The 72,089-nt window shown below is 38.2% G+C and overlaps 2 protein-coding genes across 3 annotated transcripts; both read right to left on the bottom strand.

Moving 5' to 3' along the window:
- Positions 1–18,676: 18,676 nt before the first annotated feature.
- On the bottom strand, positions 18,677–38,904 carry Serpinb10 (serpin family B member 10). Of its 2 annotated transcripts, none has more exons than XM_085828329.1 (8): positions 38,619–38,904; positions 34,853–35,028; positions 31,157–31,222; positions 30,570–30,707; positions 28,185–28,302; positions 25,752–25,813; positions 24,440–24,595; positions 18,677–19,206 (listed from the first exon to the last, which is right to left on the bottom strand). In XM_085828329.1, exons 2-8 carry the CDS (start codon positions 35,018–35,020, stop codon positions 18,802–18,804), a joined length of 1,113 nt encoding a protein of 370 aa, XP_085684455.1. In that variant the 5' UTR covers positions 35,021–35,028; positions 38,619–38,904; the 3' UTR covers positions 18,677–18,801. The 2 variants fall into 2 exon arrangements, with proteins under 2 accessions (XP_085684455.1, XP_021028677.1); XM_021173018.2 differs by having other exon boundaries at positions 18,678–19,206; positions 25,752–25,894.
- A 3,537-nt stretch (positions 38,905–42,441) lies between these two features.
- Positions 42,442–51,099, bottom strand: Serpinb2 (serpin family B member 2). The gene is made up of 7 exons (XM_021172987.2): positions 50,932–51,099; positions 47,458–47,577; positions 45,086–45,214; positions 44,562–44,679; positions 44,143–44,285; positions 43,385–43,549; positions 42,442–42,846 (listed from the first exon to the last, which is right to left on the bottom strand). The coding sequence occupies exons 1-7, from the start codon at positions 51,097–51,099 to the stop codon at positions 42,442–42,444; spliced, it is 1,248 nt and encodes a 415-aa protein (XP_021028646.1).
- Between the last annotated feature and the right edge of the window lie 20,990 nt (positions 51,100–72,089).

Raw genomic sequence — 72,089 nt, 5'->3', positions numbered from 1 at the left:
TGTGGCTCTGCTCCATCTACCTTCCACCTCTTTTTCCTCTTTCCTTCTTCCTTTGTCCTTCCCTTACTCTTCCTTTACTCTCTAAGACCTCTAGTCCCACCTTTTCCTTCCACTGCCCAATCACAGGCTCAAATAAAGGCTACTTTATTTGAACAGTTAGAATAGGGAGAAGGTTCACATGAAATCACCTAAGTATGTAACCACTCCTCATGAGGGCAGTCCCTCTTGAGGAAGCAGAAATAACAGCAGAATACAAACAACCCCAGGGCAACCCACAACAGCGAATCTAATTTATTTATATTCAAGATAATCAATGATGAGTGAGGACTTACTAGTATAATTTTGTTGCTTACATTGTAGTTGTTTTGTAAATTGTTTGTTATTGTCTCAAATGGTATCAGTTCCTTTTATTTCTTCCTCTTTCAACTCTATTTCTAAATACTTTGCCTTTTCCAAGGCACAGATTTTATTATTACTTCTTTTAGTTTTTTAGATTAGAATGTAATTATATCATTCTCCATTTTACTTTTACCCCTCCAAACTCTTTTTTTTCCTTTCAAATTCATGGACTTTTAAAAAACTAATTGTTACCAAGTGCATATATGTTTAAACATTCATAATTCTAAGTATAACCTGCTTAGTGTCTATAATGACACTTGTTTGTATACTTTTAAGGCTGACCATGTTGCATAATCACCTGGTGTGTTCTTCCCTGGAGAAGACCATTTCTCCTGCTCATAGCTTTCCTTAGTCCCTTATACTTCTTTGTATTTGTTAGAGGTTTCATGATGTCTCTCCCTTCTACTTTGGCATATCTCTAGCTTGTTCTAGTTCAGTGCATATTTTGACAGTCATGCTGGTGAAATATTATGGTTGAAGCTTCTGACATTACTAGAAAAGTAGTGTCACATCAAACTACATGAGCATCTCTAACTCATAATCTTTCCACTCTGTCTCCTGCAATGTCTCCTGAGTGCAGGAGTTGTTTTGTGACTGGGCTCTACAATTTTGGATTTTGGTTGATTTTGGTTTTCTGTACTCCTCTATAGCTGTTACAATGAAAAGTTTTCTTAATGAGAAGTGTGGACTACATTTATCTGTAGGTACAAGAACAGATATTTACAATATAGTCAGGAAGGATACAGGTTTAGTAATCTGGTGGTTGTAGGTTCTCCTCCAAGATCCGTGACTTCACTAGCCTTGTGTCTTACTTAGGGTTTCATTGCAGTGAAAAGACACCATGACCACATCAACTCTTATAAAGGGCAACATTTAACTGAGGCTGGCTACAGTTGCGGAGGTTCAGTCCATCATCATCACGGCAGGTAGAATGGCAGCATGTAGTCAGACATGGTGCTGCAGAAGGAGTTGAGAGTTCTACCTCTGGATTGGCAAGCAGCAGGAAGCAAACTATGAAACACATCTTCCAACAAACCACACCTATCCCAACAAGGCCACATCTCCACATGTGACACTCTTTTTTGAGACTATAGGGTTATTTGCTTTCAAACCACCATACCCTGGGGTTTGAATACCAGGTGTGGGTTCAATCATGTTGAGGGTTTTAGCTTCTTTTATTTTGCTATTATGCCTAAGAGTTGACTTAATTTCAAGACAACTGTTTTCAGTTCTTGATTTGAATGTCCTCCCATCTTGCATCAGTACCTGACATCTTTGTCTCATTTGATGATTTCATTGTTCTCAATTTTCTCTTAATTCCTATAGGTTTGTAGAATGGTGAACCATGACAGGAACTTGGTAAAAGAGAGTGTGTCTGAAACTCTGATACTCTGGTACCCTGAGACAGGAGGTAACTCCCTGCTCCCTGTCAGATTCCTGGCCTGGAACAATGTCCACACATCCCACATTGGTTAGGTAGCCTAAAACAGAGTTCTCCATGCTAATGAGGTACCTAGAAACCCTGAGGGTTTAGCCAATAAGCTTCCTTCCTGAACATTATTTCCTGCAAAAGGTATTTAATCTCTCATCCACCCTGAGAAGTTGTTATGTATCCATTTTCCATGATGAACAGTCAATAAGTGGTATGGATAGACATGGACTGTCTCTTCCATTTAAAGAAGGCCTTTGCCCACAGAACCATAGTCTGTCTCCCATAGAGGGCCTGCCTTTCTGTGTTTCCAGACAACGGCAACTACCATCACTGATGGGCTAAGCCGGAACTCCCTATTGTCCTGGCTTAGTTTCATCATCATCCTCAGTCTGTAGGGCCCCAATGGTTCTGGCTTTGCTCTGGGCCCATGGACCCCCAATCCTTCATTCCTGACTCTTCTGTGTGACACCACAGTGGCAACTGGGTTCTCAAGTGTCAGGGAACTCCAATTTCAGCCTCGTTCATCTTAGACTGTGTTTTCTCACCCCTAAGTGGTTTCTCTATGCTTCTCTAAAGCCCAGGACCCAACAGAGGCAATACAGGGAGACTTAGCCAAGCACTCCCAGCATTTTGCCACCTGAGTCAAGTGTCCTACACAGCAGTGGCAGGGCAGAAATTCTACCCTCATAGGTTGAGATCTGTGCTTTAGCATTAAACAGTTTGATAGTTACTCTAGTCTTTGCTATCTAGCTTGCTTTGTGATTTTTTTTAAAATGATGGATTCCCAACTCAGAAGCAATGCTTTCTTATGCCACCAGATGGTACCCCAAGCCTAGGTTGCTTCAGATCCTGGCATAATATATTTCTTAAGATGTTCCTTTCCTGAGGAAGAGAGAGAGGTCAAATTGTAAGAGCCAAAGGAGTTGAATTGAAGGGGATGGCCAGAGGAATCAACTAAGCAGGGACTCAGAGGGCTCACAGAGACTGAAGCAGCAACTGTAGAGCATTCATGAGTCTGTGCTGGGTCTTCTGTACATATGTTCTGGTTTTTGGCTTGGTATTTGGGAGCGACTCCTGACAGTAGGAGTCATAGTGTTTCTGTTTCTTTTGCCTACCCTTGGCACCCTTTTCCTCCTGCTGGGCTATCTCCCCCTACCTTGTTTGTGCCTGATCTTATTGTATCATTTTTTTTACTGTGCTCAGTGATGTTCCTGGGAGGCCTGCTCTTTTCTGGGGACACAGGAACAGAAAGAAGAAAGCATCGAGTAGATCTGGGGGTGTGGGGGAGGCAGAAATCATTGGGGAAATTCGTAAAAATGGAAGGAAGGTACGCTGTAGTTGTGATGTATTGCACAAAGAAAGAATAAATAAATAAATAATCAATAACAACACACACACACACAAACGCACACACACGCAAATTGATTGGTTGTCAACCTGTGGGTAACAACCCTTTGAGAATCAATTGACCCTTTCACAGGGCTCTCCTAAGACCACTGGAAGACATACATTTCCAATGATGTCATTCCTATATCAATCTCCAGCCAGTGTATCCACATGCAGATATGACCACATATGAGCACAGGGCATGATGACATCATCCTACCAACCTTTTCATATATACTCCAAGAAGTTACAGGGGTGTGATACAATGTCATAACATTGTTGCCATGATGTGTTTATATGACCTAGTCACACATGTATAAGGAGCAGCTACTATGGTGAAACAGCAAAATTGGAAGTAAAACAATACTTTGTGAACTATAATTACTGTGTAAATGTAACATAATGTACTGTGAAATCATTAGCTACTGATAATATATAATATATTATATATACAGATTATGTATTATATAGAAACTGTTGTATATAGTATATATACTAATTATATATAATATATCATACTATATATTATATTATATACTGATTAGATATAGTATATGCAATATATATAAAGTTTTATATAGTATATATAATATATATATATAACTTTTTACTAAATAATAGTATATATAATCAGTAACTGATGATTTTGTGTTATTGTTACATATATATATATACACATATATGTGTATATATGTATGCATATATCAATACACACATATATGTATATATCATGGAAGCTTAATCCGGATGCTGATTGGTCTTTTTTATTTTGCTGTGAATATTAAACCGGTATATAAAGCATGGTAAATTATAGGAAAATTGAAAGAAATGTATTGACTAAAATATGCTATGTATAATCTTTTACATTAGTAAAGCTATTGCTCTATATTGTTTTTATTAGAAAACTATCCCATGGCAGTGGATCATAAAGAGAAGGATCTTAAGAAAAGAAAATATAGTAATGACTTTTTCAGTGTGGTTTTACTTCAGCAATTACAGCGGGAACTGAGAAACAACAATGTTTTTTTTTTTGTTTTTGTTTTTTGTTGCTCTTGTTTTTGTTGTAAAGTTCTGTCCCAAAAATCTATAAAGCTGAGCAAACTAAAACACCATTTTGATTGCAAGCATCGAAGCTTTTCCAGCAAAGATATCAACTACTTTGTATCCAAAGCTGATAGACTCAAGAAGCCAAACTTGACAACTGGTAGCAAGTATCACAAACAAAAAGTCTCAGATGTGGAACCTTCATATTTCGTGGCACTGAGAATTTCCAGAGCTATGAAACCACATCTTTGATGAGGATTTACTACTGTCAGCAGCCAAAGACCTTGTTCTAGTTATGATAGAAGACAAATTCATTACACAATAGAGTACAGTTTCCTCATCTAAGAACAATGTCTACAGAAGAGTAGGCGGCATGTCTGTTGTTATTCTTGATCAGGTAATCCAGAAAATTAAGTCTGCTTTACTTCCAATATTCATCTTGATGAATCTACAGATGTTGCTAATTGTTCACAATTACTGATTTACATGGGGCATTTTAATGATGGCAATTTTAAAGATGGGGTTTTTGTCTTGTTTTGTTTTGTTTTTGCAAAGCTCTTGAAATATTACTCCACATGATGTATTTGATGCAGTTGGTTTGTTTCTGAAGCAGCATTAGGATCTCTTGAGGAAAGACTAGTGGTGTTAGCTCAAGTGGTGCTCCATCTGTGCCAGGATGTTCATTTGGATTTAGGTGTTTGGTAGTGAATGTGTCACCAAAAGTCATCCGATTTCCCTTCATGATCCATTGCAAATGTTAGTAATGCAACCATTGCCACAAGAATCACAAGGTGGCCTAAGGTCTGTCAGTTTTGTAATGGCCATCACTTTAGACAGTCAACTGTTTCAAAACTATGAGTTTTTGCCAAGCAAAGCTTGGCTATTTCACACTGAAGGGAGATGGTTGTCAAGAGGACAAGTTTTAAAGGTGTTTTTGATCTTCTCAATGAACTCAAATCTCTTCTTAATCAGAAGGCAAAACTGCAGTTCGAAGCACTTTTCAGAGATAAAAGTCTATTGCTGAAAAGAGCTTACTTCTTTGCCATCTTTCCCATCTTGTATGAGTTAAATTTATCACTGCCAGAATCAAAGGCATTGTGCCTCACTTTGACTAAAATGATATGCTCATTCCAAATAAAACTTCAGCTTTGAAAAAAGAAAAGAGAGGATAAAAATAAATCTTGCATGTTGCCTCCCTCATCTGGTTCTTTTTGAGGAGTATGACAGAGACTAGACAAAAGGATTATGATGATATCTTCATTGAAAGAGCACTTCTACATGCTTGCAGGTGAAATTTCATGGAACTTTCCAAATCTACCTGGCATCCCATTTGCATTTGCCTGACACCCATTGACAATCAATGTTGAAGATGTTCTTGAGTCAGCATAAGAGGAGTTCATTGAACTTATTAACTCATGTAGCAAGAGCTGAGTTCTCTACAGTGTCAACTACAAAAATCTGGATCAAGCTTTTGCAGTCACACCTGCCTGAGACTGTGCTGTGCTTTCTTTTTTCCATTTTCAACAACATGTCTTGGTGAAACAGGGTGTCCACCTTGCTGACTGTCAAGTGGACAAGCAGAGTAGACTTGTGGAAGATGATCTTCATTGTTCTCTTTCGAATATGGACCTGAGAATTTCTGACCTGGTGAGAAAGAAGCAGCCTCAACCTTTGCAGTGGCTTTAGCTTTTCATACAAACTGCTGCAAAAATCTCACCATGTAGTTTACTGCAGTTATATTAAGACTATTACCCGTGCTACACCATAATTAAAGCCAAAATTTCATTTATTTGTAGTTAGCAATAAATATTTTAGATATATAATTACATATTGTTTTGCAATTAATCACTGAGCTTTAATTATATTCAGTTTATAACAATGACAATATATCCTGCATATCAGATATTTGCATTACAGTTCTTAATGTAGCAAAATTACAGTTATGAAGTTGTAACAAAAATAATCTTATCGGCATCACCACAATATAAGGAGCTGGATTAAATGGTTGCAACATTAGGAAGGTTGAGAAGACACTGAATTAAAGAATCCTGGAGGGAACTTCATGGGTATACCTGGGTGTCTGGAAAGTTACATTCAAAGCCCCTCCTGCAGGGCTAAGGCAATGCATATAACTGATGGTGCAACTTTCTTTCTGATGCTTTCACAGGTGAATGTGGAAAATATTCAGCCTTCTGGGTGGTCATAAGCCTTAAGCTACTTTTAGTCTAACAGATGTCAAAGCCTTAAGGACTTTCAGCACTGGCCACACTTCTCATGAGCTGGTGCAGGAGAGAATTGGAAAGACCCAGCCACAATTGATGGCTGTAATCAGGTCTTTGTGGTATATCAAAGCCCAATTACTTCTACTGCACCCTTCTGATGAAGTGTAACTTCAGTCAATATAACAGAATCAAAGGTTTCAGAACTATAGAAAGTAGGGAGTGAAATTGACTCCTTCCTCTGCCATTCTTTTATGCATATGAAAATGTGTTTATGTAAAATTGCCCTATTTTAATTAAATGTGCAGATTTTAAATAAAAGGATGTTTTAAAATGAATAAATAATTTACTCCAGAAAATGAAAACCAATTTAGTTTTTTTCTTAAAAGAGTATTTTTTTGGCTTGGGAAAAACATGAAGTTGATAGACTATGATTATAAAACAAATGTATTAGAGAATATTAAGGTATAATAAAATGATAGGGCTGAAGATGTAGCTTAGTTGTAGAGTGCTTACCAAGCCTGCAAAATATTGCAGATCCAAGCCTTAGTATCAAAAAGAAGTTATAAAACATGACCATTTTATTTTTCTGGATATCTTAGCATTATTAAAAACATGTTTTAGATGTAACAGAATATGCTTATAGAAACAATAAAGTTACTTTTCTTATTCATAAAAATTTTAACAGAAGATGTGAGTATGGCAGAACTTTTATTCTTACTTCATGTATTATATATTCTTTCTCAAATATATATATATATATATGTATATATATATATATATATATATATATGTGTGTGTGTGTGTATGTATGTATATATATATATTTATATACACACCCAATTGTATGTATATCCAATTATTTTGGACTCAAAGAATAGTTAAAAAATTATACAGAGGATTTCCATATGCACTAAAAGAGTTTTTCTCCTAATGCTGACATATGTTGCACTAGGGAACAAACCAGCAATGGACACATCACTACTAGTGTAATCTACACTTGCCCATACACACTAAAGTACATATCTCATAACTGTCAATATAAGCACTTATAGAAGAAAATACATGTTTGAAGAGTTGTTAAATAATAAAATCAAATAACCCCATTAAAAAATGGGTCTCGGAGCTAAACAAAGAATTCTCACCTGAGGAATACCGAATGGCTGAGAAGCACCTGAAAAAATGTTCAGCATCCTTAATCATCAGGGAAATGCAAATCAAAACAACCCTGAGATTCCATCTCACACCAGTCAGAATGGCTAAGATCAAAAATTCAGGTGACAGCAGATGCTGGCGAGGATGTGGAGAAAGAGGAACACTCCTCCATTTTTGGTGGGATTGCAAGCTTGTACAACCACTCTGGAAATCAGTCTGGCGGTTCCTCAGAAAATTGGACATAGTACTACCGGAGGATACAGCAATACCTCTCCTAGGCATATATCCAGAAGATGTTCCAACTAGTAAGAAAGACACATGCTCCACTATGTTCATAGCAGCCTTATTTATAATAGCCAGAAGCTGGAAAGAACCCAGATGCCCCTCAACAGAGGAATGGATACAAAAAAATGTACATTTACACAATGGAGTACTACTCAGCTATTAAAAAGAATGAATTTATGAAATTCCTAGGCAAATGGTTGGACCTGGAGGGCATCATCCTGAGTGAGGTAACCCAATCACAAAAGAACTCGCACAATATGTACTCACTGATAAGTGGATATTAGCCCAGAAATTTAGAATACCCAAAATATAAGATACAATTTGCTAAACACATGAAACTCAAGAAGAACGAAGACCAAAGTGTGAACACTTTGCTCCTTCTTAGAAATGGGAACAAAACACCCATGGAAGGAGTTACAGAGACAAAATTTGGAGCTGAGACAAAAGGATGGACCATCTAAAGATTGCCATATCCAGGGATCCATCCCATAATCAGCCTCCAAACACTGACACCATTGCATACACTAGCAAGATTTTGCTGAAAGTACCCAGATATAGCTGTCTCCTGTGAGGCTATGCCTGAGCCTAGAAAACACAGAAGTGGATGCTCACAGTCTGGATGGATCACAGGGCCCCCAATGGAGGAGCTAGAGAAAGTACCCAAGGAGCTAAAGGGATCTGCAACCCTATAGGTGGAACAACATGATGAACTAACCAGTACCCTGGAGCTCGTGTCTCTAGCTGCATATGTATCAAAAGATGGCCTAGTTGGCCATCCCTGGAAAGAGAAGCCCATTGGACATGCAAACTTTATATGCCCCAGTACAGGGGAACGCCAGGGACAAAAAGTGGGAGTGGGTGGGTAGGGGAGTTTGGGGAGGGTATGGGGGACTTTTGGGATAGCATTGGAAATGTAAATGAGGAAAATACCTAATAAAAATATTTTTAAAAAATAAAAAATAAATAAAAAAGTATAAAGGATGCATTCTCAAATAGAAAAAAATAATAAAATAAAAATTTTTATAAATACTCTATTGCATTTTAAAGAATTTTCTACACTAATCAACAAATGTGAAATATAAGGAACAACTCAATGATCAGTTAACTCAGGAATTGTAAAGCATTCAGTTAACACACACAGGAATTCATGGAGTTCCTGGTCAAGCTACCTTGAGAGGCACGTGCCATACATTTTTCAGGTTAGAGACCATAGCTCCATGGGCAATGTGTACCTTTCAGTTTTCAAAAAACTGAGGTACTCCCTCAGGCAATTAAGCATTCTGGCCTCCTGTGTATCTGTGTTCCATAGAAGTCATCGAAGTATATAGAAGTTTGGCAAATCAATTGTTTTTAATAAACTTGTTTCAGTCCAGTCTTGTGGAGACCCCTCCAATCTGGCCCAGTTTTCATTTTCACAAACCACATCAGAAGATAGTAAGGAAGTGCTGGCACCTATAGGTGGTACCTTGAAGAGGGGCCACAAATATGGGGATTTAAGAAAAAGAAAGAAAAATAAGGTGAAGAACTCCTGATTGTGGCATACACACAAATATAAGAAGGCAGGGGATTTAATAAATTGGAGATAAGTATGGGATGGCAAAGACAAGGAAGTGGCATTTGTTTGGAGAAGTTCTGCACAGTTTGTTGCTGGTGGAAAGACATCCCAGAGGAGCAAGCCTGAGACTAGAAGAATCCCACCCTGGACCACAAGGTATAGGCAGGAGTGTACCAAAGAGATATGACCCCTACATGGGGCCATTTGGATGGGATGACCATCAGTCCAGTGCCATGAAGTCCAGACAGGGAATCACAATGAGATGATCACCAGTTCTGTATTTCAAGGGCATGGAGGATGCTGTAGAAGACCATGAGAGATGACTCGTATCCAGTGCCTAAAGCCACTTCTGAGATGACCTCAGACACTCACAGACCCAGCGTGCAGCTAAGAGGGGCAAGGAAGTGGTGGAGATATGGAAGAGAAAGAGAAACAAAAGAATGAGAGGACAATGAAGAGAGGTAGAATTGTAGATGTGAGGGTAGTGAGGACCAGCCTAATATGAGTAGCTGGTTATGCCATCTGAGGCCATGGTGGAAGACTGGCATGGGACTAAGTCTGGGTCTGTGGCCCTGCAGCAGTGGGGATGTTACCACCAAAGGGCAGGCAGAATTTCCTGTCTGGGGCTGCTGCTCAGGGACATGTTGATTTCTGAGGGCTATACAGAACTGGCCCCAACTCTGACCTAGGTGTCATGGGTAAGCTGACACAGATGAGAGAGATTCTATCCCCTCCCGCCCCCACTTCTAGTCCATTTCCACCTGCATCAGACAGGAGACCTGGCCCTGGGGTCCTGAGTACAGTAGAGCTTGCCCTGCCCTTCAATAGCTGCAGCAGCACTCAGAGGAGAGAGAGCCATGGTGGAGGGGACACAGGCAAGCCAAAGCTGAGGATGTGAGTGTGGGAGATATGGCCCTACCACTTATCTGCCCTATGGGCAAAGCAGAGATGCTTCCTGACCCTTTGTCACCTACAACAGACAGGAGAGATGGTCTTGAGGGCATCAGAGTAGAAGAAATGCCCCTGCTCTTCACCTACTGTAATGCTCAGGAGAACAGACCTTGTTAACTCCTTCCAGCCTAGATAAGCTGGCCTCAGACCATCAGCCTCTGAGGCAGTCTGCTGTGCTGCTTCTCATCACTCTCCTTTGATGTGGCACTACTTGCTACGTGACTGAAGCCAAATCGGTTCTCCAAGATTTTCCGGAGTTAGCACCAAACTGTGTCTGACAAAGGAACTTTGCGTGACTGAGAATGGGCCTCCCTTCTTCTTTATAAAGTGCGTTTTCCGACATTAAAGTTGAGTCTTGATCAGAATACTGCCTTGACTCCATTTCTCTCTTTACTCACCTAGATCCCCTCTTTTCTTTCAGTTCCAAGATGCATCCCAGGCTCGAACCGAGATATGAGAGCCATAGGCTGGCCCCAACAAGACCTTGCACTTTGCCTGGGCACTTAGTAGAGTTGGCCCTGAATATGAGGGTTGCTATTGAGCTGCCCCCTCACTCCTAGAGCATGACCATGGGAAATCCAGGCCTGCCTCTTATTTGCTTTGTGGTGGCATCAGCAACGGAGAGATCCCCTCCCTTCCCTTTTGCCCTTGCCACCTATGGTAGGTGGAAGAGCTGGCCCCAGGATAATGTGAGTGGAAGAATAGGACTTGTCCCTTACAAGCTGTAAAACTTCAGCAAGCGGGCCCTTCACCTCACCTGGGAAAAACACTAGAGCTGGTTCTGATGGTGTGGGGATAGATGAACCAGTCCCATGGCCATGAGATCAGGAAAGCTGGCTCTACCCCTTGCTGGCTATGGCAATGGAAGGGTCAGCCTGGGCAAGGCAGGAGAGTTCACCTGTGTAATGTGAATGTGGCAGAGCTGGCAGAGTAGCCAACTCAGATAACTCAGGCCCAGATCCAGGGCTTTAAGTTGGCCCACTCAAACTCTACCTCATCAATCAATGAACTTCTGAAGTGTGTGAAGCAGCCTGTCTTACAAATCCAAAACGACAGGATCTCCATGATAAGGGATATCAGTCAGATATTGGAGAGGAGTTCCATTGAGGTTCCAGTGCTGATAGTGTACCAGAAGCCAGCAGCCTCAAACCAGATCAATGACTCCTTGCAATGACCATTTGCCAACAAAGAAGTGTAGACAAAAGGATTTACTTTAGGATGTACTGTAACACAGTACAGCTTCCACAGGTGATTTTTGTCCTGTTGGGGGGAGGGAGCAAAGGTAGAGGGCAGGTATGAGAGGAGGGAGAGAGATAAGTGGGATTAGGGTTCATAGTGTGAAATTCACAGAGAACAAATAAGAACTTGTTTTTGTTTTTAGAAGAAATTATCTACCCATTTCATTTAAGACTCTTAAGGATATTAAGCAGGCTTGTGCTTAATATGATCCACTGCTTCTTTTACATCATATTTCCTTGATTCTGTCCCTGAAAATGTTTTTGTTCCCTCTGATTGGAAGATCTTAGCAAATGCTTGCTTAACTGAGGGGTCTGGGGAGTTACTGTGGGAGGACTGGTTATTCAGAATCATGTCAAAATCAAGCTACTAGAATCAGTAAAATAACATGCCTACAACTCTTGAAATATGAGAAGGCATGTACAGTGATGCTCAACAACAAATTGCATATCCTTCTGCAGAACAAAGACAGAGGAACTTTCTAAAATTAGACAGGGGCCTGAGAAATTGTTGGACTGCATGTCTGCCTCTGCCTTGACATCGGGTTGCCTGAGCACTGCCAGCAAGCTGATCAGGGAAGGCAGAGCACAGTGCATAATAGAGGGCACAACCTGTGTTTCCCCAGGTGAGAAACAGTGGGGGCTGGGATGGATGTTGTCGTTCTCAGTCTGTTGTGCACCCAGGGGTACTGCTGGAGTTGGAAACTGAGGTCCAATGGTTTACCCTTACCTCACAGCAATTATGTGGCAGGCAGGAAGGGAAAGGCAGAACCTGGGGACAGGAGCAGGAATCGATTTGGTTCTGAGTGACTGCAGAGAAAACAGAGGGGCTGGAAAAGAGAAGGCCTTCTCCAGATTTAGACTTGGCACTTTATGATAAAGGCTTTCCCCTTGCAACCCTGTTTGAAGATCCTTCATAAAGGAGACAGGCCTTGCATGTCCAAACTGCTTTATTTGATGTCAGATGTAAATGCATACATTTTACTAAGTGAACGAGGAATTAAATACCTTTTTCAGAAAGGAATGCCCAGAAAGTGAACCTCATTGGCTAAACACTCAGAGCCTATCTAAATACCTCATTACCATGGAGAATTCCAGGTTTTTATGGATGTGACCAAATGCCATGCTCCTTTCAGTGGGATGTCATGGTTACATGTTCCAGATCAGGTAGTTTGGCAGGCAACTTGCCTCACACCTGTCATTCTCAATTTGGAGATTCCCTGGCGTTTGGGTCTGCTCAATCTTACCAGTTCTTCTGTCTAGTGGCATGGTCCATTGGCCCCACAATAAACCATATCAAGCTTTTGCTTCTTGTCTTTTGTAGGTGGTCTGTGCCATTCTGGTTGATGGAGATGCAGAGATGCTTATTATCAAACAACTGATATATGAGAATGTTAATGCTATATACCAGAAGATCACCCATCCCTTTCAAAAGAAATGAGATAGAGACACAGAGAGCAGAGGTGAGTTATGCATGGTCCCCTAAACTCACTATCTATCTCCATGTTTCCTCTTTTGTTCCAAAGAGCCTTGTAGGACCTCAAAAGTATCCTGCTTCCCCATGGAGATCTGAAGAGACCCCAGAAATTGCCAGTTTACAATATTGCCCCACCAATCCCTTGCCAGATGGGTTCACCCAAAGCACAGCCAGAATTTTGGTTACCCTGACCCACAGCTTGTCCCACCTTCCCAAGAAGACCCATTTCCATTAGGTTCATTCAGTCAATGCCAGAAAAAACCAGATAACTAAAAGACAGCATAAGAATACAATCATCAAGACCCGGGGCAGTATCGCATCACCTTGATATTCTAACAAAACTGAACCACCAAAAGATGATCATAAATCCAATCTCATAAATATGGTAGAAGTCTTTAAAGAGAAAAATTAATGAACCCTTTATAAAAATACAGGAAATTACATTCAAATATGGAGAAGCACTAAAAGAGGAAACAAATATATAGGAAAATACAATCAAACAGGAGAAGGATATAAATAAAACCTAAAAAGTTTGTGACAAAATGTAGCAGGATAAAAAAAATTAACTCAAAGAAATCAGTAGTCCTCCTTTATACAAGCAATAATAGTGTTGATAAAGAAGTTGGGGAGACAACATTCTTCACAATAGCTACAAATAATATAAAGTGTCTTGGTGTAACTCTTACCAAGCTAGGGAAAGACCTGTATGACAAGAACTTCAAGTCTCTGTAAAAAGAAATTGAAGTAGATATCAGAAGATGAAAAAATCTCCCATGCTCATGGATCACTAGGATTAACAGTGAAAATGGCTATCTTACCAAAAGCAATCTACAGATTTATTGCAAACCCACCAAATTCTAACATAATTTTTTACTGTTATTAAAAGGACAATTTTCAAATTCACATAGGAAAAAAAAAGCAGGAAAGCTAAAACAATCCTGAACTTCCGGAGTTACCAATATCTCTGACTTCAATCTGTACTACAGAGCAAAAGTAATAAAAACTGCTTGGTATTGGTATAAAAAAATACAGGTTGATCAATGGAATTGAGTCAAAGACCCAGAAATAATGCCAGACATTTGCAGCTACTTCATTTTTAATTAAGAGGCCACAATCATACCATGGAAAAGGGAGAGTATCTTCAAGAAATGATGATGGTCTAACAGGATGTCTTCATGTAGAAGAATAAAAGTAGATTCATATTTATTACCCTACACAAAACTCAAGTCCAAATGGATCAAAGACCTCAACATAAAACCAGACACACTAAATCTAATAGAACAGAAAGTTTGAAATAGCCTTGAACTCTCCTGTACAAAAGACAACTTCCTGAACAGAATACCAATGGCTCGGGCACTAAGTTGAACAGTTAATAAATGGAGCCTCATGAAACTGAAAAGTTTCTATAAATCAAAGGACAGCATCATTAGGAAAACCCAATAGCCTTCAGTTTGGGAAATGATCTTCACCAACCATACAACTGACAGAGGACTAATATCCAAAATATACATAGAATTCAAGAAATCAGAAACCAACAAGCCAAATAACCCAATTAAAAATGGGGTACAGAGCTAAACAAAGGATTCTCAACAGAGGATGACCTAGAAGCACTCAAAGAAATGTTAAAAGTCCTTAGTCACCAGGGAAAAGCAAATAAACAACTCTGAGAGTCTACCTTACCCATCAGAATGGCTAAGAGCAGAAACTCAAGGGACAGCACATGATGTCAAGGCTGTGGAGCAAGGGGAACACTCCTCCATTGTTTATGGGTGTACAGACTTGTATATCTACTCTGAAAATCAATTCTGTGGTTTCGTGGAAAATTGAGAATGGTTCCCAGTGGGTCACTCACATACTGCACCCACACACATGCACACACACACACACACACACACACACACACACACACACACACACACATACAGAGAGAGAGAGAGAGAGAGAGAGAGAGAGAGAGAGAGAGAGAGAGAGAGAGAGAGAAAACTAAATTTGATATGCCTTTACTAGCCCAGTGGTTTGGCACTTCTAAATCTCCCTGCAGCATCCTCCCCTCCAACTTTCCTAAGTCAACTTGCTAAATCAACATTTCATCTCTGCTACCCCAGACCCAATTGGGGGAGTGACCCCTTGGACCATTTTCCTGGATCCTTACATGCCAGCAGACCTTTAACTTTTATCTTTTTGCTTCCCCATTATGGTGTCTCTCTCAGCCCCTCACTTGCACAATCTAAAAGTCCTGCCTCTGTCTTTCTGCCCAATCATTGGCTATATGAAAATTCTTTATTATCAATCAAATCCAGCTGAGGGCATGGACTCTCAGTCTGGAAGCACAGCTTTTTTAGGAGCCAAAATAAGACAAAGCATTAGAATCAATCCCCAACATTTAGCAAATTTCATAAAGTCTTTTGTAATCATTCCTCAAAGGGTGGAAATTAGGAAGGACATCTTTAAAATCCTAAGCTTTTCAAAAACTGCCAGGGGACATAGATTCAATTAGACTTACACTGAAAATTCCCACACCCCAACTGCAGCCTTTATTTATTATCCTTCAGGGTAATCCTGGTCCTTAATCTCCTAGAGAATGGTCTGAGCCTGCATGCGTAACACTACAGCCTGTAGGAATGGTACTTAGAAATGCTCAACTTCCATGTATCTCAAATCTTTGTACTGTTCCTGTGTTGTTACATTTCCATTTTTCCCAACATCCTCACAAGATTGCTCTAGAATGGATACATGACCTCAAAGCTCCCAAAGGCTAATTACTCCATACTGGTTTATGACTGCTGAATTGTAACTCTAGAAAGGTCTCACATAGAGCGATTATTCAGAAAAGAGACAATATGATTACTTATAATAAAACAGTGGGAATTTTTCATGAATACTTAAGATTAATTATCACTGGTTTTACCTTTGCATCTTTTTCAAATTAATCATTATTTTCCATCCAGTAAACACTGATTTTTGCATAAAAAGATGCTAGTTTGTTTCCTGAAAGTACACCAAGCTTGCCAACCTCTGCACAAGTAGTATTTAAGGATGCCATAGAAGATGATACTGTGCCCTGGTTTCTGAACATGCTTCACACATATTCACTTCCCCAGGTGCTTTTGTACAACAGATAGAACTACATATGATTTATGTCATTTTGTAATACTACTCTTAATTTTGAAATGTATATTCTGAGTCACAGTATATAGTCTTTGCAGTGCAACATCTCGAAACAAGATGCTTCATCAATCACCTCTATTCAAACTTTATTGCAATCAATTTAACAGAAATTGGAGATGTAGAAAAATCCAGTTTTTTTCTGGTCCTATTAGGTCATATTCTAATCTTTCAGGACTTGTGTCTGAAGGAAATGCAAAGATACATTCTCTTTTAGCACTGTCTCTTTCCTTAGTAATTAACAGCCTAAAGGACACATGACAATCTCACATACGTTTCTTCAAAATGCTTCAGCAATGAAAAATCCCTTTTCACTAACAAAGGAGCAGTTTTGTTTGGTAATTAAGGAGTGTCATTCATGCATAAAAATTAATATCATTGCTTTTCCCTTTTACACTGTAACTCCCCAAAGATTATTTCCAAATTGTATTGGCACATGAATGTTACTAATGTCACCAGTTTTGGGAAGTTACAATATATTCGTGTCATTGGGGACACCTACTCATTGCTCATTTTTGCTGTTCCCCTGTCAGGAAAGACAGATAAAGGTCTATCACCTTTTTACTCAAGGCTTTTACTATGTTAACCCCCTGTTAAGAATTAAAAACTGGCATTCAACTACAAATACTGCCAGGGTTTTCAGGGATTTTGCCAACAAAATGTTGTAAGCTACACTACAGGAATTCCACAGACCCCTCAGGGCCAATCTTTTGTGAAAAGAGCTAAACTGCAACCTAAACATTATTCAAAAATAAAGGTAAGGCAATTCCTCACAATAACTTACTTTCTATTTATATTTTAAAATGGTAAGATTTGGGTAAGGATGGTCTTACTGATACCCAATCGTTTGGGGGGCCCTCCAAAGCAATTCAAGATCATAGAAAGATATCTGGCCAGTGGAATGGTCAAGATCACTAGAGCTAAGGTTATGTTTGAGTTTTATCCTCAAGGTCCTGAGAAATGGTTGTGGATACATGAAGGACTGATCAGACCTGAGAAAGACAAAGGACTGATCCGACATGAGAATCATCTTTGAGATGGACAAGGAGCCTCCAAAGAGTTTGCAAAGCCTTCACCGGAAGAAAAAGAAAATAACATGGAGTCAGAGTCTTAGAGCCAAGAATAGAGTCTGCATCCCAACAATGACTCAAAGAAACTAGTGATCGAGGACTCAAAGTTGGTGAAATCTCAACAAAACTCTGTGGCTGTAGAATTTGTTTCTTGATATACTGTCCCTGGTGAATGTGCCTGTTACTGCTGAGACATGTTGGGTTCATGTTCCTGGTCTTCCTGCATTTTACTTTGTTAGCTGGGAAGAGAAGAGCTTTACTATTTATGTTAATTATTCTAAATTTTTGGGTGCCCCCAATTCAGAACATACTGTTTTCCAGATAAAGCTGGTCACATGACAATTTGAGTATTGCTGTTCAGGCCTTGAATAAAAAAAAATAGAATGACATAAATACAAATAAATTTATTTAAATTTATATATACGGATAAAAATATAAATTCAAAGTTGGATGAATTATCCTCCTCTAATCCCATGAAAATTCTATAAAAGGGTTTTGGTCTTCATTTTTTGGACTTCTAAATTGTAGTCCCTAGGATTGTCTCTGGGAATTTTGTTATTGATTGTATTGGGAACCATTATTGCCTTGAGATTGACTATTGAGATTGATTTCCTACTCCATATTCGTTTTGAAGAATGACTTTCATGCCTTAAAATTAAAAAACAAACAAATAAACAAACAAACAAAAAATAGGGGACTGCAAGGAGTCATGAAGATGGCCTGGTCCAGCAGCCTTAAGAGGTATGTGTCACAGGTTTCTCAGGGCCACTATATACCTTTCAGTTCCTGAGAACTGAGGCACTCCCTCAGGCATCCCAAACCCACCTCCCCAACATCAGATATCTCTGCATTCCCTAAAAATCAGCAAAGTATATAGAAGTTTGGAAGAACAATTAGTCTTAGACATTAATCTGGTGTACCCATATAGCTTGTAAAAATTATTGTATCCAGGCAACTACAATTGTATTCTTACTGGAAATCACTATTGTATTCAGTTTCTGATAAGGATATAAAAAGTGTGATTGCTTTTGATAAATTTGCTTCCACCTCAGTCTTGCTGAGACACCACCAACATGGCCTGGTTTTCATTGTCATCAACCACATCTGGAGATCCTGGGTCAGTACATAAGCTCTGGTATTTACAAGCATCACTTTTGCAACATAAATAAAATTCACCCTAAAACAAAATGGTGTGCACAATGGTAATAAATAAATAAATATGTAAACAAACAAACAGATAAACATGACAGGATCACAAGAACACATTCTCTGAAGGTTCATTTATTAATATACAAGCATGAAATGTGTATAGGCTATGGGCTGATTTTGTGATGTCTGATTTTCCATTTTCCGTCTCATAATATGGGTTTTTGTGTGTTTGTTTGTTTTATACTATAAGATGTTTTCATTAAATGAGAGATGCAGAGTTTAGGGGGAGCAGAATCTTCCACAAAAAAGAATGCTTTTGGTTTTGTTGTGCCTGATGAAAAATAGAAATGGATGATCTACATTTAATTCAATGGAAGGTGCCTTAATTCGAACACTGATTTCACTTCCAGTGCCAGCTGCAGCTTCTGTACCTTCTTCATTTATTTCCAGAAAAGTCTTATGGAAAACATTGGACAAAAATAGATTTCTCTCTGAAGTCATGTTTGAGAAATCAGCTTTACTCTGGCTGAAAACGTCGGTCATCCCCATACCTCTCAGGGCTGACTTGAGGTCATAACTCTCCTCCATCTTGAACTTGGGGAGGTACAGCTGCACTTCGTATGTGTCCATCATGTCTGCACTGGTCCACTTATCTAGTTTCTCATAAGTGATGGCTCTCTCCAGCTGCAGGATCAGAACCCAGAAAGAGTCAGTAAATCAGAGAGCAAAATAGACCGTTAAAGAAAGTACCATCACTTCCTCTGCCTAGAGCAGCAGCAAAACACATATTTGGAAGTTCCCTGGTTAAGTGTTGAGAACTTTCTACTGTTGAACAACTGAGGTTCTGTTTTGCAGATAATAGCTCCTAGGAAATAGAAGAATTAGATTTTGTTTTGAAAGGGAAATACTCTTACCACAGTATGTAAGGTGTCAACTGTACTAAAATATCCTAATGTAATCAAGCACTTGATTTTTTTTTACACAAAGCATATACTGTAGTTTAAGTTGTAAAGACATGTATGAGTCTTTACTGTCAACTTGATTCTATTAGACGCTACTAAAAGATTAGTTAAGCATATTTCTAATTGTGTCAGTGAGAGAATTTCTTTAGAAAATTTGATCATGAGGACTCTAACATAATAAATATGTTAATCTGCTGATGAATAACTCTGAATAGACTACTGAGAGGTTACAGAACTGTGGAAAGTAGTGCCTGGCTGGAGGAGAGAAGTGAGTCCTTGATGGCTATATCTTTCTCTGATTCCTTCTAGCTACTGTTTCCTGCCCACTATGATATAAGCTACTCTGCCAGCCTTAAATCAAGGCCAAAATCAACATCTCCTCCCATAAGAGATTTCATTTTGGAGAAAATTTCAGTGATACAGGGCACAAACAGCTCATTTTCTTAACATTGGAAACAGTTCATTGAAAACAAAATCTCAGAGAAAATAAAATGCTTATATTTTATATTCAGATATTATAAGTGATGTCAAGAAAGAATGAAAAAGGGGGAAAAAGAAAATCTCCAAATCTTATGAGTACATTTTTATATTGGGCATCAGATACCTAACCTCCCTTTTATAATTGGGAAGTTCCAAGAATAATGTATTAATGTGTGCATAGGTCTACTTGTATATGAATATAGATTTGAAATTTTATTAATTTTTTGCAAAAAATATATACTTTTATTCATTTGAGAGTTTTATAAACCCAGATATACCACTCCTGGGCATATACCCAGAAGATGCTTGTACTGGCTATTTTTGTGTCAACTTGACACAGCTGGAGTTATCACAGAGAAAGGAGCTTCAGTTGAGGAAATGCCTCCATGAGATCCAACTGTAAGGCATTTTCTCAATTAGTGATCAAGGGGGAAAGGCCCCTTGTGGGTGGGACCATCCCTGGGCTGGTAGTCTTGGGTTCTATAAGAGAGTAGGCTGAGCAAGCCAGGGGAGGCAAGCCAGTAAAGAACATCCCTCCATGGCCTCTGTATCAGCTCCTGCTCCCTGACCTGTCTAAGTTCCAGTCCTGACTTCCTTTGGTGATGAACAGCAGCATGGAAGTGTAAGCCGAATAAACCCTTTCCTCCCCAACTTGCTTCTTGGTCATGATGTTTGTGCAGGAATAGAAACCCTGACTAAGACAATGCTCCAATGTGTAATAAAGACACATGCTCCACTATGTTCATAGCAGCCTTATTTATAATAACCAGAAGCTGAAAAGAGTCCAAACATCCTTCAATAGAGGAATGAATACAGAAAATGTGGTATATTTACACAATGGAGTACTACTCAGCTATTAAAAACGATGAATTCATGAAATTCTTAGGCAAATGGATGGAACTAGAAAATATCATCCTGAGTGAGGTAACCCAATCACAAAAGAACACACATGGTATGCACTCACTGATAAGTAGATGTTAGCCCAAAAGCTCCAAATACTCAAAATACAGTTCACAGTCCACATGAAGCTCCAGAAGAAGGAAGACTAAAGTGTGGGTGTTTCGGTCCTTCTTAGAAGGAAAACAAAATACTTACAGGAGCAAATATGGAGATAAAGTGTAGAGCAGAGTTTGAAGAAAAGGCCATTGTGAGACTGTCCCACTTGGGGAATCACCCCATATATAGTTACCAAAACCAGACACTATTGTGGGTGCTAAGAAATGCATGCTGACAGGAGCCTGATATAGCAGTCTCCTAAGCAGCCATACCAGAGCCTTACAAATACAGAGGTGGACACTTGCAGCCAACCATTGGACTGAGTGTAGGATCACCAATGGAGGAGTTAGAGAAAAGACTGAAGTAGTTAAAATGGGTTAGGAAGAACAACAATATCAACCAACCAGATCCCCCAGAGCTTCCAGGAATAAAGCCATCAACCAGAGTACACATGGCTCCAGCTGCATATGTAGCAGATGGTGGCATTATCAGGCATCAATGAGAGGAGAGGTCCTTGGTTCTATGAAGGCTTTTGTTTATTTGAGAATTTTATAAACCCACCTATACTACTCCTGGGCATATACCCAGTGAAAGGGAATCGAGGGTGGGGAGGTAGGAGTGGGTGGGTGAGCATAGCAACACCTTGTTAGAAGCAGGGGGAGGGAGGATGGGATAGGGGGTCTTTGTGAGATAGGGAAACCTGGAAAGGGGACAGCATTTGAAATGTAAATAAAGAAAATATCCAATAAAATAATTAACTAAATAAAAGTAAATAAATAAATAAATAAATAAATAAATAAATAAATTTAACTATTACAGGTTTTAAAAAAGTGAGTACTTTTTTACACATAAAAACACATAAAATAAGAAAATAAATGAAAGAGATTTATTTTGGTCTGAGAACTAGTTCTACCCTAGAAAGCCTGCTTAGCCCACAAGAGCCCAGTAAGGCACCAGAACAGAAGTTAATCCTCCACAAGAGCTTTTTATATATTAATCTGAAGAGGGTCTGCAAGTGACTTCCATAAACATATGTAGTCTTGACCTCTGACACAAACCAGGGTTATTGAACATGAAAGCCTTATATTCAGTTAGTATAGCTTCCAGGTTCCCATGAGGTATTTCTTCTGTAGGTAAACACCTTATTTCCACAAGCAGCTGTCATCCAAGTTACCCTTGTACCTCAACCACATCATCCAGACTGTTTCCAGAGCTTTCTACCACACCGCTGCCAGAACTAGAGTCCTTAATCTAGTTAGTGCTTGGTCCTGTTTAGCAATGAAGTATCAGGTTCCAAAGGTTGTACATTTGTGTCAACTTGACACAGCTTGAGTTATCACAGAGGAAGGAGCTTCAGTTGAGGAAATGCTTCCATGAGATCCAACTGTAAGGCATTTTCTCAATTAGTGATCAAGGGAGGAAGGCCCCTTATGGGTGGGACCATCTCTGGGCTGGTAGTCTTGGTTCTATAAGAGAGCAGACTGAGCAAGCCAGGGGAATCAAGCCAGTAAGTAACATCCCTCCATGGCTTCTGCATCAGCTCCTGCTTCAGGACCTGCTTGAGTTCCAGTCCTGACTTCCTTGGTGATGAGCAGCAATATGGAAGTATAAGCTGAATAAACCCTTTCCTCCCCAACTTGCTTCTTGGTCATGGTGTTTGTGCAGGAATAGAAACCCTAACTAAGTCAAATTGGAACCAGCATAGTAGGGTATTCCTGTGACAACCTGACCATTTTGGGGGGAGAACTGTGGAAGGACTTTGGAACTTTGGGCCAGGAGATCCATTCACTGTTAAGAGCTCTGTCAAATGTTGTGTAGGAGCTTGGAAGATAATGTTGAGAACAGTGCAGAAGATGGAGGCCTGGCTTGTGAAATTTCAGAGGGAAAATTAAAGATTCTTATCAGGGCTGTTGCTATGTTGACTGTGAAGATTCTGTGGTTCTGGTTAGCTGGGGCTTAAGAATAAGCTGTGATTAACAAGATACCAGAACTACTAAAGCAAAAAACTTTGCATTACTGGGACTATTGATGCTGGTTAGCTGGAGCTAAGAAATTAGTGGTGATTAAGAAGAGACCAGCACCATTGAGGTGACATCTGGAAGTGTTTTCTAAGAGCACAGAGGCTGTGTTCCAGAGATAGCCAGAGTTGCACCTTGTGCTGTGGCTGAACTTGATAATGTGTAATAATTACCCAGGTGGTACTGGTTTTGAAGGCATGAAGGGGTCATGCAGAGCAGCTGAGGCTTAGCACTGTGAGAGGCCATGGAAGGCCATTGGTGAAGGTGCAGCCTCAGTTGCAATTGATGGCCCAGGACTGAAGGGGTCATGCAAAGGAGTTGAGGCTTGGCACCATGAAGAGGGCCTATGAGAGGCTATTGGTGAAGCTTAGTTACAGTGGAAGACAGCAGCGTTTTGGAGATGCCAGTACCATGAGATGGCCACTAAGAATAGCAGCAGCAGTGGATTACAGACAGATGGAGCATAGAAGACAATGTGTGTGCTACAAAGGGCATGGTGGGAGAAGTGACTCAAGCCCTTAGAGGAGCCCAGAAGTTCATGAGTTGGATCCCAGACATTGGATGGTTAGAGATTGATTTTTTGCTTTTGATTGTGACTGTGCCCTGATATTTTTCCCTCTTGAAGGAAGAAACTATTTTAGTGTAGCCCATAGTTAAGAGACTTTTAATTGTAAAAAGACTTTGGGTTTTAAAAGAGATGGATATTTTAAAGAGATTGAAAATTTAAGAATATGTAAAGACTGTGAGATTTTTAAAGTTAGATCTTGGGGATGAATAGGAATATATGAGTTGAGGCTTACTAGTGATGTGTTTGTGTGTCAAGTTGACAAGGGGTCAATTGTACTGGCTAGTTTTGTGTCAACTTGACACAGCTGAAGTTATCACAGAGGAAGGAGCTTCAGTTGAGGAAATGCCTCCATGAGATCCAACTATAAGGCATTTTCTCAATTAGTGATCAAGGGGAAAGGCCCCTTGTGGGTGGTGCCATCTCTGGGCTGGTAGTCTTGGTTCTATAAGAGAGCAGACTGAGCAAGCCAGGGGAATCAAGCCAGTAAGTAACATCCCTCCATGGCTTCTGCATCAGCTCCTGCTTCAGTACCTGCTTGAGTTCCAGTCCTGACTTCCTTGGTGATGAACAGCAGTATGTAAGTGTAAGCTGAATATACCCTTTCCTCCCCAACTTGCTTCTTGGTCATGGTGTTTGTGCAGAAATAGAAACCCTGACTAAGACAGTTACCTAACCTTTCTAAAATAAGTAATAATATTAACTTTATAGAGTTTCATAAAGCATGAGAAATGTTAGAAGACAAAGTAGTCAGGACCCAAAATATATCAGGCCCAAAGGATGCCTTCCCATGCAGAAATTTAACATCAGGGAAGAAAAGTCTTCATGTTTTTCTTCTCTAAATCATAGCAGCAAACACAGAACCTATTTTATACCAGACAGACTGATGAATATACCTGTTCCAAGCCATCCATTTCTTCTGGAAGCAGTAGAAGCAGGCTGAGGTCACGGTTCTGATAGTGGAGTTGAAGGCCTATGGTTTGCAGCTCCTCAATGTGGAAGACTTGAAGACTCTGTTTCATTGACATCATTTGCACTGGTTTGCTTGTGGTCTGTAAAAAGGAACAATTAAGTCACAGATTCTTCATCTGGTCACCATTGGTTTCCCTTCACCTTGTACTTTAGCAAAACTAGTGATCTTCCAATAAACACTAAACTTTTCCCAATATAGCTTCTGGAAATTCTACTAACAATATCAGTGGAAGTAAAACAAAAAAGCTCTTGTCTCAAACATCTACTAGGCAATGTGTTTATGCCACAGTAAGTGGATTCTACTAAGCACTTAAAAGAAGCAATGTGTGAAAACCATAAAATACACTAATGACCCCCAGAAACTATGGGCCATTTTACATACAAACATTTGAGAAACCTAGGAAGTATTTTCAGTATCAATTGTAAAAACTGAAGTGCATTAAAAAATTAAAAGCGAGTAATAAATTTGGAAGAAATACTTGTAAAATATTGTCAGTTAAACAACTTCTGTTATGTGTACAACTACCTACAGAGACCAAAAAGGGCATCAGATCCCCTGGAGGTGGAGTTACAGATAGTTTTGGTTTCCCTAAGACACCTCTCTCTCTCTTTTTCTCCCTCTTACCCTCTGTCTATGTCTCCCTACCTCACCCCTACCATAAAGTCACAAATGTTTTGTGATTGACTTTCTGCATTAGTGTTCTATTAGGATAGGTGACCATGGACTAAAGCTCTAAAATCACAAGTTACCACCTTTCCTTCTTTCAAATTGTTTATCTGAGGGATTTTGTCTTGGTGATGGCAAACTGATGCCCCATGGAATCTCTCAGATCTATCTCTAACTCTATATCAGCACAGCCCCCCACCCCCACACATACACTTTGCTAAAATTATATCAATAGAAGCAGTAGAAATCATTATAGTGCAGTAATCTTTGGTTCTGGAAGTTTAATTCAGACCCACCTCCACATCCTTACCTACCTCTAGTTCTCAACTGGGAAATAAATAGAAAACCCACTCTACCCAGCTCCCAGTGTTCAGCAGCATGAACTGATATATTATGCAAATAACCTATATTCAGAGAAAAACAATGAAATAGCTCTGACCCCAGCCTTTCCTTCCCTAATTAGAGCTAGGATACAGGAAGATATTAGAAAAGAAAATAGATTTAATATAGGAGATGTTGTTTTTGCAAGGTCATGTGAAAATTCAAAGTGCTTTTTAACCAACTCATACCTTGTTTACTCTGAAAGGCCTTTCGGTGGTGTTTTTCACTGAGAACTGATGCTCCCAGGTTCCTTTAAAATAAAGGGCATTCACCAGAACCATTTTAGTCTTGGTGTCGACTGAGTCATCTGGGAGGAGATTTGGAATTTTACCTACAATAGCAGGACAGGTCTCAAAATGGCTATTGGAATATGTATGATTAGTTATGTTTAATTTACATTAGATTAATTAGATAGTCAGACTTTTATTTTTTTTCTAGAAACAAAACATTTTCTTTGCAGATATTCCAGAAATAGAACAATTTATAATTAAGTAGTATGAAGCAGTAAATTGTTAATCTGCTCTGAAGGCTAACAGGCTTCAGGCTTCTTGCTACAGCCCACAAAAATGTTCTGGATTCCTGAGTGAAAGACACACACACACATACACACACACACACACACACACACACACACACTGCATTTTGTTTAATATGCCCCAAGTAGCTCAAAGGCTGGGCCACTTTGCTACCCCAGACTGAATCCAGGAAGTCTACTTCCATGACTTACTTGGCTGGATGCTTTCTCTCCTGCTCCCTCTGTTTCCTATCATGGCTATTCTATAAACACCTTTCTCTCCTGCTCCCTTGCCCAGGAAATCTAATGTCCTGCCTCTGTCTCTCTGAACAGCCTTTTTTTTTTTTTCAGCCATAGGCAACATTTTTTTTTCATCAATCAAGGGCAACTGTGGGTAGAGACCCTGAGCATCTTACAGGCCTACATGCTGGTTCTCATGTAATTTTGGGAGCCAAATTAACACAAATAGCTTTAGAGCCAATCCACAACAGCACACTTTTTCTCAATAGCTGTGGAGAATTGCTGGATAAGAACACCCTAACTTCTGTGGCACTAGTCGTTTCACAGCCACAGTAAACAGATGCACCGCAGTATCTGTAGGCTTTGAGGGTTACTGTCACTAACCTTTCCCCAAAATGTGAATCCATGAATCAGAGCAAGAATATGGGATGTGCTGATTGCATAGTAGGGAGACACAAAGTTATTATTTGCAGATAATATGGGTAACAAGGATAATAAAATGTAAACTTTGTATAAATGTTGAATCACACTGCTTCTTGTTCCATATACTTTTCTCCTAGCAATAGGTAACAGGGAAGGGACAGTTGCATCTACATGATATGCCACATTTATACAATTCTGGATGACAAATATTGATTTAGTTAGCTAGCTTGTTTGTTTGCGTGTTTGACAATAACCCTTTTACTCAGCCCAAGGCCAGTGTGCAGAACTCAACACAGCCTAAGCAGGCCCTAGATTCATTATCTCTCTGACTCAGTCTCCAGTGGGAAGAGTTTACGAGCCCAGCTTACTACATTATTATTAAATCATAGAAACTGGTGTCTGCCAAGGAACCAAAACAGACAGTTAGCTTCAATAAAATCCTCTTAACAAGCTACATTCAACATCATCAATTCTAATTAAAACAGCCCAGCCCCTCCCCCAAAAGCCTCCAAATCCCCACCCCAGCCCCCACAACCGAAATCAAGACAGGATCTGAAGCTACACTTAGCTGTAATTTCTTTGTAGTTTCTTTTACTCTGAACAGTGAGTCTATTCTTCATTCATTGTTTTTGTTGACTTGGATACTTTTGAAAAAATGTTCTTTGTTGTGCAGAATGTCCTCAAATTCTCAATTTGAATTTATCTTATTGTTCCTCAAAATAATATTAAGAATGTCCAGTTTTGTAAGGAAACCTCTGAATGTCTAATTTTTCATGCCTCCAAAATGTTTACATTCTAACTCCCAGGATATTATGTGCCTTTATTTGGAAAGAGAATTTCTGCAAATTTGATGAAGTTAAGATCCTGTCATACTGAGCTAGAGTAAACCCCAGGCTAATGACTCCTGCCCTCATAGGAAGAAGGAAATTTAGACACAGACATTGAGAAGGCTAGGTTTGACTCCATGACAGATTTCAGATTGCCAATTAAGAAGACTAGAACTAAGAACTGGGCTAGTCAAGGCAAGTCAATTACTATTAGAAACAGCCTCAGATTCCAGCCTTCATGCCCCTGTAAAGGTTCTGGAACTCCTAAAGATGGAGTAAGACAAAGCCCATCTACCCTGGAATTCCAATGTGCTTTAAACTGAGCCTGCAAGCTCACCTGGCTGTCTACCTTGGTAATGGGAGACCCCACCATGAAGAATAAAACACTCTTTGTGTTTACATACACATGGAAGTTTGAATTCTGCCTTTCAGACAGGACATTCTGGGAAGGCTACCAATCTAAAACTTAGAGGTATAAATAGAAATAAAGGTTCTGAATATTTAGTTTGTGTCCCACAGTTCTACTAAGAAAATACATAAGCATGCATGGCACAATTTCATATGAATAAGTTGAAGCTTAGAGCAAGCTGTTGGCTCTGCCCTGGGCAACAGCTTACCCCCAGTCTGGCTTCCAACCCAGGAGTTGATCTCCTTCCTGATCTGTCCAGAAGATTCAACAAAGTTAACAGACTGTGGGTCTGCACCAAAGTACGTTTTCATGTCCTCCAAATATTTCTGAAAGATACAGGTAAAATCCCAAACTGAGAAATTCATTTTGAATACATTATTTTAAACAAATATCAATAAGGAGAACAACTGCAAGCTAGCACCCAACCCATACCGTCTCTATTTCTTCATTCCTGGTATGGGTCTAAATGAAAATGTAGTCCCCTTCAAAACCAACTAGCCATACAGACCTACAGGTTCAGAAGGATAATCTGCCTACCCATGGTTCTGTGGCTTTGGTAACTGCTTCTTGATTCCTTTTTTATATACACACACATACAAATATATATATATATATTTGCATTATTTACTCCTTTCTTTTCCTTGTTCCAAACCTTCCCATATATTTCTTCTTGATCTCTTTAAAACTCATGACCTATATTTTTAAATGTTTTTTATGTACATCTAGGTATATGTATATACATATATATTCTTAAATATATAAACACATCCTGCTCAGACTATATAAGGTGACTTGCATGTATGTTTTGTTTTTTGTTTTCTTCAGGTGTGGAACTTAATGTAGAATAAAAAGAGATTATAAATCACAAAGGATACTCAGAGCTGGGCGTGGCTTTCTGTAGGAGGCCTGAGAGCACAGTGAGAACTCTGGGTCTGCAAGTTGACTGAGGTGGTTCACAACCCCCCAGGGATTTAGAGCAGCCTGAAGCAAATTACATTCTGCTTGGCAATTGAGCCAAAAGTGAGGTCAAAAGCCTGGCCTCTGCCTTTGGAACTTTGGTGTTGTACCGCATGGTTCTCATCACAGCTGGCAGTAACTGAGGTTGCAGCTGTTGCTGCACCTGCCTGGGAATATGATTTCTTTCCCAAGGAGGTACAGTGTTAGTCCTTTAGTTTGCCTACTTCTTGGAGGTCTGTAAGAAGAGTCAAGAGTTAATCCTAGTACCAAAAAAGGCTGTGAGGTCTACATTGGAATTTATAATCCAGCAAAACAAAAACAAAAACATATGAGGCATTATGCCGCTGACCCCAATATGAGACATTACTCCCTCCCTTTGTTTTGAGCCAAGTGCTACTGAGCTCAAGTTTCTTGGATATGAGTCAAGTAGGAGTCCAAAAGCCTGACAGTAATGGATGGTTTTGCAGATTCAGGATTAACACAGCCCAAGGCTTTGAATTCCCAAGAACTCACTGATGTGGGCAGCCATAAGATGCTTGAAACTACAGGATACCTACCTACTTCTCATCCTTCCTATCTAACTCCCTTGCTCTTTAACCTTTCCATGCTTGAGTTCACTACTCTTTTTGATTTTTTTTTTCAAAGGATGTGATGCACAAACTTAAAATAGAAAAATGACTGTCTGTTCTCTGAGGAGCTCTTGAGTCTTAATAAGAGGGGGCACCGATGTTTCTATTAGTCGAATGTCAACCATTATCATTTTCTTTTTCCTTTTTTTTTCAATTTTGTTATTAGATATTTTCTTCATTTACATTTCAAATGCTATCCCGAAAGTTCCCCTTACCCTCCCCCCGCCCTGCTTCCCTACCCACCCACTTCCACCTCTTGGCCCTGGCGTTCCCCTGTACTGGGGCATATAAAGTTTGCAAGACCAAGGGGCCTCACTTCCCAATGATGGCCAACGACTAGGCCATCGTCTGCTACATATGCAGGTAGAGACATGAGCTTTGGAGGTACTGGTTATTTCATATTGTTGTTCCACCTATATGGTTGCAGACCCCTTCAGCACCTTGGGTACTTTCTCTAGCTCCACCATTGGGGGCCCTGTGTTCCATCCAATAGATGACTCTGAGCATCCACTTCTGTATTTGCCAGGCACTGCCATAACCTCACCAGAGACAGCTATATCAGGGTCCTTTTGACAAAATCTCTACAATCCTGGCAGTGATGGAAGACAGGAGAACATCCCTCTATTCTCATCTCAATTCTCATCTCAAAGCCTGTTTTGTTCTCAGGAACAGCTTCTAGCCACAGTCCTGGGATAGACACCATCTTTGGCTCCTTCAGACCTACCCTACTATTATATGACTATATGCTTTCTCACACTGTGTTTTCTTGTGAAACATAGTAGCTCCAGGTACCCATATCTGTGAGGTCATGAGCCAGTCCAGTGTCAGACCCATTACAGTTTTCTTCAGAACTTGGTATTCACAGGCTACTGTAAAGTGGTTGCTTACCAGGAAATACTGGTCATGTTGAGATTTTTCTGGGGGACCCTAGAGGAATGTGTATCTTCTTGCTGGTCCATGTCTGCCTCTTTTTTCCCCAATAATCAACAAAAGACATTTGCACTCACATTATGAAATGGATATGTTTTCTCCCCATATATCCTGTTAGCTGTTTTAAGTATGTAAGAATTTCCAGGCTTGAGGATTTCAGCAGCAAGGGTCTGGAAATCAGATTGTGTTTCTTCAAACTTGCCAGAGTTAAATTCCTTTAAAAGAGCAGGGATTAGAAAAAAAATGTTGAACAAAAAACAAATAATATATACAAAAAGCAACCTGGAGTTAAATGAAATCATTTGATGTATAGCAAACAACAAGTGAAAATGATTTATTTAAAATAGATAAAAGTATTTTCTTCTATGTGATTAATATAAGATTTTAATGAAGGAGCCTTTCATTTACAGCTTATAAGAACAGACAAGAAGAACTTAGAAAGTAAAAGAAAACCTTGAAAGGATGAAGATGGAGATAAGGCAAGCAGTAAACACAACTCTGACAAAGCAGAGGCACTCGGGATTCTGAAATGTATTCTGCTATATTTCACGTTTCGTTTCCAATAAAAATTCTAAGAAGTGGATTGCTTGAACTGGCCACAAAATACATCTGTTAAAAATAACCCCATTCACAACTGACAAATGGATACAAAATATGTAAATACCATTTTCCTTTTCTTTTCACTATCAGGACAAGATTTGAAGTCTTCAACACTGCTAAATTGAAGTACCTGTAATTTCAATAAAAAAAAGCAAGTGAATATACTTTACAGAGAAGTACACACATGAAATGACATATTTGTAAATATGAATCAGTAATTGTTACAACCACAGAACACATAAATAGTAAACCAGGATGCTCTGACTGAGCTCATATAATGCCAGCAGAGTGACTTAAAAGCTCTTTAAAGGAAGCTTTTTGAAAAATCTACTTTAAGTGGCTCACAGCTTTATTATGGCAATGTTAAAAATATCCTGAGGAAAAATTCTCTGGTTTTCCATCTGTTGCTCCATGATATTTTGAAAAGAAAGGTAAGTGTCACAATAGAAAGCCCACTAAGAAAATCCACAACTAAATGCAGAGAAAAAAGAATGTGTTCTACACATGGGACGATACTCATGTGTAAAGGAAGTAGATCCTGAGGTTTGTGCTGACAAGGTTAGAACTAGGAAGGCCACAAATGGAAACTTAAAAAGTTTAGTCCATAGAAATTTAGAAGTAGTATGTTGTGTGATATATAATATCTCATCTCTAATTCATATAATTAGGTACTGATCCTAATTTCTATGATCTTTATTAGTTCCCAAGTAGTTAGAATAACATTAGGGTACACAGTGGAACAATGCTTTTGCACCACGCATTATCTTTCTCTTGGCCTCTTTTTACCTGCTTCCTTTTTTTTTAATTTTTAATATTTTTATTACATATTTTCCTCAATTACATTTCCAATGCTATCCCAAAAGTCCCCCATAGCGCCCCCCACTTCCCTACCCACCCATTCCCATTCTTTTGGCCCTGGCATTCCCCTATATTGGGGCATATAAAGTTTGCAAGTCCAATGGGCCTCTCTTTCCATTGATGGCCGACTAGGCCATCTTTCCATACATATGCCGCTAGAGACAAGAGCTCCGGGGTTCTGGTTAGTACATCATGTTGTTCCAACAATAGGGTTGCAGATCCCTTTAGCTCCTTGGGTACTTTCTCTAGCTTCTCCATTGGGAGCCCTGTGATACATCCAATAGCTGACTGTGAACATCCACTCCTGTGTTTGCTAGGCCCCGGCATCATCTCACAAGAGACAGCTATATTTGGGTCCTTTCAGCAAAATCTTGCTAGTGTATGCAATGGTGTCAGCGTTTAGAAGCTGCTTATGGGATGGATCCCTGGATACGGCAGTCTCTAAATGGTCCATCCTTTCATCACAGCTCCAAACTTTGTCTCTGTAACTTCTTCCCTGGGTGTTTTGTTCCCAATTCTATGAAGGGGCACAGTGTCCACACTTTGGTCTTCATTCTTCTTGAGTTTCATGCGTTTAGCAAATTGTATCTTATATCTTGGGTATCCTAAGTTTTGGGCTAATATCCACTTATCAGTGAATACATATTGTGTGAGTTCTTTTGTGATTGTGTTACTTCACTCAATATGATGCCCTCCAGGTCCATCCATTTGGCCTGCTTCCTTTTAAAACCTAGGCCACAGATACTTGTTTCTCTTCCTCAAGATGGATCACAGAAACTGAAAATATAACCTTCCCCATCCGTCTATCTTTAGTAGTGCCATCAAGATATCCTATGAACTTTATTGTTTGATAGTAGTTCTTAGAAAAGAACCTCTTGCTCCATAACTACAGAAAGAATACTGCAGAAATGGATGAAGAAAATTTGGAATAGCCAGGATTTCTGGGTTTTCTAAGTGTCAGTTTGTTAGCAGCAGATTACACTCTTGCCTGGTTATCTTGCAATATGACCATCATCTTTCAAAAACACAATGAAGTCTCCCTAAAATGTCAGATGATAGGGTACAGAAAGTAGATGAACATCCAGAGAGTCCCAAAGGCTACTGCTCTAGGAAAGGTCATGTCATCTGCATCCTTTGTAGTATTCTTTATGATGAGCCAATAAATAAGCATCTCCCAGAATTTTGTGAGCCACACGGGAACATTAATTATGATTAATGAAAGTGTTGTGGGAACTTTGCTTTATAGCTGTTTGGTCAGAAGCACAGGTAAAAATAGTCAAGAGCTATGACTGTGCCTGAAATAGAGAAGAAACCTTGGGGACCTCCACAGCCTCCAGCTGTGGGATCTAATGGTATTTGTGTGTACAAAGTATCAGAGTTTAGTGAATATGCACACACCCTATGTAGAAAACTTCTAGACATTTAGTTATCTTCATGTTTGTGTCAGCATTTCACTTGGAAGCTAGCAGGAAGGATGTGGTTCTTCTGTTTCCCCTAAAGTATGCCACGGTGTAACATTCTGGACCCAGACTGCAAGAGCAGTAAGTACATCCTACCACAAGATGTATTGACTCATAATAACAGAGTAAAGGCTACCTCCTCTAGGGTAATTAGGTGCATAGCAAGTTCATTAGACTCACTGCAACTGAAGTCAGTAACAGTTACAACAGGGACAAGCATTACCCAGACATACATTTCATGTTAAATGGACTCAAAATGGAATACACTAAGAACACATCTATGGGTAAGCCTTATATACCTATTAACAATCATTATGTAGTTGTATGCATTCACATAGGTGATTATACATGTACATACATATGGCTGTTTTGCTCTCTCTCTCTCTCTTTGTGTGTGTGTGTGTGTGTGTGTGTTGTACAATACACTTTGGGGAAGCTTATAACAATTTTACACAATAGCATTTTCTTTTGGGGGGTTTTGTTTGTTTGTTTGTTTGTTTGTTTTTGTTTTGTTTTGTTTTGTTTTTATCAACACAGGGTTTCTCTGGATACCCCTGGCTGTCCTGGAACTCACTTGGTAGAACAGGCTGGCCTCGAACTCAGAAATCCATCTGTCTCTGCCTCCCAAGTACTGGGATTAAAGGTGTGTGCCACTACCGCCCTGCACAATAGCATTTTCAAGTTTTAATACAATCTCTTAACTCTTTATATTCAAACAGGCAACTGTGGTTTATATAAAGATATGACCAAACAAAGCATGGAAAAAGAATTCTGTTGGTTTTTTTGTTCAAGATACGGTGTCACCTTGTATTTCTGGGTTGGAATATAATTCACTGTGTTCTGCAGGCTGGTCTAGAACTCATGGCTATCTTTCTGCTGGGATATCTCGAAGGATGGGATTATAGGCGTGCACCACTACACACAGCGAGACTTCTTGAATTTTCTCTATCAGAAGGAAGCTGAATAGTTCTACTACTTAAAGTTCAAATATTAGTTTTAAAAACAGGTTATCATCAAAATAAAACTGGTTGGTGCTAAACTAAAATGTCTGACCTCATCATTTAGCATTTTTTTTTTCTGGAGGAGACAGATTCTTCTCTCTCTCTTTTGAAAGAAATTTTCAAAGAACAGCTTTCTTGCTGAGTCAGGATGTCACCATGTAGTTCTAACTTGCTATTTAGATCTGGAACTTGATATTTAGACCAGGTTTGCCTTTAACTTACAGAGATCTGCCCCAATAATTTCAAATGGATTTCTCTGGTCTTCCTTTTATGGTACAGTATTTTCTAAGTGTTTTGAGAGATATTGTTGTAAAATGTGGGCTACTAGATTTTCAGGAACCAACTAAAATTAAACAAACAAACTAAAAATAAAACTAAAAAAACCCACAAAAATACCATTTAACTCTTACACATTGGGGGATAATGGGATTTTTCACTCACCTGGGCCATCTGGTCTGCAGTAGTCCCTTTGGTACCCAAATATACCATAGCCAAAGCAGTTGAGATGCCCCAGGGGGAAAAGAAGATGTTTCTACCCTCAGCAGACTCAGCTAGCTTTTTGCTAAACTCCAGAGCAAACTGGTTGATGGATACTGCTAATGAGGCCATTGGGCAACCTATAAAGATGATAAGACAGAGAACATATAAATGTTAAAGCTTTCCCATTTATTTTTGTAAATATATCTGTTCAGAGATTCAGCTATATGTGCAACTATTCATAAGAACTGAGTTTATTTTAACAAAAGTCTAATCCACCCACCACTACCATTTTATGTATTCTAAAATAAAAAAAAAAACAAAAACCAAAAAACAAAACAAAACAAAAAAGACTGTAAGAGGCTTTCCTCAAAGTTTCATGCTATGCACCGCAGAAAAGAGCTAGATTCTGAGCAGTTGACAGATAAGTGCAATTCCATTTTCTGGACATTTATTACCCTTATGCCTCTGCATAGCATTTCCAAGCTCCTTGGAAATATTTTTTTCATATATTCCCTTATATACCTATATTGTCTTATATTCCCAACAGCGTATAGTTCAGCACTTTGCCCCAAATAGTTCTTTATAAGCACTTTTTCATTACCTACATATAATCTATACTGTTTGGGATACACTATGTATTATTTACTTTAACTTAATATTATGCACAATTAAGTTGAAAATTCTTTTAAGAAACTGAGTAATTTCTATTTTGCTATATTATATTCATCTTCTAAATTTCACCTTTAATTGCTCTGGATTTTGAATTTAAAATAATTTTTTAAAAATATTTTAATACATATTTTCCTCAATTACATTTCCAATGCTATCCCAAAAGTCCCCCATACCCTCCCCCCCACTCCCCTACCCACCCATTCCCACTTTTTGGCCCTGGCATTCCCCTGTACTGGGGCATATAAAGTTTGCATGTCCAATGGGCCTCTCTTTGCAGTGATGGCCAACTAGGCCATCTTTTTGATACATATGCAGCTAGAGTCAAGAGCTCCGGGATACTGGTTAGTTCATAATGTTGTTGCACCTACAGGGTTGCAGATCTCTTTAGCTCCTTGGATACTTTCTCTAGCTCCTCCATTGGGGGCCCTGTGATCCATCCAATAGCTGACTGTGAGCATCCACTTATGTGTTTGCTAGGCCCTGGCCTAGTCTCACAAGAGACAGCAGTTTGTTTTTCTATAATCAAATAATTTTCAAATTTATTAAATGACTAATACTGAATTGATGAATGACTGAGCCTTCTAACACCTTCTGTAGGTACTCATGTAGTAATGAGTTGAGTCTTGTCCCAACATCCCATTTCTTACTAAGAAACCTACGTCAAAGGCTACAGGAAAGTCAAAAGTTTTCTCTGTGGTCAAAACTGGAATCAAGGCCAGGTATGCACAGTAGTGTTGATTTACTGATTTTCTGTTGAAATCCTTTCCACTCATTAAGGTATACTTAATCACACAGCTTTCCAGACTCAGTGTCACACCCAAGGTGTGGTTTGTACCCATGGTGAAGTCTCCTGCAGAGCCTAGGTGAATTTTCTTTGAAGAAATAAAACCCTTTCCTGTTGTATGGTTACTCTACACTTTCATAAAGCCTTGGAAATTTGCTAGTACTCCCGCTCCATGGGATACCATCGTATAAGGAACTCTACTTCCTTCAAGACCATATTTATTCAGCTCACACTTTGACTAAACAATTTATATTTGTAAAACCTGTGAGGTGTAGTCACAGAAAAAAATGTTTGGCTCTGTGACAAACCTGCAAGGTCAGAGAGCAAGCAACATCTTAGGGCCTGGGCATTTTATATCTCAACATGTAGATTATGCTAAAAATGGAACTTATTTATGCACACTAAGTTCCTGAAAATATAATTTTTCTCTAACAAAAGAAATATCCTCTTGAAAATAGTTAATATCTACTTATCTTCAGTGTTATTAACATCAGCAGTAATGTATAAAGTATAGCCTAGAATACAAGCAAGAAGCCTCTCTGGCAATGCCCATTTTAAAAGACAACTATAAGGAACTATTAAACTACCACCTAGCCCAATAGTCAGAAATAATTCCTGAAAGGTACAGAACTCTAAGATGATATTTTATTGGAAATAATTTAGATAAAAATATTGAGTAATCAGGAGCTTACTGTATCATAGTCTCTTTCCCTCTGTATCTGTGTTTACGTTTGTGTCTGTCTGTCTTTCTCCCCCCCCCATGTGTATGTGTGTGTGTGTGTGTGTGTGTGTGGTGTGTGTGTGTGTGTGTGTGTGTGTGTGTATGTTATTCATATATATGTGTGCATGTATTGTGGGTATGCATACGTGTTGAGACATGGGACATTCTTCAATTGTTTCTCATGAGATGCCCGCCAATCTTTTTTGAGACAAGGCATGCCACTGGTCTGAGATTATGGAGTAAGGTAGGCTGGCAGACTAGCAGGTCTCAAGGATCTGCCTGTCTCTACCTCCCTAGCACTGAGATCAGAATTGGGAAGTACCATGCCTACCTTTTTACATGAGTTCTGGGGACCAACCTCAGGTCTTTATGCTTATAATGCAAGTACTTTATTGATTTAACTATCTGCACATCCCCCTACTGTATCATTTACAAAATGAATTGCTATTTTGAAAATTTTAGAAGTGCAAACTGAATATATAGAATATAGTATACATAATATTAGCTATACACACTGAAAAGAGTGTGAAGAAAGTAAAAAAAATGATCTTAAAATCTACCATTATAAATAAGCACACCTCTAGCATAACAGCCTGGACAGAACCTTAGAATCACCGTAGTCCAACACGCCAATTTAATCTCCTAAAAGCTCAGGACCAGAGAAATTAGATGAGCTAATTTCTAAGGATGCATAGCTAATGAACAGTGAGAAGTGTAACCCTGTTCCCTTTACTATGAATACAAATTTCATGGTCAGTGTAGCTAATGGTCTGTAGAAATTTGATGGTAAGAGCAAGATTGAGTAATATAGGACCAACAAAAGAAGTATAAAAGATGGATGAGGAAGAAGTAGAGGATGTGACAAGAGGGGAACACCGTTGTTCTTTGTCCTATGAAAAGTACCTAAGATCCCTTGCTAGTCCTCTCTGATAACAGTTCTGAATCTTACATTATGGAGCTTCTGGAAATAGAATATGACAATGTCATTGTCTCCTAGCATTCCTTTTCTTGCCAGAATCCTTTTCTGAGGCAGTTGTTATGTCTGAGGGGTTCTGAAGAGTAAGGTGTGCTCAGAGACTCTGTGTCCCACAGCAGAGAAAGGAGCTAAAGGCATATGGCATGCTGACAGGCAGGAGAACCAGTTATAGAGAGGGCATAGCCAAATGATTAGTTCCACCTATAAAATTCACACTGTCAAGCTGCCCTGTATGAAGGGTTACAAGGAGTGGGATTCAATTATTTTAAGAATGCTTTATTGCCCTTTGTTAAATTGGCAGATACAACTCAGTAACTGGCAAATCAAGACATGACTGAAGGACAGAAATCCACCCAGGCTTTTCACAACTCAAAGTAGAACAGTCAAAGCTTCCTTGGTATTAATGATATCTTCCTCTTAGTCAATCAAACTTTAAACCAGTTTAATGTGAAATATCTGACTTGTTCCGAAAAATGCTAAAAGAACAGAACCTCACCTGTTATCCCAAGTTTCAAGTAGAGGTCTTGGTAATTTGTTAGGTATTAAATAACAAAAATATAAACATTTACAGTACCTTATTTTCCTCTCCTGGAGCAAACTTGACAAATTGTGCTTTTAGGAAAAGACTGTGGCTGAAAAGTTAGGTAACTTTTAACTGAAGAAACTGAAAAGAAACAAAAAAGGAGCCCCTCCTTCTTCTGAGCCCCACCCTTGATTCACTTTCACAAGCCAGAACACTCTTCCTTTTCCAGGCTTATCTTGGCCAAAACTTCAAATAACTCAGAGAGGTAGACAGCTGAGTTCTTGCCTGAATTATTAATTACTAGCATTTTCCATGCAGGACTGCATGCAGAGACCTGAATTCTGACAAATCGTAACTCATACATTCCAAGTTAAATCCCTTCTGTAGGTTGCCAAGTAACAGCAATTATTATGGTTTCCACTGGTATGTTTCTAAGAGAAAAAAAAAAAAAAAGAAAGAACAGTTTCAAATGGAATAATAACGGGCCATAAAATGGAAAACATTATCAATGCATGATTTGTTGCTGATCTGTTAAGGTATCAATTAAAGTGTTCTGTGAGAAACACATAGGCTTAGTTCTGCTCTCTCTTACAACACTAGAACAGAGCCTAGGGTGTGACTTGGATCCGGGTCAGTTCCTCTATCAACAGGAACAAGACTTCCGTTACTGTTCTGGCTACCTTTGTTATGTGGAACATTGCTCACCATTTTATGCTCTTCTTGGTTTCCCCCACTGGCCTTCATGCGGCCATTCTTCTTTATCACATAGGAAAAAGCAAGAGAACACCAGTGTCACTGTCAGGTATGTAGAGCAATGGTGATGAGAATGAAGAGAGTTATAGGAATACCATAAAAGCCCAGAGGACCGAGAACCATGCACTGATGGTTCCACTTTTCATATATATACAGCTTTTCTGGTAATCTGACGACCGCTATGGAGGCCACGATGAAGTGGAACTCTGGATTGCACAAGTGAATGAAGCTTGTGGTAGGAAATTTGATGTGCCTACTGAGCCTGTAAAGAGCAGATATGATTATCCATTTCCAGCTGTATTTTTAGCTGAATGCATCGGACAGAGGCTCCAGATAGACAGACCACCGACGTTGACTGACAACAGCTCAGCAGGCTAACTAGGGATGCATCCTTGTTCAGGGAGAGGTTTGTTCTGGTAGTTTATGCTGCTTATGTTGATATCTAGATACTAGTTATCCAGTGATCTAGATATCTGAACACATTTATATCTAGATTCTGCTGAAGGAACCAATTTGCTCATCTTTTCCAAAGTCATGAGACAAAGGTGTTCTTATTCTTCTCCATAAACCTCTATATTTCTTTCCTACTTAATTAAAATTCCTACTTAAAATGTACTGTCTACATCAATTGAATCATGCTTGTGTGTTATTTTGTTTCCTAGTAGGGCAAAAAAGAGCAAGTAATGGAACCTGGTGGTATAGACCCCTAATGCTAACTATTCAGGTGGCCAAAGCAGAAGGATTACATGTGCAAGGCCAGTCTGGGCTACTTATTTAGCCCCTGTTTCAAAAATACATAGACTGGGTTGAAGCTCAGTGGTAGAATGCTTCCTTAGCATATGTGAGGTAACAGGCTCAATAGCTAATACCACAAATAAATAAAAGACAACAGAAAGAGAGTAGCCGGAGAAAGAGAGAGGGAGATGGAGAGGGAGAGGGACAGGAAGATGGAGAGAGAGAGTGAAAGAGAGAGAAGGAGACAGAGAGAGTAGGAAAGGGAGAGAGAAGGAGAAAGAGAGAGAATGTAAAGTAATATAGTACATTGACTTTATTGTGATAATTTTGTTTTTGTTATTGCTGTTTATTGTGTATGTACATATCACATTATGCACACATGTCACTAGTAAGGAAGAAGAATAGGAACAAAAAGAAGTAGGAGTGTAAGTAGAGCCACACCTTTTAGTCACACAATAGTTATGTTTAGACAAATTATTAGGTATTCCAAAACGTTTAGAAACAGAAAATATGTAAGTACCAAAAAAAAATCATTTCAGTAGAAACCCAGAAGGAAATAGGGAGAATTAACCAGGAACAATTGAGTGTGCAATTCCAGTGGCATCATAGTCCCTGAGGTGAAGCTATCTAAATACCATAAATTGGGAAAACAAGGACATAGACCCTCACTTGACTACTAGCATGCTCAGCTTCTGTTGGGAGTCTTTCTCCTGTTCTTCAGCTGGCTACCTTCTCATTTTATTTTTCCTTGGTCCAGAGATAGGAGCTCTGCTCTTTTATCTCCCTACAAGGGAACCTACTCTGATCATTAGGTCTCTACCGTGTTTACCTATATTGCATTGTCTTCCAAAAATTCTGTTTCCTTCAAAGGATGCCTCAAAGGACTGACATAAACTGTTCTGAATTGATATGTGTCTTTCTTACTATGAGAAAGGGGCTCTGGTCAATTTGTCTACAACCAGTCTGTGGTGGTTTAAATAAAATTGGCCCCAAAGGCTCAAATATCTGCATGCTTAGTTAGTCCCTCATTTATGAAGGATTAGAAGGTATGACCTTGGTGGAGGAGATATGGGACTGGTGATGGGCATTGAAGGTCAGTGTATCTCTTGCTCTCTATCTGTTCTGTGGATCAAGATGTAAAGCTCTCAGCTTCTACTCCAGCAGAATGCCAGCATGCTTGCCACCATGCTCCCTCTATGATGATACTAAGTCTTTGAAACTATAAGCAAGCCTGATTAAATGCTTTCCTTTACAGGAGTTCCCTTGGTCATGGTGTCTCTTCATAAAAAATAGAACAGTAAATGAGACATCACTTGTCTTACTTAGGGTTTCTCTTTGTATGATAAAACCCTATAAACCAAAGCAACATGGGGAAGAAAGGGTTGGCTTCAGCTTATAATTTCATAGCACAGTCTAGGAACGGTACTAAAGCAGGGCAAAAACCTCAAGGCAGACTGAAGCAGAAGCCATAGAGGAGGGATGCTTCCTGCCTTGCTTGTTCTGCTTTCTTAGAGAAGCCAGGACCCCCTCCCTGTTCAGGAGTGACTTCATCCACAGTGGTTTAGACCCTTCCACATCAATCATCAATCAAGGAGATTGTTAGATGAAGTGGTGCACTCCTGGACAAACCACGCCAAGCCAGGGCAGGTCTCAATACACAGAGAAACAACCAGCCTATTAAACTTGGACAAACGTTTCTAAAACAAAATTCCAAAATAAATATTTGAACTTTATTATCTCAGGTATTTTGTTACAGTGATAGAAAGATAACTAACAAACAAGGATTGCTAAGTTTTATGCTCTGCATGGCTAATGGAGAACAACAGATAACAGTGTGTAAGTAAGCATGCTTACTTATGATGTAGTCCTAATTATAGATGAGTTGCAGATACATACATATGATATATAATGATAGAGATATAACATGGCTTTTGTTAAATACTTTTTTTCTGGGTGAATATCATGGGAAAGCACGGAAGACTCATATTTTTCCTTCATTATGAAATAAATTGGATGATTTTCTTTAAATAGAAAATTATCTAATTTTCTGCTTCTGTAGTGTTACAGTTTCATTAAACAGAGGACAATTTGTAAAGCAACCATTATATAAATAATAAATAACACTGTAAAAACTAAAGTTATAAAGACAAAGCAGTAATAAGGATGAACTAAAAAGACATCATCCAATTTTAGGAAACAAAATCATTAATAGAGTTATACTGTAAGCACTGAAGACTACTATACAGTTGCTTTTAGGTTATATTTAGTGTATAGCAGAAGTATAAAAACGTGTAGGAAAGTATTTAAACTTTTGGCACTTGAAGAAGCAATTCTGAGGCTTATAGTTCATGCTACAAAACCTCATGTAGAAATAGGTCTTCCCCTTTTAGGGTGAGGAGAATCTACCAAGAAATAGTATTGTGTGGGTAATTTTGTCCATGATAAAGAAAAGAAATGGATGATCGGCCACAAACTGTGGGCCACCATGGCCAGTTCTCCCTGTCATAACTGCCCCAGTCCCACCAGCTGCCACAGTGCCCTCCTCAGTGACATCCACACTGGCTTGATGGAACACCTCAGAAAGAAAAAGGTCATTCCTCTCAGACATTCCTGAGAAGTTGGCCTTGCCCTTGTTGAAGGCATCCTCCATGCCCATGCTTTGAAGAATGGACTTGAGTTCGTAGCTTTGTGCCAGTTTGAACTTGGGAATGTAGACCACAACATCATCTTCATCCAGTGTGTCTTTGCTGATCCACTTGTTGAAGTTAGTGAAGTTTATTTCACTTTCCAGCTGCAAAGCATAAAGAACAAACAAAAGGGGAACTTGAGAGAGAGAAAAAGCCCAAAGTCTAACATTAAAATCAGTTGCTGAGTGAGCAAGCTGTATTTAAGATTATGTGTGTTGATATCTATCTAAGTATATAGATATAGATACAATATAGAAAATATGATGTATATATATACAGAGAGATAAAGAGAGAGAGAATGCATGAAACAACAATTAATAAAAAATTAGGCCTTGGGTTTGAAAGACAGCAAATAAGGGCATAAGGAAGGGTTGAAGAGAGGAAATAGAAAGAAATGTTGCAATTATAATCTCAAAACATAAAAAAGTAACAATTAAATGAAGTTACTGTGTTTAAAATTTAATCAACTGGACAAATTTAGTAGCATGAACGATGTAAATTTCAGTTTTTTGAAAGTTTGTGACATAGCATACCAGTTGACTCATCAATTTCTGTAACAAATTACATCCCATTTCCAAGTCATAGATACTTATTTTGAACAAAGGAAAGTTTGATGACAGATTTGAAATTGTAATGCATTACCAATTCCAAGCCAGTGGATGCATCTTCAATCTCATCTGGAAGCAACAGGAACATGCTGATGTTTCCAATATACGGAAGTTCTAGGATCTGAGTCTTCAGGTCCTTTATGTATCCAATGTTCAGCTTTTCATGGAGGAACATCATCTGGACAGGTATGCTCTCATGCTAATATTATTATAGAGTAAAATATGAAAATCAATTCTCAGATGTTTGAGATATTTACACCAAGACTAAAATACTAAATGGTTTCTGTTTCAATGCTAATGAGAAAATGTTTTATCTTCAATCAACAAAGCAAATTATTTGTATATTGTTGACTTCTCAACTACTCAAACTTAATGGATTTTTTAACTTTATAAGCAATGATCTATAAGATAATAATAATAATAACAATAATAATACCTAAAATCAGACAAGAACTTAGATAAATCTTATTGAATATTTACAACAGTCTTTTGAAGTAGGTATTATTCTAGATTTAAAGATATAAAACCTAACGCATGGATGATGTTCATGATATAAATGTAGAACTAACATGTAAGTCCAGGCTTAAAATTATAAAACTGTGGACTTCATTTCTATTCACATCAACTCTTAGGAAAACTACTGAGCATACTCAGTAGCATGAAAGAGTCAATGCCAAACATTCATAAGCTGTAACTAGTAAGTTGTAAGAAAATTAATGAACAGACTCTAATGTTTTCTGTATCTTTGCAAAAGCTTAAATACATGTTAGGAAAATGCATCTTGTTTCATACCGAGTTCACACGGAAAGGATGAAGCCCATTAAGTTTCTTCTCAAATGGAGTTTTCCACTTTCCTTTGAAGTAGACAGCATTCACCAGCACCATCTTAGTGTCTTCATCTACAGAACCTTTGGGTAGCAGGTTTGGGATTTCACCTTCAGAAAGCACAACACATGTTTACATTTTATAATAAAAACTGTAGACATGCATTTAAAGTGTAACTTTTATAGTATCTGGAAAGACTTTTACTTCCTTTTATATTATTTTCCAAAGTTTTTCTCAGTAATCTTAGGTTTATTCAACCCAGAAGGAGGTGAAGGAACATTGACTTGACAAATTTTAAGGGAATGAGGGTGAATTTAAGAATGGCTTAATAAGAAAAATCAAAGTTTTCTATCTAGAAAAAAAGAAGAAAAATTCCAAAGGTTTACCTTTGGTTTGAGTCTTGACCCAAGAATTAATCTTTTCCCTAGCTTCTTCAGCACATTCAAGGAAGTCCACTGCTTCTGGTTCTGTTGAGTAATATTTCTTAGAGAGTTGGACGTATTCCTTTAAAGCAAGAAAACACCAAAAGTTATATACAGTATAATGTGGATAAGGGATAGAGTGACAAATTACAAGCTCCAACCAAACTAGTGAGACATGGAGAAATGGGAGTTGAGATGGCAGGGCCAGGTGTAGAACAATGGAACAGTGTCTTTAGCTGACACGCCAGGTCTAGCTCCAGCTGCCCTTTGCATTAAAGACTAAGGACAAAGGGATAGCTTAGGGAATAGAGGAGAATAGCAGTCACATCATCTGCTGCTTTTTTGCATGGAGTGTCCTCAACGGGGGTGCAAGAGACAGTCAGCTCATCCCTTAAAAGTCCACTCACAATTCTGACTCTGCTCTCAGGAATGGTGGAGCAGTTCTTTGAAACTGAGATACCTGCTGACTTTGGAAGAGCTTCACTTACTTCTTTGAATCTTGCAGACTTCTCTCCAAACAGCTTGTTTGCACTTTCTAATAAATAATCTCCCTGTGGTGTGTTGATTGTTGAGCTGAGAGAGGAGAAGGCTGAATGGATTTTATCTCCTGCTTGTGCCTTAATAAAAGGAAGAATTTTTTCATTTATAACACAGTACTATTAACAAAAGTATCCTAAAGGAATAACATTTTCTCAACACAACAATAAAGTACTGTACTCATGGGTGTTTTTCTAGTCCACCAGAGTTAAGATTTTTATAAGAATGCTGTTCAAAAAGACTTCAGTGATGGCTCCCATCTTTGATCCCAGCAGAGAGTCAGAGACACAAAAACTGAGTACAAGGCCCATCATAGCAACACAATGAGTTCAAGGCAAACTTGTTTGAATACCTCATCAAAAACAAAGAAAACAAACAAACAAAAACCAAAGCAAAACAAAAACCCAACAAGTAAAACAAACAGAAAACCACTACCAAAACCAACAAAACAGAAACAGAAATCCGTGTATAGATATGATGAGTTAAGGCTTTAAAGGTACATTTTAATTCATTTAGAATTCTACTATGTGTATACAGATGTGATGAGGTAAGGCTCTAAAGGTACATTTTAATTCGTTTAGAATTCTACTATGTCTATAGATTAGATTCCATTAGAAATAAGGAACTCCACTGCCCCAAAGAAATATAGGTTCCTTTGAAGTTTGTAAACTATAATATTTCTAAAGAATGTTTATTATATTACAAAATAGACACACTCAGAAGATCTAAAGTATAGTATTGTAACTATAGCTAGTGAGACTGTACTATTTTTGAGGTTTGTGATAAAGATATGTTTCAGTGGTGTTATACACACATACACAAACACAAACATACTAGAGATTTCATGTGTGGTTGATGTTTTATGTTATGATAATTATTTCACTATATATAGTGAAATATATTACACACATACATACAAACACATATACATATATCCTCAAGTTCCCAACATATGTATAATTTTACTTTCCAGTTATGAAGTTCTCAATGGAACTCTAGTGAAAAGTTATCAAATGTATATAGCCTTAATAGGTTCCCATTTTACAAGGTAGCTTCTACAGTAGAATAACCAGAGCTTTAGAACTTCACAAAATAAATGAGAAATCAGATGCTCAACTTGTAGTCTATGAATGTTGTGATGGACTGGCTCACAACATCAACTGAACTAGAAGGCAAGCCTGAGGTCTACAATGTTTCAGAAGACATCATGGAGGCTTTCCCTACCTAGACTATCCCACAGAATACCAGGTGGAGGGTGCACCAGGATATCCAGGAAAGAAAATTCAGGTGACATATTCTTATAATCTAATCATGGGCCTGGTTGTGTAAATTAGTTACCAAAAGTTTATTCTTAGACAAGTTTCTCTAATGTAACTAGGCTGTTGATATTTAAGAACATAGGATATGAAAAAGGTATTACTTCATATAATAGGTAATAAATGGACAAATAAATATACTATCTGTAATAAATTAGAAAGATGGATGGATAGATAAGTTGGTAGTAGGTATTTAATAGGTAGATAGGTAGGTAGATAGATGATAGATAATAGATAGGTAGATAGATAGATAGATAGATAGATAGATAGATAGATAGATAGATAGATAGATGATAGATAGATAGATCTATTGATAGAGTGAAGTAACAGGTATGTAGATACAGGCAGATAAATAGATGATAATAAATGATTGTCACTATGTAGATGAAAATAGATGATAGATATAGAGTAGGTAGATGAATGTAAAAAACAAATGATAAGTAGCTAGATAGATGACAGATTATTCAAAGATAGGTGGGTGGATGGATGAATAGATGGATGGTAGATGATAATAGATTATAAGTAGATGGTGTTGTCAGTGGACTCTCATGCAGTCACTAATGTTATGCTTCATTATTTCTTATTGTCCTCTTTCCCTTTTGAAATTCCTATCCATAGTTATGGGCATAAGAACCCAAATAATCTTGTAACATGGCAAACAACACTTTTAGAATACATAATATATACATATATATGTATAGTTTATACACACATACACACAGATATATGTAGTTTTGTACATATATGGCAGTTGTATATATATATGACAAACACATGTCAGAAGATTGTCTGAAAACAACCATGATGGAAAAGTTATCAACTCTTCTGGATTCTGTCCTAGCTTTGTGCCTCATTACTGGATGCCCTAGAGATATTTATCACAGCACCAAGTCTGAGTGTTGTATCTATGGATAGGAGAACTGTGCAACATTTCTTCTCAGTTCAACACTATGACTTTGAGATAGCAGATAGAATACAAAGGAAATATGAAGACCCAAGCCAGGCACCTGTAAAATAGCTCTAGGATAATTGTCCTTCTGTATCTGTTGTGAGAAATCACAGCCTCTGAAGTTCTCTGGGTTTCTTGGGGTGATACCATCACTGCCAATTTTGTTAAACTGCAGCACCTGCAATCAGAATCAGGAGGAATGATGACAGAGTCATAGAAAATTATGTCACTTCAAGCTAATGGTTCGGGTACCTTTCGTTTGGCATTTCTCAGCCTGTGGGTTGTGACCCCCTTGAGGGTTGAAAATCCTCTCACAAGAATCACCCAAGACCATCAGAAAACACAGATATTTTTCATTACAGTTCATAACTTGTAAAATTACAGTTATCAAGTAGTGAAAAAAATTATAGTTGGGGTCACCACAACGATAAGGATCTATATTAAAGGATTGCAAGAAAATTGAGAACCACAAATCTAGATGTTACTATGTCTGGTTCTCTGCCTTTGTATGTAGAAAAGAAACACAGACAGTCCTTCTGTATTGTAAAAATCCATGAAGTATGTGATTCTTATTTGTATAGTGGACACTGTAGAAATAAATTTTATTATGAGATAATTTATAAAGTATACTCTGAATTATCCAAATTTTATGGAGTTCTCAAATTATGTTGAAAAACACCAATATTTAATATTGTACTTTTAGCTTTTAGCTTTTAATTTTTAAATAAAGCAATTAAATAAAGCTCACCTACTTTTCTCTGACGTGGTTTCTCCTACCGAATACATTTTAAGCTGAAGCAAGTTAGAAGCCACAGTGAGCTTTAACATGAATATGGGCCACATAATTAGCAAGGATTACCCAAGATAAGTTATTCCCATATACTACATGCACTCATAGACAGAAATTAATATCTGTGTCAGGGGGCAATTTACAGGTACCTGATACACTGAATCTTTTTCACTGTAAGTAGGTAGATTCACCAAGCCCTGTGAAGATGGGGGTGGGGTGTAGACTGGCCTCTTCAAAGGTAGGTTCAAGCACCTTATCCATAAAACTGTCACCAACCCAGCATATTCTTCCAGACTTATATTCACGGGGGCTCCTACCGCTAATGTCTTTGGGGATCTCTAACCCCGAAACACTTCTTCATGAGGCCCATAGTGAAGAAGAATCCAACTTGTAAATTAGGCTGGTGATTAGAGCTTTGTAATGAAATAGGCAACCATATTGAGCCTTCTAGACAAGAAGGAAAGATGTTGGTGTTTGGGTTTTGTTTTGTTTTTTTTCCCTCCACTCTCTGAGTCATATGCCATTACTTCTCTTTCCTTCCCTATTTCTCCCTTTCAAAGAAGGATTATTTCCTGTATAGACTTTCTGGTTTTCCTACTTTCAAAAACAATTGACTCTTAAATTGGGGATTTCCTGGAGAGCAAGAGAGCTTCTCTGAATACCAGAAGGGACACTGCCTTACTGAGGACAGTATCTCTTACAAATCTGAATGTGAGGTGATGCTGGCACATGCAGGGGTTCAAAAAGGTAACTTGTCTGGGACATAATCACAGACTCACTCTACACATAGAGCTGACAAACATCTCTTGCCTTCAAACTGATATCCTGTAGCCCTGTGGTGTCTAGGGGATTTCCCACTCTATTCTGTTTTTTATTTCTGGTATAATAATAATACATCTTCTAGCTCACCATTTACCAAGTTGATGCCATACTTATTTGTAAAACAAGTATGTAATGTCACATGATGCTGAGTTATGTAAGTTTCTGAGCAGTATTCAGAAAGGTCATTTATAAGAATTAGAATTAATAAGATTTATCTATTACTACAGTTAGTTTCTAATTGCTTTCCCACTTTATAGATGAGAAAATTTGAGATTGAGAGAATTTCAGTGCCCTTATACACTTAGCTGAGGGCAATGGTAACATTTATAATATAAATCACATCTGTCATTGACCTACTTAATCTAGATAATTAATCTAGGAAGAAATCAGGAAACCCAGATAGGGCTGCTTGACTAAATTAAAGAAAGTCTCTTTTTATTTAGAAACTAAATAAAAGATAGCAGTTGAATTATAAAATCTCTTCATGCAGCAAAGTTATAAGAATGGTCCCACATTCATAAAGAACTTTCTTGATTTAGGAAGTTTGTCTCTGTTTAGAGTGAGCACTAGATGAATTTTTCTTCTAGTAGATCAAAATCATTTTTAGCAACCCAGAACAACTCAGATCTTCATGTGAGATTTGTGATCTAGCTATATTGTTCCTGGTCCTTCACACTTAACAGTTAAAATAACTAATGGTACCTAAGGTAAAATGTGGTTTTCTAGGTTTTCTCAAGGCAGAGAAAATAAAGAGGAAGAAATGTTGTACAACTCTACTACCATCAGAGTTGAACAATTGAATTTTGTTATGAGATAGGATGTTTAAATGGCCACAAGCATAGAGAAGAATATATCTACCTTCAGACCTACATTTATGATTGGTTTGTGTTGTCTCTGTGAAACTTTGTGCTGAAAAAAGGCACACTCAAAATGGTTCACTATGTTCCTGAGAAGAATGTATTTATGCTCACATAAATTCTCGTGGGAAAGCAGGAAGGAGCCCGTGGCATTTTGGTGTGACTGAAAGCACAATGCATGCTTGTACTCAAAAAATATATTGTTAATATTTGCATACATGTGAATGCAATGAAATTTTAATTATATGATTTCTACTTTCATGTCTCTGATATAACAAGTAACAGGATTGTGAGTAATTTAAACACTGTTTATGAATCCTCAGGTGTGTTATAGTATGTATTTTAAGTAGTTCCAAGGTCTGGGAAACAGCCCGCTGTGTGAATCTGACATTCATCAAGGAAGGAAATGGAAAACTTGACACATACATCTCTGACAATGATGTTTCATATGCTATCCATACTGATGTCAAAGACTGGGTGTCTAGAGTATCCTGGCCCCACTGTGTAAACGTAGTTTCACAGTTGGAAAATGTAGGGAAGTCCATTAAAGCTATATCTAACTATGCATCTCTCTGTGTGCTTTTTTCTTCCTTGTGACCCTGGCTTGAAACGATCAGGAAATATTTAACAAAGAGGAAGAAACCCTACCCACAGTGGCAAAGTGTTAAGAGAGAGCCTCAGCTGGAAGTTAGGAAGCCATGAGTGCTCTGGGGACCACATTGCCAGGAATCTCATCTGTACAATGATAATTTGACTTGAAACCAACTGAAGTACTGTTTGCTTTGCAAAGTCTGAGCGTGATATGATTTAAAGAAATATTTTATTGGTAGCTATTTTCATCCTTGTGCAGATGCTGCTAGCTTTCTTCTGTTTGCAGTAGAATAGTTTCCTGGTTTGGACATTTTATAGGTTCAAACATACAGAGTCCGTGTTGTAATGGCTGGTGATGATAATCATGCCACCATTCCTGTTTCCTTAGACTCAAGGTGAGCTGAAAACAGGAGCAAGCCTACCATTCAATTCTGAAAACCTGGTTCTGATGTGAGGTTTAAAGCAAACTTACTTGGGACATCTGCTGTTCAGTGTTACCCCCAGCACCGAGGAGAACTATGGCCAATGTTGATGAGATGCTCCACGGAGAGATAAAGATGTTCTGGGTAGAGTTTGATTTTTCTATCTGCTTAAGGAGGTTGAGGGCAAACATGGTGTTTGCCACAGAAAGTTCTTCCATTGTTTCAATCTAGAAAGAAAATGGGGAGAGAAAAGTTCTGTATGATGCTGAAGTCAGCAGAATAATATACACAGAGCCCCGCCTAAAGCTCGCTATCTGACTTTCCTCTTGGAACAAAATGAGAGAAGGTGAAAAACAGCTTATAGTAACCAATCCTGTGCAGATCGCTGTACCCTGACAGAACATTCCCCATTACCATCTGGAAATATGAATCATTTTTAAACAGGAAACCCTGCACTTTCATTTTCCCCAGACTTCCTAAACTATGTAGCCGATCCTGAGATGTGATGATCAATGTTATGAGGAATGACACTTTGTGATAGTCATATAATGATAAGAACAGTAATAAAAAATAACACCCACTGAATTCTTACTGTCTACATTGAGACCCAGCAGATCATAGACACTAAACTGTACTAGATATTCTACTTCTATAATCATTTAACCTTCACTGAAATCCTGTGAGGAAAAGAACTTATACTCCTGTAAAAAGAAGCTGCTGTTACACAAAATCCAGTTGACCATGTCATCAATATCAAAGAGTGGGAAGGGAAATGAAAGTCAGGAAGCTGACCTCCTGGGTCACTGTCAACCTCCATGTTTCACACATATTCACATCACACATATCCACACAACACACAAATATGTACATATACAGAATATTATACACACATCCAAATGGATGCCACTTGTACACATTCTTGTTGGGCTCAGGTGAGTCCATCAGCCTTTAACTTCTCTATTTTTTAAAGTGCATAGACTTGCTTGAGGGTTGGTATAGGCACCCAGAGCCTACAATCCCCACAATATGCTCACCACTCATGGCTCAGCCTTGCTTTAAATAGATTTCCTGTGGACTGGGAAGTTCAATTTAGTACCTTCCTCTCCTGTCATACAAACCCAAGTGTTCACAGGAATTCAGGGATAATCCAATAGGAGACACACAATATGCTTAATTTGTAGCTATCTAAAAATAAAGGACAGGCACACCTTTTATGACTTAAGGCCCTGTGTGCAGCTGGATTCTTGGACACACCAAAGGGTGTATGTGTGCAAAGGGATGTTAGGTAAACACCATTTTCCTAGCTGTCTATTTTTCTTTCATCATCATATAAAATAACCTATAATTATGGAAATAAATAAATATACTAAGCAATGACAACACTCAGGTCTTTGTAAACTTTCTGGGAGAAAGAATTTCCAGAACTGGAGGGTACTGGGGAGTTCCCTGGATGAAGCAAGACTGTAGCTACTGTCTTGACTTTCTACAGAAGTGCTGTGGAAAAGAGAAGAATTTGCACCAAAAGTTGTCATTTATAACAAAATGCTAGTGCATTTTGTAAAGACAAATTAAATAAATTAAACTGTGCTCCTCAACACTTTCCCATTCCCTTGTATCTTCACTTAATTTATGAGTGTGTGTTGGGGAAGGGGGCACATAAGTAGGAGCAAGAGTGCACATGTCATTAGATGAGAGTCAGAGGACACCGTTAGGAAGCCAGCTTTCTCCTTCCAGATCTACATGGGTTATGGGGACAGAACTCAGGTCACCAGGCTTGCGTGTTGCACCCGTACTTTTGTTTAACTTTTTTGTGACTCTATGGGGTGGATATGACTGACTGTTTTACAGACCACATTCAAAAGCTCCTGGAGGCTAAGCAGCTTTTCTGAGGCCCCACAGTTCACCGTAATATCGCAAAGATGCAGGCTAACATCTGCCACTGACTTCTGGGTGGTTGAATCCTTCCAGTGCTGATGCAAGCCTTCACTATGGCTTTCAGCTTTATGGAACTGATATACTGAGAAATACTAGAAAAGGGAAGTTTAAAAAGAAATCAGCAAAGAAGCACATCTGCATTTCCCCCTTGAAAGTTTATTAGTGTAAAAGAAAGCAGTTTTGCTTTCCTTCTTGTTTTTACCGCAGATGCCAGATTAAGGCAGGTAGTTCAGAAATTAAGTTCTCCTCCAGTGCCTTAAAATTATAATAAGACTTCATGCATAGGTTTCCTTAAAACATTTCTTTAAAATTATGAATAAATTGTTCTTCTGTTTCTAGGTGAAAATTCAAATAATTGATCAGCACTAGGAGAATATCAGCTCCAGGAGAGTACATTCCGATGTCTCCTATTCATAAATCCGTGCAACAATCTATATAGGCAAACTTTAGCACAACAAAAGCTTAAGTGTCAAGACAATCCACAGAAGGGACATATAATACTAAACTAGGACTTCAGGTAACTTGATAGAGACAAAAACCATTGCTAAGCCGAGTGAAATTTTTCCAGATCTATTTACTCCTTTATGAAGTCATCTCAGTCTGGGGATGTGACTGAGCACTAGCTGTGCTGTGGCCTGTGCTCAGACCTCTAGTTTACCAATAAATAAAAACCTTGAACTAAACAACCTGAATCATTCTGAGCTAGAGAGGTGGTCCTTGAACTCAACATGTAGCCAGGAAGGATCTAGAACTTCAGATCCTCCTTTGTCTGCCTCCCAAGTGCTGAGATTACACCTGTGTGCAACCCAGCCTGATCTACGTAGTACTGGGGATTGGATCTGGGACATCATGCATGCTAGGAAAGCATTCACCATCTGAACAACAACCCTTGCTCTCAAATTCTATTTTTAAATGATGTGTTGTTAATTACATTTACATAAAAATGGTAGTGTCTTTACTGCAATTACCTAATTACTTCTGCCACATTTTGTTTAATGGGAATAATCACATATCCCATCTCCTTTGGGATTTCTGCTATAATAATGAAAATGTGAAGAGGTAATTAGTGCAGAGCTAATTAATCTCAGCATCTGGACTTTTCCTATAAATTCTTCAAATAATATTTGAAAGCTTCAAACTAGTATATATATTCACATAGTGGTCCCTGACTCTTGGACAAGACCACATCTTACATTTGGATAGGATGAGGTTATAGCATGATGACAGTACAATAAACCATACAATTCCATATGCTTCCAAATATGACACTATTATTAACATTAGGATGAATAAATGGAAATTATCTGCTGGGTGGGGCTCTCTCTTCTTTTTGTTGGTTCCTGCAATACAAGTTTGGCAAATGCACTGGTGAAACTTGGCAGAGGTGATGAATTTGGGAGGTACCATAGGCTCACTACCTGCTACACTCCCTCTCTGAATTAGACCTGGATGTTAAATTGGATTTTTTTCTGCAGCGTTTTAAACATATTTTAGTGTGTGTAATCACATAATAAAGATGTTTTTAAATTGTTTTCAAAACTCAGTAAGAACGAAGATAAGGCAGTAGTGATAAGGAAATATACCATTAAAACTAAAATTTTCCAAAAACTGGTAGCAGTATTTTAGTTGATAGTTTCCATATTGAATAATTATCTGCTATATACAGGTTAAATTGTTAGTTTGGTTAATCCATCAGCTAATTTACTTGATATTTCTCTTTCACAGAATTGATCCATTACAGAACTAGGTTAAATAAATACATTGTGATACTGAATTGTCCTGACCCAAATTTTTCCTTAATTTTTATAGGTTCAGGCTGTTAACTTTAGGTGAAAATTGAACTTCACATATTTATAAATATAAATAAATTACAACAAATTATTTTATATAAAAATGAAATGCTTAATTTCAATTTTTAAGTATAAACATTTTAATATTTATAGTTATTTATGTCTGATTTTATATCAAACCAATAGGTAATATAAAACATACATATCATATAATCTGTTCAGTACTATTATCATTAAAACTGCAATAGATGTACATTTCAATTTCAGTTTGGCTAGTGGTACATAGGCATTTTCTGACTTCTGAGACTCAAAGTCAAGCAGTCATAAATTTAATTCAAGTCTTAAACCAAAATATCTTTAGTTAAACAAGCGAAAAAGAAAATATGGTTCAATTCCTCTACTTACCCTCTACACAGCTCAATATAGTAACTATTGCTATGAAGGAAGAGAGAAGAAAGACACCCTGGATTCACTAGAGATGCTCAGGGGAATTGCTGAAACACTGTATTACCTCGTTATCTTCTGAGCGGCTGACACACAGGAAATGCTTCTTGGAAAGCTGGCAGTGTGGACAAGGTAATGACTGGTTTTATAAGACTCTGCCCCTCCCACACAGCTCTTTTTTTTAAACTTTTTAATTTGTATTCTTTGTATGATTCAACATTTTACTCATAAAGACATCATTAGAAAAGAAATGCTGGTTTGTAATATTCAGTTTAAGAAACAACTAGAGAGTGTGATGTCATTCAAAATTCAAGAATTTAGCAATTTCCAATTTTAAATCTATTAGCTGTAATCTGCACCACTCACACTCATGTCTCCTCCTTTCTCACTGCATTCAATGACAGCATGAATTTCATGATACTCAATCCACCTTTGGACAGCCACCATCTGTGGGAGTCTTTACAATAAAGGATGTTGTCTTTTCTTCCCTTTGGATCTACAGGGATTCAAAAGAATCTCCACACAAAAGAGGAAAGAGAAAAAAAACCACACTTGATTTTTCTAATTTAATAATTATTTTAAACTATGATTCTCTCAGGAATAATAATCTGAAATAATTCTGTGGTCAGCTCTAACCTACTGTCTCATTACATACCCAAAGAACTTGATCACACCGTCAGTCTTAACCTACTTTAAACAATGACAACCTACTGTTTATGTTGACTTATAATTGACAGAAACCTATACATGCTAATTGTAATCTTGAACACTCATTCTGGAAAAATTGCCAAATTTCTAAAAACACTAAAATGTTAATTAAAAATAGACAAAAATTACACATAAATAAATGTGATATGAATCTAAACATTTTCATACTGTCATAATTTATTAGGAAGAGTGGGAAACATATCTAACAGATCACTTCTCATTTCTTAATTGTACATTTCTATGGAAGCACATACATAAGAACATGGAAAGTGGCACACTTCTCTCCAGCATGCATGGGGGTACTCCATGCCTTTGACTGGAGAGCTGGGATGAAGACTGCAAATGTCATGGAGACTGAGAGCAGAGATAGAGACAGCACAAGTTCCTCTCTATCTGTCTCCACAGAGCCAGACTTAACTCATACCTTGCCTGGCTACTTCAGTCTCTGGTCACAGAAGAGCAGAGCAACTTAAAATCTTAGTATTAGAGGGGAAATAGTACAGTAGACAGGTTATTCTGTATCTTCCTGGAAGTCAAAAACAAAGTCACTTTTTAATTGATGGAAGACCTCAGGTCCCATAATAAAAATAACTAGATACCTACCAGCAAGGATGATCTTTGAACTCTTTAGATTATTCCATTAAACCATGGGGTGCATTTTGGGCTGATATGTACTCTTTTACAAGCTGTGTTCTGTTCTTTCTCCCTGTAAATACTCAGTTGATGCTATTGTCTGCTGAACTCATTCTCTTTTTGGTTTCCATCTCCTAGATAGCACCAACTGGTGTATTTATGTGACCAGCTAAATATTTTACCAACCATTCCCCATCTCCACATCAGCAGCTCTGTTTCCTGAACATGTCAGATGAGCCTAGACTTTGCCCACACTTTGTCTCACTTCCTTTTCAGATTAGGCTATTTTTCATCTTTATTTATTCAATTAAAGTTCTTCCCCTCAAGGGAGACATCATTGTTTTTCCCACTGGTTCAAATCTCTGACTTCTATATCTTAGAATTTGATGATGCTAATTCTGATTCTTATAAGCCTCAGGGAACTTCTAGTTACAACTGCACCATTTAGAATTGAGCCTGCAGTACAATAATTAAGTTTATCCTAGCTGCTCCCTCAAACTTGGGCTTTTACCCTTAGGTAGGTAATTTGATTAACCTATACCACTAAGAACACTATGAAGCATAAAGTGGCTTCTTGCTAAATTATTTTTCAGCGAGTTGAGGACAGTGCTGAATTTCTCTAGAAAGGTCTGGGCACGTGGTGCATAAGGACAAGGATTATGAAAGATTGTGAAAGATCTGTTTCAAGTTTCCCTTTCTCCACTTTCTAGTTGTATAATCGTGCACCTATCTCTCACCTTCTATAAGCATTACTTTCATAACAATACCACACAGATGGGAGTGATAATTACTTAGATGACAAGCAAGCCTCTTCCGCAACCATTCCCCTCACTTCATCTGTATATTATTCAGATACACCTTGACCTCAAGGGATAATCTCTGTTCCACTTTATGACTTCTGGGAGAATTGGGGGATGGGTATGTTCTCAGAAAACAAAACAAAAAGCAAATTGTTCCAGATGAAAAGGGAATATTTAAGGAAAATGTTTATGCCCTATACCACTATCTGCTGCCATGTCAGTCACTTTGATTTTATGACTACGTGATACCAGAAGGGGCTGCAGCCATGTTATTCAGAGGGCAAGGCTGAAATTGATTTCAGATGGCAAACCATACTCTTGATACCAGAGCTCCTCCAAACCAGTACCCTGAACCACTTAACTTCCAGTTTCTGTTATTATTGTCATATGAAATTATTATATGCATTTATGTTAAGCATTGTTATACACATACATATATGTGTGTCATATATATAATTTTTCATATATATAGATATACATACATACATACATACATACATATGATGGTCTTTTATGAAGAACAGATGAGACAATGCTTGCTCAGGATTTGCTATACTATGCCTTGTATAGTAAGGGTGCCATTGCATGAGCCAGCAGTGTGGCTGTTGGTTAGGTTTACAAGTGGCCTTCTCATACATTAGTACAATCTCACAAATTTAGCTTAATAAACAATACCTTTCACATAACATACAATTAGAAAAGTGTAAAAGATAATATAGAAACAAAAATGAAATTGACTCAGACCAAAATTGTCCTATGGAGGAGAAAATGGGATGGATAAGACCTACTTTGAGAAAAAGGTGAGATGAAAGAAAACAAACCACACAGAAGGAAAATCCCATAAGGATAGAAAGGAAAGAGGGAAAAATATAGAAATGGTAAGCAAAGACTTGAATAGTGTCCTGACATCTGCCTGAAGAAGCAGAGAAGTTTGGGACTCACAGAAGAACTAAGATCCAACCTAAGACAGTCTACTCCAAACTCTGAGAGAGAGACAGCACTAGTAAAGAGGAGTTTACACCAGAAAATCTGTAAATCTGAATGGAGAATTCAAATCATAGGAGACAAGAACACAGCAGCAGTAGCCTGGTTAATATGTCCTTAGCCACAAAAGCCCCCTTCCACTATTAAATAAGTTTCCATAACCTAAAATCACAATGCTATATTCTTGGATAGATCATTCCTATGAAAGCTGAAAACAGTAGAACAGGAGTTCTCATTCTTATTTTCTCTTTTAGGAAAATGTGTATAAAATAAGCAAAAGTAAAGAAAAAGTTGTCAATTTATATATGTCTTAGCCTTTAAAAAAAAAGGTATGTGCAGAAATACGACTTGAGAAAAAGATGCCAAATATGTTTATCTTACTCTAGAAAATTATCATTTTTTATACTTTAGAAGTATTTCTACATGTTGCATTATACAGAGACATTACTTTTATTTAGGGAATTACTTTCTTGGTAGTTTTTTTCATTTGTTGAGAAATTTTCATTTGTTTCTTTCTTTTCTGTGGTAATGGGTAGTGAACTTAGGACTTCATACATGCCAAGCATGTGTGCAACTACTGTACTGTGTCGCCAGTCCAGAGGTACTATTTAAAACCAGAAATATATCATCAAATAGTCTATTTTTAGTGCTTTCTCTTTGACTAGCAATATCTAAACAATTATGTATAAAGAAAAATTATTTTTGAGTCAAGTTCTAATATTTTAATATGAAGGTTTACATGTACTATGCTGTCAACTGCTTGTTGATAGAATAAACTGTGTAGTGCCTGTCTCCCTTGATGGATGGAAATGATATTGGGGTCCTGAGCTGTGAGATCACCAATGGTTAAGAGAGGTACTTGGCTCTCAGTAGGTGCTCACTAATTGTTCAATGGTTTAGTAAGTATATAGCAATGGCTATGAATTTGTGCTCTCTGCACTTTGAGTGGACATTCATGAGCACTTTCAGAATTACCTAAACTATTTTCTGATATGTGGGGAATATACAAATTAGAAACACTCATTATCTTTACATTAGCAGAAACAACATAGAAATTACCTACCAGTTACTTGAAAGTCAGAAAAGAAATACAAAAAATAAATAAATAAAATAAAATCCACATGGTGATCTTATTTTACTGATCTTTGAGTAAGATATATTAAAACAATTTACAGTCAAGGTTAACTGTAGAGAGAATATTTTGTGTATTGTATAGACACATTGCCTGTTGATTAAAAAGCCTGTGGCCTATGGCTTAGTCTGGAAGTAGAGGTGGGACATCAGGAAGGCAGAAAGAATTCTGGGGTAGAGTCAGGAGATCCAGGAAGATGTGAGGAGACAAACACATGGTACCTGAGCATAGGTAACCAGCCATATGGCAGAATGTAGATTAAAATAAATGGGTTATCTTAACTTATGAGTGGAGTCAGAGAATAACCTAGCTATACAGCTAAGGTATTCGTAAATAAGGTTTGAGTCTGAGTCTTATTTCTGAGAGCATGGGTCTAGGATGCAGAATCAGACCGAGCTTCAACAATTGACTAGCTATAGTATTTAAATAAAATAATTTATTCTGAACCTTTAGGTGGCAGTTGAGAGACTGAGAGTCAGTAAAAGCAGGTGACTCTATGGCATGAGTTTGGGAGTATCTTGAAAAAAAATCAACTCAAAATACCTACTTTGCTGTTAGAAGTAAAATACAGCACACTCATGGCTCAGGAAGAAGTGTGCCTTGTATCTACATTCCTGCAGAGAGGGTAGGTGAAATGAGAGGAGGCAGGAAAGGAGTTTCAGGGTGTGTGAAGAAGATCAATAGGGAACTGAGGAGGCTTTGAATGAGGGTGGACCATGCTAGTGAAAGGAAGTTCTTTAAATCCAAAAGAACCGCAGGAAACCTTGTATATTTTAAGCTATGGCCCCAGGCCAGTCAGAGTGGGAGAATGTTTGGGTAAGAAACAAGCTTTGTTAGGGAGTGTAACACCTCTGACAGAGTATTTATCTTGTTACCAAGTAAAAACCCAAACACAGATGCCTTGGTTGGGAAGCTGTTGAAACAAAGATCCAGTATATATCTATGATTCAGCTACTTGAGAAAACCAATGAAGGCCCTAAGACTTGTTAATGCTAAAAGCATGCATAGGACACTTTCGGAACAGTGCAGATCTGCCTGTGAGTCACTCATCACACATATCAGATGAAACTGGATACTTACCATCTAGCATTTCCTTAGAGGGACAAATGGAATAATGTTAGACTCATCTAGACTCAACTGTGTTCATCATCCCACCTACATTATTCTTGTGGATAATTTATGAGTAAACACACTATATTTATATTTATAGACTAATTTGGTTTCTGTTTCTCTTGCATAATTCTACTCTGCCACTGTCATTGTTGTATGCCTACAGAGAGCAATACATTTTTATGTTAAATTTCATAAAATACATTTAGAAAACAAACTACCAGCAAATAATCCGTGTTTCTACAACTTGGCATCAATTACTTTTATTATCATCCTCCCATGGATTTCTATATATATTTTCTTAAGGTTAGATAAAATATCAGGCTGTCCAATAGTGATACTAATGTAAAAAAATGATGTTCATATAGAATTTATATTCTGCCCTCTGTAAAGTTACAAGGGCAAATCCCTTTAGTTTAAATGAGTGGCAAGACTCTCATGTATTTTACCTCTGGGATGAAATTTTTATCTCCTTCCTAACAGCCTTATTTAGACCTGAGTAAAAGTGAGGAGTAGGGAAAAGAGATTATTCCCACTCATTAGTCATAAAGCACTGACTAAAGAGACAGGAAGATGATTGATGGGTAGGGAAAGAAAGAATTCGGATCCTGATGACTCCAGGAAGACTTTCTGGTCTTGACCTCTGCCCTGATCTTGAGAATTGCACTTCTATCCTCCTCATGGACATCCCCATTTGACCATCCTGTAGTCCACCTGTTTAAACTGACACATCAAGTCCCTTTGTCCCAGACATTATTTCTTCTGGTCTACTTTGTTACCTAGGAATCAACAAATTAAATTCAAAACAACACCCCTTTCTTGTTTTTAATTTCGTCTCTCCTTCCCATGCTCTTTAAATTATTTATTCAGTCTTGAACTCGTTGTGTTTACTGTATGATCCCTTAACCAATGATAAGTCTGATTAATTTGCAACATAAATCTGACTCAGCCATGGCTTTACTTAAAGATTTTCTGTATGTATTAACTGCTAGGTAGCATCTGCCCTGGGCTTATAGAAGTTGGAAGCCATCTAGACTAGTGCAGTTCTAATCTTATTAAGTTAATTGCTATAATTTATTTACTATAATTGGCACATATAGCATTAATGATCAGTATTATTTGATGCCTATTAGTGTACCTAGATTGTACCTAAGTTCTTTTATGTATTTATATATTATATGTATGTGTGTTTATACATTTGTTTCTCTGAAAGACTTCTGGCAGAAGAATCTGTGCACTTTGGCATTTATACTAATAAACTTAATACACTACGTGGAACATGCTTAATATTTTTGAACTAAAATGAGAGCAAACTTCTGTATCTTAATTGGGTCTTTCATACTATTGAGAGCCTGAAAGGGTGGCTTTTTTGTTTTCCTTCTTCTCCTTTGCAAATGGAAAAATATCTCTAGTCCAGGTTGCATACTGGAAAATAGCTGCAAAGCAGAAGAAGTCCTACGTCTACAAGCTCTGGAAACTTTAGGGTCAGATTTGCGTAGGAGTCTATCAAGAGAGGACCATAAACCATCATCTTCAGTGGTGACAGTGGGCACAAAGGCTGTGACTGCATTAGGAAGTATATCTGCTGCTCCAGGGTCTGAGTGAGGGTCATATAGGTGCTGGTCCACAGAGATTTAAGCATTACAAAAGAACTGAGTGAGAGTAACAGATGGTAAATATCAAAGAATGAAAGAAGAGGACTCTACACTTTGATCACAGAACCAAGAGAAACCAAGTTACAGCGAGCTGAGAGCTTCATCCATATCATGTGGCATTCACAATGTCAAATGGTGATGTGCAGGCTGTTGAGGGAAACATAGTAACTCACCAAAAGTAGTACACAGTTGTGAATATTGTGATATATAGGAACAACATCCCAGGCAGGAAGTACCCTCAACTGCAAACAGTGTCATTACCAGTACACAGATATCCAACCAGACACACACACATACAGACTCACACACAGACATGAGGCCAGATCCATAGAAGGGAATTGATACCTGGTTCTGTAAATCTGGCTCGGATCCTGCACCTGGGAAGTCACAGGCATTTGAATGAAGCCCATTACTTGTTTCTGTTGTTTTCTAAATGGTCATGTTGTCAACTCACTTCTAAATCCTTGTACTTATACCTATAAATGAATGCCATACACAACATTCATTTGCAAAGCTTCTTCCTGCATAGTATAGTGGGTAATGTAGAAGTCTGTAAGTGTCCAAAGTTTCAAGAATATGTCCTGGTGGAGTTCTTAAATGGGTCAAATAAATCACCTATCACCTCCTACAAGGCTTAGGAAACACTGAAGAATATGGAGAAGAAAGAATGTAAGATCCAAGGGATGGCTGGAATTGCAGCACAGAAATCTTTTACGTATGATGTAGCTACCACACTGTTGTGCTCATGGTTGGTCTCACTGCAGCTGTGTTATCTGAATAAGACTTGCATAACACTTCGTCATGGATGGATGCGTGTCAGTGAGGCCTTACTCTTCCCAGCAGGATTACTAGCAGGGGCTAGGGGAAGTCTTCAGTGTTGTAACCACCGATAAGACACCCTGCTCCAGTAACTTTCCACCCTCTCTCAGACAGAAAATTCGAATTAAGTTAAGTTATAAATTCAAAAAGACAAAAAGGTACAGAGGTAGAAATGTGAAGCAGGAGGTGGAGGAAGAGGTGTGACAGAGGAATGAAGGAAAATGACCACAATTTGTTATATAAAAATGACACAGAAGCAAGGAGTCCCAAAGGAAAGCTGTCCTGTTAGCCTTGCTAAGGTTTTTAAATTCTTGACCACACATGCAAGAAATATATTATATATATTTCTTTTATATATATGATATATATAATATATATATATAGTATATTATATATTTCATATATATATATATATATACTTTTGAAGATGCTGAAAAACATTATATTCTAGGTAATAGATTACACAGGGATTTTAAGAACATTAGCTTTACAGAAAAAAATATTGAAATGATCTTTGCCCTTGGCATTCACAGGATTGGCTAATACAATCATGCAAAGATCAGAACATCTGATTTCCATCGGGTCAGAACTTGCTATGCCCTACTTTTCCCTGTTTCTAGCTTTTAGATATTTATATCCAAGGTGCTTATTATGGTCTGAGACAGGGGCGTGAAAACCGTAGATATATTATTTTGCAATGAGTTGTGCTTTAACTGCAGCTGCAATGGCATTTCTGTTGTGTCAGTTGCTGATTTGTGTTCAACCCCATAAACAGTTGGTGACTTTGTGTAGAGGGAGACTCTCTTTTCACAAGCAGACAAAGCATAACGCTTAAGTGTGGCGATTTGCGATAGCCTCATGATTAGAGGCTTTTGGTTTATTAGAACTAACTACTCAGTATCAGTCTCAGGCTTCATAAGCATCATGTGGAGATGGTTAGAGATGGAAGTAAAACTCCATCCTTTTCTCAAGACAGTTTTCCTCTCTGTTCGAGTACATATATCTTAGAATTGTGAATGCTTAACTACTCTTAATCTATAACAAACTCCTGCTTGTCTGAACCTGAAGTTAAAAGCCCGATTTCAAACTAAAATTGAAAACATCAGCATCAGTTAAAAAAAAACAAAAACCTTTAGCCATCACATTTGTCTACAGAAGAGTAATGACCCCTTCCTCTGTATCAGTGACTCATGTTGAAAGAACATTGTATAATTTTCTAATGTGTCATCATAATCTTGAAGTAAGATCCTTTTTCTTCTAATCTTATTGATGTGGAAACATCATGTCCTACATTTCAAAAGTCCTAAAATAGTATCTTGAGCTATTGTAATGCCAACTAGTGGGAGAGCACTGTCCACTGTACACAGTGCCTTGGCATCACTGCCCAGCACTGCCATATGTATATTTATGTGTGTGTGCATACATATGTAAGTGTGCCTCCGTCTGTGTATGCATATGTATCTGTATCTCCCTCTCACATACACACACACACACACTCTCTCTCTGTCTCATGTGTGTCTGTGTGTCTCTGTGTGTGTGTCTGTGTGTGAGTCTGTATGTGTGTGTGTGTGTGTGTGTGTGTGTGCAGTGCTTATGAGTTCCAACAGTTCTGGGTGAAATTATGAAGTAGGAAAAATTTGAAAAGATTTACATACCATATGTGTAAAACTACAATATTGACATTATAAATGAAATGACATAGAGACATGTTAGAAAAATTTCTGATATAAAGTACACTTGATATTATTATTTTTGTTACAAGCACCCTAGCAAATACCTCCATTAGAGTGCTACTCTGATCTAATAACAGCTGTGGGCTCTCATGTACACACTTCTTCGAATTTCTCTTTCTTTACATAGTGAGGCCATAAAATTCATTTGTTCTCTCCTAGTTTGTTTTTGTGCTATGTGACAAACACCACCAGTAAAGTGTGTTAGGAACAAAACATTTATTTGGCTTCTACTTGGCCATCACTGTCCATTGTTAAGAGAAATGAGGCCTGGAGCAGAGATAAGAATCATGGACGAACACTGTTTACTGGCTACTCCAAGGCTCCATTCAGCTACCTTTCTATCCAGCCCAGGTGCAGCCACTCAGGGATGGCACATCCCACAGTAGGTTGGGTCCTCACACAGCAGTCAGTAGTCTCAAAACATGTCTCAGAGACATGCCCGAAGGCCAGTCTAATAGAGGTAACTAACTCCTCAATTGAGGTTCCCTCTTTTCTATATGTTAAATTGACAACCAAGATGAGCTATCACAGGTTTCACACAATTTACCAAGCTTCAATATACTTTCCCTAACTTATCATGGGTCAACAATTATTTAAGATCAATGATGTGTAAGATGAGGAAATTTGAAAAGGTACTCACTGCAGAAGCAATAAGACCTAGTTTGACAACTTGCATTCATGATCAAAGAAAAATAGTGGCACATGCTCATAATCTCATTGCCGAAGAGGTGGAGAGGCAGATCAAGTTCCCAGACAAAATAGTAGATCTTGTCTCCAAAGCAAGGTGGTAAGCACTCTGAGAAATGGCACCTGAGGCTCACCTCGCCCTCCAGAGGTATGCTGCTATGTGACACTAGTCCAGGAGAGATGTGAACAAATATCTTCTCACTTCACATGGGGAGTTCATGAAAGACTAAAGTAAGATACCACAAAGTCTAATCTAGGGGCCAATGTGTTTCACTGGGGTCATTTGCAGAAGCAGGAATGACTCAAATACAGCTCCAACTCTAAAGCCCAACTCAACATGAATGAGAGCTCATGAAAGCTGGAACACAGAGTGCACTGAACAATTTGAAGACAGCTTAACAGGTTTGGGAGTGTTCTTTGAAGGTCGTTCCATAGGCTTTAGCCTCTTCCATACAACACAGCTAGTCTCTACATCTTCTTGGCACCTAAGCTTGTCTAAGAGTGTCTCTCAGCAGTCCTTACAGCCTATGTATGATTGGGAATTCAGGAACTACTGAATCTGGTCAGTTTCAAGGATTTCTTGAATTGAGTACTTTTTGAGATGGAATATTTCACCTTCCTTTACCCTTTGTCTTAATGAAAGTCCCTCTAAAATGGAAGGTCTTAATCTCAGGGAAATCTGCTACACAGCTTATGCATGAACTCTGCACATATATGTGTGTGTTACACACATACAGAGGTAAACATTCAAAAAAGCTTAGGGACAGATTTATAGATGAGAAAACAATCAAGAGATTTGACTTCTTGGTAATAGATAGTGAAGGATTAAGTTAATCCCAAAGTCAGTGATCATTTCCCTGATAACTTCCATTCTTTCCTGTTTGAACATGGTTGTGTTGGGTTCTGTTGTTGCTTAAGGAGCTGTTAGGTTCTCAATGAGTCAAACAGTAGCTGACTTTGCCAGTTCTGAGCAATGGAGGTATGAAGTCCTCAACAATGGTAGTTGGCTCTTCATAGGACCTTGCTTCCTCAGACAAGACATTCCCTAATGTCTTATCCATACATATGGCTAATGTTGTTCTGTATTGGGAACTGTCAAAAAGTGGGGAGAATTCTTTGGAAAGTATCAACTAAACCTTCAGGGAAGATAATGTAAAATGAAAATAAAGTTGTAAACAGTTCTGAAGAAATCAAAACCTTTTACAGTGAAAAAGTTGATGTTTGTATATTAGGAAAAGACAGTAATCTTTGTTTAGACAAGATTAGGAAATAATTTTGTAACATGTCATTCTGTTGTGATCCTAGAGTAACTGTGTTACATTATGTTTGCTGTGACTTGTTTTATATACAGAAGGAGCAGAGCATTGCTTAGATTTGAAGACAGCTCAGTTTCAAAATGTCAAGGCAGCTACTCTCTGCTCATGTCCATTCTGATAGGCAAGCAGTAACTCTTTCTGAAATGGCAAACTCAGCATGCAATCAAAGATTAAATAACCTGATGAAGAGTATCAAAAGATTGTGATGATTCTCACCAGCTCACTCATTATAATAAATTTATTTTCTACCATCCAAAAGTTATTACTGTATTCTCTCCCATTTCTCTGTTTCTCTAATCTAAAACTTTAAGACATCAGTGCCAGTAAGAAAACTCATTATTGTCTTGAGTAATGTCAAAAGAAACCTAAGGTATAATGAGCATGTTTAGTCTGCCATCTTTAATCATCTGTTTCCAAAATTCCCACAACATCCTCCTTAAAACATTGATGTTCCCGTTAGCTGACTGGACACATCATGACTAATGAAAGGAATGTTGTATTGTTGGATGCCTTCTGGTGACCAATGTATTTTACCCTAGAGGTTTCCACTCCTTCCTGAGTTATGCTATGACTCCAGAGGTGATGTACATCGGAATTGGGTGAACTATATATGAATTCTCAAAGTAATTTGAAAGCATGAATTTTAGGGTCACCTCTTAATGTCACTTTAATTTTTGTTCTTTCCTGGGTACATATCCACTGACAGTGTCAACCATCCCTGTCTTGAAACCTCACTTTCACCTCTCAGCATCTCGAAAGATACCAATTCCAGAGGAACTAACCGAGTCTAGAAATATAGGGTTTGTAAGCCTAAATGGTAGCACTGCATAGAAAAATGGGCAATGACCTATCTTCATCTAGGAGTGTGTTCTCTGTTTCCCAATTTCACCTTTCACCTTATAGGCAAGAAAGTCTTTACACTGAACTTGCAAAGCTCAAGTTCATTATTTTGTAGCCCAGATTTCAATACTTATTCCTGTCAATGCAAGAAGGCAGTAATTCATTGTCTAACACAATATTGTCAAGTTTCTTAATAGTCAACAAGCATTCAGGTCACAAGTTCTTCCTTATTTAAAACAGTGATACGTGTAGCCTAGTTGGCTTCAAACTTGCTATGTAGCTAAGGTTAACACTGAACTCCTGTTTGCCCTACCTCTACCTCCCAAGTGCTAGAGATCTTATTAATATGTAGATTCTGAATAAGTAGGTCTTTGATGAGCTAAGATTTTACAAGCTCTTGGGTAATTGTCACAGTTATCTTCTATCAACTTGACACTAATATGGATATAGCTAAAGAGAGGGAAACTCAGGAATTGATTTCTGAGTGAACTTTGGGAATTTCTGAGGGACATTTTCTTAGTTGATAATTAATGCAAGGGGATCTGGTCCACCCCTGGGTAGTGCTAACTAAGCAGGTAGCTTTACACTTTGTAAGAAATGTGCGCAAGTCAATAACCATTCAGTTCCTACATCTAGATCCCTGCCTTGAAATTCTAATCTGGGTTCCCTTAATGTCAGAGTTACTTTAACCTGTAAGCTAAATGAACTCTTTCCTTCCCAAGATGGCACTGGTCCGTGTTTCAGCATGGCAGCAAATGCAAACTGAAATGGATCTCCATTGCACTAGATACTGTTAGTCTGAGAACCAACACTGGGTGGCAAGGCTCTGGTTATCCTATTCTAACCTCCAAGTTGGTAGAATGACGTGGCCTTGTTGGTGTCTCACAGACATACTCAACCAGCTTCTGTATGCTGATGGCTTGCCTTTACAGCACTCACAGAATCCCCACTAAATGCTGGAGCCATGTGCCCAGAAAAGAGAATGAGAGATGCCTGGGAGTACTGTATTCCCACAGAAAGCCCCTGGCCCGTAGCTGATGCTGTAAGGATGCACGGGGCCAGTTTCTAAGTACTGACGTGGCACAAATGCCGGAGTTCCGCTCTGGAGTTCTCTGAGCATCTGTTAAGTTTGTTTCTACCTGAAGACTATTTTTTTAAAGCATCTCTCCTTGCTCATTCTGCTCCATTTCTACCTTCTGACACCTTCTGTCCATCTGCTTTCTCATAGTGGCACTTCCTGTTTGAACCACATGTCCCAATGTTCTAATTTTTTAGAGAACTGAACCAAAATCAGGCAGTCTTCAAAGTGATTCTGAGCTTCAAACAGAATGACGGAAAGGCATTAACAGTAGGAATATCCCATATTAAGAACAGTGGGTGTGATTCCCAGCCTCAAGCTAGCTACCGAGTTATAATAGGTATTCTGTCAATTGGTGCTGAAGGGCTGACAGAATAATGATATCCAGTTTTATGATAGAGTTTACTTAAAGCTTAGCTGAATTTCCTGTTTATGAGATTATGGCAGAAAAGAGTCCTTCCCATACACAAATACCACCTAATCAGGGCCTACCAATTTCCTCTTTCACTGTCAAAGTACCCAGCATTAGTGTGGGATAAACAGAAGGTACAGAATAATGAGCAGCAAATATCCCTAGGTCTCACTTCTTCAACCATGAGATCTGAGCTGCCAACATTAACTAGAGTCATACCAGTCCTTTCCTGTGGCTTGGCTTCTACTCCTACTCCAGGAAGGAAGAGTAGAGCATGCAGTCATTGCCACATCTGATCAGAACTGCTGTACCAGCATTCCTCCCTAACACTATAATCATGAGGGCAGACAGGAGGACCGCTCCACACGCACACCCTGCTTCCTCCCTCTGCCATGACAGCATATCGTGCAGCTGCCACACTATGTGGCAACTAAACCATGTACACACTCTTGCACCAGATTTTGAAATGTGGGCCCAGCAGAGAGGAAGAGTTTCATCGTTCTAAAAATGGTGAGTGTGCACAGAACATCTTGAGGAAAATGTCCACAAAATAATCTTTTTAATGATTATTTAAAATTATTTTATACTACATCAAAAGCAGAAGGAAAATTGACGTGTGCACAGAGATTCATATTTTTAAAACACAAAATAACACAATTGGAGATGCAGCTGCTTCTGGAAATACACAAATATAAAGTAGACAAAGCTAAAACAAGAATTATTTCTGAAGAAATGTCTGGCATTTTATTTTGTCTTTTAAAGAATGAAATTGACTATATTTAAAAAGTTATTTCCTCAACCCTCTCCTATACAATTGTCTATCAAGTCAGTCTGCCTTTTGTGCTTTAAGTTGCTGCTTTCATTATTGATTTTCATGTAATTTTCTCTCATCTCCTAATTTATTTTGTCATTGATTTGTTATAAATTTCTATTTCATGCCTTATAGTAAACCATGAAATGGTTAGTGTAGTAACAAAACCAGGTACATCTTTTAATATGAGTAAATTTTGTATGTATAGATAGAAAAAAATTTCATACTGAAGTAATTATTAGCATATTCTTTAGATTGAGTATGCAGTGTATAATGATACAATTTCCGATAAACTCATCAGCAGAAATGACTGTAGTTTTGATATTTGCTAAAGTGATCCTTGAAGCAATATTATGACCCTTATGAATCTGACAGTGGAACAAAAAAGCTCCCACAACATACTGAAGGTATTAATTACCATAAGTAATTTGGAACGTAAGTTGGAACAATTGGCACTTTTGTGCCTCTGAAGTCAGAGGTTATTCTCTTCTTTCTTTGCTTCAATATTTCTATTCCTTATTTTTTATGTCTATTCTCCTAGTACCTACTAAATAAAGCCCACCTGAGTTCTACTATCAAAAGTCATGCAAATGTGTAACCTATATTGAATTTGAATTTGTCTGGATAGTAGAGCAAATATGATAAAAATGGACAAATCCTAAATAATTCCACCCTTCATGTCCATCTACTGGATACTAAGAAAACTAGTTATGTATGAATCCCTTTGGGTGTATTCTCCCACTATCTAAGCAACAGGGCCTCTGCTGCCCTCTGGCCTTTCACACTCCTCTCACAAGGTGAATCACTTGCTCCGTAATTCCTCCTCCCTGTCTTCTGACATAATCCTTACAGACTCTTTATTACATCAGTTTTCCCCAATGATTCCCAGTTTCTGTCTGCCACACTATGTCTCAGCATCTTCTTCCTGAAAGGTTATCCATGAACAAGAGACTTCCCACATGGTAGAAGCATAAAGATTAGCAAGAGGCAAAGGTGTCACAGAGAGATTGTCAATGCCTGTTCATGAATCATTCACTCATTTCAAATTATTCATTTAACCCAAAAAATTCTAATAATTTTAGTTTAACTTAAAGTGAAAATTTGCATTGCATGGAGAAATGTTACATTACTGTCAAAAAGCCACCCACAAACATAATTTACAATGCAAGATCACCATGCTCCCTACCCAGTACCCTACCCAGTAAGCCACCATGATGCTTCAAAATATTTCTATTCAAAGACTTCTAATTTCTTAGAGATCAGAGACTTGATGCTTCTTTTTTATCCTCTTAACTTTATCAGTTCTTAAACTTCTCCTTCTGTTTATTATCTTCTTCTTCTTCTTCTTCTTCTTCTTCTTCTTCTTCTTCTTCTTCTTCTTCTTCTTCTTCTCCTTCTTCTCCTTCTTCTCCATAATAATAATAATAATAATAATAATAATAATAATAATAATAATAACAGTTCTAGAGTAAACACTCCCCCAAGCCAATAACCACAAATGCCTATATTCTTCTTGCCAAGTCTTAACAGGTCGTCATCGTCATGCCTATTTTGCTCACTGAGCCATGAAAAGAAACCATATTTATCTTTGTTTTAAGGAATTCAAGCATTTAACAGATGTTACAGAAGTCAGGTTGAACTGAGTTATTTCCACAGTAATGTGTAAATCTCCTGATCATCCCAATTCCCAAGTCCCACTTTTCTTAATCCTTTACACCTCCACTCTAGTAAACTACTCTGGGAATCATTTCGTTTCCTCCTTCTTTCTCCTGTCCCTAAGAAACATGTTCAACCAGGGCTACTCGTAAGTAAAGACCTCTGGGTTCCTCTATGCTTGCACTTTTGCTAAAACATATTTTAGTAGGGTAAATGATATAGTCCAAAAAGATGATTCAGTGGTTAAAAGCATATTCTTTGAGAGGATCTGGGTTCAGTTCCCAGTATTGATATGGAGGCTCACAGCAGTCTATAATTCTAGTTGCATGACATTCAACAACATCTCCTAGATTTCTCTTGTATTACATGCACAAGGTATACATGTATACAAGCAGGCAAACACTCAAATACAGACAAATTAAAAGATGTTGAGAACAAGATGTAACTTTTGACTGAATTAATACAATGGTAATGGGGTATAGTGTATTTTACATTTATCATCTAAATCCATTTACACAGTAACCACCTTACTGTAATATCATAACCCCCATTTCAGAATAAAGGAAATGAAACTGAATAGCATAGTGACGTTTACTCCAGGCAAGACAGCTAGTGTAAGTCAGCCTGAGAATGCAGCCCCATTCCTCAAAGCTAGTTCTCAACCA

Source organism: Mus caroli, unplaced genomic scaffold, assembly GCF_978045245.1.
Source record: "Mus caroli unplaced genomic scaffold, Mus_caroli_1 scaffold_1, whole genome shotgun sequence".
Classification (NCBI taxonomy): domain Eukaryota; kingdom Metazoa; phylum Chordata; class Mammalia; order Rodentia; family Muridae; genus Mus; species Mus caroli.
The sequence above is the reverse complement of the archived record's forward strand: the minus strand, read 5'-3'. Positions and strand labels throughout refer to the sequence as shown.

Bases quoted from the DNA above. Each gene is read 5' to 3' on its own strand.
- Serpinb10 (XM_021173018.2), bottom strand. From the start codon at position 35,020: ATGGCCTCATTAGCAGTATCCATCAACCAGTTTGCTCTGGAGTTTAGC. The intron at 24,596-25,751 runs GTATGAGTTGGT...TCCTTTTTACAG, and splicing joins GGCCTTTCAGAGTAAACAAG to ACCACAAGCAAACCAGTGCA. The intron at 19,207-24,439 runs GTATATTCATCA...CTGATCCTGCAG, and splicing joins AAATGGATGGCTTGGAACAG to CTGGAGAGAGCCATCACTTA.
- Serpinb2 (XM_021172987.2), bottom strand. From the start codon at position 51,099: ATGGAAGAACTTTCTGTGGCAAACACCATGTTTGCCCTCAACCTCCTT. The intron at 47,578-50,931 runs GTAAGTTTGCTT...TTCTGATTGCAG, and splicing joins CTGAACAGCAGATGTCCCAA to GTGCTGCAGTTTAACAAAAT. The intron at 43,550-44,142 runs GTATGAAACAAG...TAATAATATTAG, and splicing joins ATCCTTTCCGTGTGAACTCG to CATGAGAGCATACCTGTCCA.